Source organism: Bubalus bubalis, chromosome X (assembly GCF_019923935.1).
Source record: "Bubalus bubalis isolate 160015118507 breed Murrah chromosome X, NDDB_SH_1, whole genome shotgun sequence".
NCBI lineage: Eukaryota > Metazoa > Chordata > Mammalia > Artiodactyla > Bovidae > Bubalus > Bubalus bubalis.
In genome coordinates, this window is record NC_059181.1 from 550,341 (window position 1) to 611,288 (window position 60,948).

At 49.8% G+C, this 60,948-nt stretch overlaps 1 protein-coding gene across 2 annotated transcripts; it reads right to left on the minus strand.

The window, feature by feature from the left end:
• Nucleotides 1-42,312: 42,312 nt before the first annotated feature.
• On the minus strand, nucleotides 42,313-60,172 carry CRLF2 (cytokine receptor like factor 2). 2 transcript variants are annotated; one of them, XM_006044499.4, is made up of 8 exons: nucleotides 60,013-60,172; nucleotides 54,957-55,059; nucleotides 52,800-52,963; nucleotides 51,562-51,695; nucleotides 50,581-50,743; nucleotides 49,299-49,404; nucleotides 46,689-46,773; nucleotides 42,313-43,258 (listed from the first exon to the last, which is right to left on the minus strand). In XM_006044499.4, exons 1-8 carry the CDS (start codon nucleotides 60,149-60,151, stop codon nucleotides 42,983-42,985), a joined length of 1,170 nt encoding a protein of 389 aa, XP_006044561.3. In that variant the 5' UTR covers nucleotides 60,152-60,172; the 3' UTR covers nucleotides 42,313-42,982. The 2 variants fall into 2 exon arrangements, with proteins under 2 accessions (XP_006044561.3, XP_025131875.2); XM_025276090.3 differs by lacking the exon at nucleotides 42,313-43,258 and adding an exon at nucleotides 46,144-46,267.
• Nucleotides 60,173-60,948: the final 776 nt, after the last annotated feature.

Sequence of the window (60,948 nt, forward strand, 5' to 3'; positions counted from 1 at the left end):
TCAACCAGAGAGGAAAATGAGGTTCCTTCCCAGAAACGCACCGTTGTTCTAGGAAGCGTGGGTCAACGACTGGGATTCAAACGCTAGAGTCGCTGGGCGACGTGTCCACCTGTTACCTCCAGGCGCCAGCGTGCGCCCTCGAACCCGCAAGTCAGGGCCGCCTCCTGATGATTTTCGAGGTTGAGGCACCAAATTCGCAGGATCTGTCAGCGGACTGTGCAATCTATCTGGAACTAGAAACCAACTCTGTGGTTGTTCCGCTGCTCAGTCGTGTCCGACTCTTTGCAACCCCGTGGACCGCAGCACGCCAGGCTTCCCTATCCATCACCAACTCCCGGAGCTTGCTCAAACTCATGTCCATCGAGTCGGTGATGCCTTCCAGCCATCTCATCCTCTGTCGTCCCCTTCTCCTCCTGCCGCCAATCCCTCCCAGCGTCAGGGACTTTTCAAATGTGTTGGCTCTTCGTTTCAGGTGGTCAAAGTATTGGAGCTTCAGCTTCAACATGAGTCCCTGCAATGAACATTCAGGACTGATTTCCTTTACGATGGACTGGTTGGATCTCCTTGCAGTCCAAGGGACTCTCAAGAGTCCTCCAGAACCACAGTTCAAAAGCATTGATTCTTCGGTGCTCAGCTTTCTTTGTGGTCCAACTTCTCACATCCACACATGACCACTGGAAAAAACCATAGCCTTGACTAGATGGACATTTGCCAGCAAAGTAATGTCTCTGCTTTCCAATATGCTGTCTAGGTTGGTCATAACTTTTCTTCCAAGGAGCAAGCGTCTTTTAATTTCATGGCTGCAGTCACCATCTGCAGTGATTTTGGAGCCTAAAAAATAAAGTCAGCCACTGTTTCCCCATCTATTTGCCATCAAGTGATGAGACCAGATGTCATGATCTTCGTTTTCTGAATGTTGAGTTTTAAGCCAACTTTTTCACTCTCCTGTTTCACTTTCATCAAGAGGCTCTTTAGTTCTTCTTCACTTTCTGCCATAAGGGTGGTGTCATCTGCATATCTGAGGTTACTGGTATTTCTCCCAGCAATCTTGATTCCAGCTTGTGCTTCATCCAGCGTGGCATTTCTCATGATGTATGTACTCTTCATAGAAGTTAAGTAAGCTGGGTGACAATATACAGCCTTGACGTACTCCTTTCCCGATTTTGAAGCAGTCTGTTGTTCCGGGTCCAGTTCTAACTGTTGCTACTTGTCCTGCGTACAGGTTTCTCAGGAAGCAACTCTGGGAGCCCAGGAAGAGGACAGTCCCTGCTGTGAGATGGTTAGGGTGATGAGAGCGGGGGTCTTTGGAAGTTGAGGGGATATTTCAATGGACTTATCTGCGCTGGAGTGAAGGTTGGCTGACATGCAACCAGACTCCCTGCAGACTGAAGTTGTCGGTGTGGGATTGAAATGTAGGGTCTCGCATTAAACCCTGAATGCTCACAAATACTGATTTGCTTTTTTTTAAGTGTTTTTTTTTAATGTGGACTGTTTTAAAAGCCTTTCTTGAATTTATTACAGTATTATTTCTGTTTTATGTTTTGATTTTTTTGGCCACGAGGCATGTGGGAATCTTAGCTCCCTGACCAGGGATGGAACCCGCATTCCCTGCATTGGAAGGTGGACTCCTAACCACTAGACCACCAGGGAAGTCCCAAATTTGCTTTTAATTCACCGTTTAATGCAATTCAGAGGGTGTCGTGAAACAGCGGCACAAAGAGTGGATTTGGGGAAGATCATCCAGAAATGGGGGCTTCTCTGGTGGCTCAGATGGTGAAGAATCTGCCTACAGTGTGGGGGACATGGGTTCTATCCCTTGGTCAAGAAGTTTCCCTGGAGAAGGGCATGGCAACCCACGCCAGTGTTCTTGCCTGGAGAATCCCATGGACAGAGGAGCCTGGGGCTCTACAGTCCAGAGGGTTGCAAAGAGTCAGACATGACTGAGCAATGAATACTTTCTACTTTCTTTATCCAGAAATCAAAAGGTCATCAAAAGCCATTTGAAGTGTACAACAGCTGTGTGACTGAAGGCGTCTTTGAAATGACATTTGACAAAATGCCCCTTATACCACTGGGCGTGATGAGAGCTTAACCCCAAAATATAGAAAAGATAAAATTCAAGGTCATTTTTTAATATCTCTGAACCTGCTTTTCTGGACTATTGGAGATGAAAGAGTTCTTCCATTATGCATGCTGTGTGTTGTGATAAGTCACTCAGTCGTGTCTGACTCTTTGCGACCCCACGGACTGTAGCCCACCAGGCTCCTCTGTCCAGGGGATTCTCCAGGCAAGAATACTGGAGTGGGTAGCAATGCCCTCCTCCAGGGGATCTTCCCAACCCAGGGATCAAACCCAGGTCTCTTGCGTTGCAGGCGGATTCTCTTATCATCTGAGCCCCCAGGGAAGCCCATGTCGTATCAACGTCCTAAGACAGTTGTGTGTCTTTAGTTGGTTATTCATCAGGTGGGGTGGATGGCCAGGAGATCTGACTGGCCTCTGCCAGGAGACTGTAGCCTGGTGGGCTACAGTCCGTGGGGTCGCAAAGAGTCAGACAGCATGCATAATGGAAGAACTCTTTCATCTCCAATAGTCCAGAAAAGCAGGTTCAGAGATTTTTAAAAATGACCCTGAATTTTATTTTTTCTATATTTTGGGGTTAAGCTCTCATCACGCCCAGTGGTACAAGGGGCATTTTGTCAAATGTCATTTCAAAGACGCCTTCAGTCACACAGCTGTTGTACACTTCAAATGGCTTTTGATGACCTTATGATTTCTGGATAAAGAAAGTAGAAAGTATTCATTGCTCAGTCAGGAGATCTTAGGAAAACAAAAATTTGTTTTTTGCCGTTTCTGGAGACGAGAACTTGGAAATCAAATTGGCAAGGCTGGGTTCCCTCCAGAGGCTCCAGAGGAGGGTCCTTCCCACCCCTTCCAGCTTCTGGGGGCTCCACGTGTGTCCCTGGGCTTGTGACCTCCTCCCTCCCGTCTCTGACTGCCTTGTTGCTTGGCCATGGAGAGTCAGGACTGACGGTGGTAATGCAGCCAGGAGGCTGGAGCTGGGAGGAGACGAGCAGACCTCGGTGAATGTCAATCTGCAGGAGATGGTCAATCCTTGTACCTTGGGTTCAAAATAGCCCTGGACTGAAACACTCCTGAAGTCAGTGTGAATTCATCTATGCTGAGAAAGTGCAACGCACGGGCCATCCAGACAACTCTATCATATTCTAGCTCACCAAGTGGAGAGAGGGGGCATGCAACGGACAAGGGTGACTCCAGAATTGAACCCGATCAGGAGGACAGGTAAGACAAGCCTCACAGGGTTCTCCCCTAGCTGACCCCAAGCACGTGGGCCCAGTGGGTATATCTCAAGGCAGTCCCGCATTTGACTGCAACCACGTGGTCCCAAAGGGCACATTCTCCTAGGGGTGGTCTCCTAGCTGGTCAGAACTACATGGGCCCAATGGATATATCTCCTCAAGGTAGTCCCACATTTGACTGAAACCGTGTAGACCCAATGGACGCATCTCCTTGGGGTCCCACAGCTGATGGTGATACACCGGTGTAGACCCAGTGGCCATATCTTCCTTGGGGCGGTCCCATAACTGACCCCAGCACGTGGACCCAAAGCCACATCTGCTCATGATGGTCCCCTAGCTGACCCTAACCCAGAGTGTCATTAGTTGGAAAGCTTCATGGGTAGAGAATCTTGTCAAAGGAATACCCTAAACCTGGGGTCTTCACCCGAGGCCAGCATATTGCCCAGAGCCATCAGGGGCATCCTGATGTTATAGGTGGGATTTTTTTTACAGGTGTCTTTCTAAGAGGAGGTTCGACTTTTCACACATCTCACAGGCTTTTGTCTAAGGAAGCTTGAGATTTCCTACCACTGGAAGTTAAGAGACTTTATAAAAGGAGAAGCTGCCATGATGGAGACTGGAGAGGACATAGCTTCTGAACCCAGCCTTTGGGTGACCCAGGAAGACAGTGGTCTGGTCAGATAAGTGCCTCATGATGGAGACTGGAGAGGACATAGCTTCTGAACTCAAAAGCTTCTGACCCAGAAGCTACTCACTCATCCATGAGCCTCTGGTCACACGACGTTCTTATCCTGTGACCCAGGACACACAATTCCAGACAACGGTACCTTGTTCGGTCGTCCAGAATGACGGCCCCCAATGGAAAACGTATCCAGCCCCCAGATGATGAAAATCCAACTCCTCCCGGTTGAAACGCCCTGGAAATTCACTGTGATGGTCTCTTGAAATGACTAGATTTATTTTTCTTTACACCGCCTTGATTTTTGTTTAATTGTGTCCTTTGCTCCCGGGCTGAAATTCTACGACTCATTTCAGCCTACAGCAGTTTGAACGGCTGAGCGATAAAGCTCCTAAAAATAGGGTTCTTGCAGCCAAAGTGCTGATGTCACTTTATCTCCTGAGGAGTGAAGGTGGCAGAGCTATAATTAAAAGGACCTGGAGTACTCTGTCTTTGACTAACCTAAATAGCTATCAGGGTAACTTAAAGTTTCTCCAGATTACCGAAGGCTGTAGGACATGGAAACCGTGTCCTTCCTTGCCACCTAAACAGATTGCCCAATTCCGATGATGGGTGAAGAAAAGAGACCTTGTCTGTGGGTTTCAAAATGACCCTAATAAAATATTCTTTGAAAATGCACAGAGATCGGACCCAGGTGGGGGCTCGGGCTGTGCGAGAAGCCACTCAGAAATGGCTGAAATAATTCTCCCCGTGTTCACCCCAGTCTCGCAAGAGGCTTCAGCCCTGCTGTCTGATGGTGAGCGTAGCCGTTAATGCTTAAAATTGGATATTAGGTAATAAAAATAAACATTTCCCGTCCTGTATCTCTCTCTCTCTTTCTTTAAGTACTGTGGCTATTTTTTTTTCCCTCTCTCTCTCTCCCTCTTCTGGATCTGATATTCTGTTGATTTCTTCAGTGTGTGAGGATGAGAGAGTCTGGGATGAGTTTTCATGTTCGTTCTGGCTTAATGATGTTTTCTTCTGAGATTTCGTTGGACGCCTTGATAAAAGCTCTGCTGTTTTATAACTTAGCATTTTATGACTTCCCTTCAGCGTTGTTCCTGCATTCACCCTGAATTTTTGCTTGCTTGCTTGCTTGCTTTCTCTCTCTTTCTCTTTCTTTTTTTCTTTCTCTTCCTTTATTCTTTTTTTCTTTCTTTCTCTCTTTCTTCCTTCCTTTCTTTCTGTCTCTCCCCTTCCTCTCTCTTCTTCTTCTTCCTACTTTGGGCTTGCTTTCCTCTTAGCTCCTAATTCCCAGCACAGTGTTGGGAAGTGAGGTTTTCCTAACCTGGCATGAGAACGCATGTCTTGTTTTTTTTATTTTGTGTGGATAAGCTGATCCATTGGACATTCTCTGTGGATACTTTTCTTCCGACTAGGAAGGATGTGTGAGCCCTACGACAGAGTATCGAAAGAAGTAAGGGATAAAGATGGAAATTATGTAGTTTATCCCAGAGGAAGCAGAAGTAGGAGAAAAGTTACAATAATGGGACCGCTCACGGAGGTACGAGTCTTCCAGCACCATCCCGGCATCATCATAGCCATCATCATCATCCATATAATCACCAAGTTCATTATCAGCATCACCAGCACCATCTTCACCACCATCAGCACCACACAGCACAGCATCATCATAGCCATCATCATCCATATAATCACCACGTTCATCATCAGCATGACCACCACCATCTTCACCACCATCACCACCACACAGCACAGCATCATCATAGCCATCATCATCATCCATATAATCACCAAGTTCATTATCAGCATCACCAGCACCATCTTCACCACCATCACCACCACATAGCCACAGCATAACGAGCACCTCCATGCATTGGGAGCACACGCTTCAGTTCCCATGTGGCTTTCCAAGCTTCAAAACTGAGTTATCTCAGGGCTTCCCCGCTGGCTCAGTCAGGAAAGAACCCACCTGATAGGTACGAGGTCACCTGCGATGCAGGAGCCCAGGGTTCAATCCCTGGGTCGGGAAGATCCCCTGGAGGAGACACCAACAACCCACTTCAGTCTTCTTGCCTGGAGAATCGCATGGACAGAGGAGCCTGGTGGGCTACAGTCCACAGGGTTGCAACAGTTGGACACGACTTAATGACTAAACCACCAACCACGACCCTTCCAAGAAACCCTGTGGTTCTAGAGACCTCACGCCCAGACGCTCTGATGCCCCCACCCAATTTCTGGCACTAGTCATTATTCAGAACTGCTTCTGAGTGTTAACGTCTGAGCCTGGGAGTCCTGGCTCAGTGTCTCCAGTCTCCACGATGGTAGAAATTTAACAGGCTTTGCTTATTTTTTTTTTTTTTAATCATTTTTGCAGACAGCATCTCAGAACTTTGGGAAGTTGTTGACCTGGCAGCTTGTGAAGCTTGGGGAATGCAGCAATGCCTTCATTCTTTTTATTTCAATAGAGAGAGTGTGGTTTTTGTCCTTGAGCTCAGAGCCAGGTTCCCAGGCCGTGGAAGCGGTTGCCTATGCAGGCTGGGTCAGCTTCTGCAGGATGGTCAGGAAACCCGGATGCGCGTTCATCGCACGCCCTCTGCTGGGGAAATCCAAAGCTTCCCTCTCTTGCTTTCAGCTTCCCTACTTCCTGAGGCTGTGGGAAGGGGGATGGTTGCAAAGATAAGGCTGCATTCTTAAGACAGGCTGGAGGAGGAAAAACCCACTGTGCACTGAGCCTGCAACGCCACCCACGGTTGGGACCCGCTGAGAACGCGAAGAGAAAGTGTGAGGGCTGCTGGGGGTGATACTGTGACGTTACTCATGCTAAAGACCAGCAAGAGAGAGAAGGAGACCATGCAGGGAGAGACTGTGGAGCTCACAGCCAACTCCGACAGACCCAGTATCCCCAGCCCCTGGAAAGAAGTGGAAGGTCATTGCATTGCTTCCAAGGGCTGCTGCAGGAACAGCTATGTGCTTCCCAGGTGTGTCTCAGTGGTAAAGAAGGCACCTTCCAATGTGGGAGACACGGGACATGCAGGTTCAATCCCTGGTCTGGGAAGATCCCCTGGAGAAGGAAAAGACAACCCACTCCAGTATTCTCTCCTGGAAAATCCCACAGACAGAGGAGCCTGGTGGGCTACAGTCCATGGGGTCAGAGTTGGACACACCAGAGTGACTGAGACAACACTACCTTTGGGAAGGAACCGCCTGCCAATGCAGGAGATCTAGGTTTGAACCTTGGGAGGGGAAGATCCCCTGGAGGAGGAAATGGCTGCACACTCCAGTACTCTTGCCTGGAGAATCCCATGGACAGAGGAGCCTGGCGGGCTGCAGTCCATGGGGTCACAAAGCGTCAGACATGACGTAGCAACTGAGAAACAACAACAAAAAAACAGCTACAGACACAGTGGCTTAAACAGCACACACATTTCTATCGCCTGAGTTCTAGGGGAGAGAGGTTGCAAAGGGTGAAAGACGAGGAGTAGGCAGGGATGGTCCTTTCGGGAGCTGAACCTGTGTCCTTCCCTTCTCATCTCCTGGAGGTCTCCAGCACACCCTGGCTCGTGACCCGCCCCTGCATCCTCAAAGCGCATCACTGCCGCTTTGGTCATGTCTTCACGTGGCCTGACTCTGAGCTTCTGACATCCTTCTTATGAGGGGTGATGTTCATGCACCCAGAATTAGGTTTTCATCTCAAGAGGCTTAATTCAATGACCTCTGCAAAGCTGCACTTCTCAGATAAGGTAACACTCAGAAATTCTACAGGTCAGGATGTGATCACCCCTGAGGACATCACTGTCCCCACACGGGGTCAGGACGTGGTCACCCCTGAGGACATGACTCTGTCCACACACGGGGTCAAGACGTGATCACCCTGAGGACATGACTCTGTCCCCCACACGGGGGTCAGGATGTGATAACCCTTGAGGTCGTGACTCTGTCCCCACATGGGGGTCAGGGTGTGGTCAGCCCTGAGGACATGACTCTGTCCACACGGGGATCAGGATGTGATCACCCCTGAGGTCGTGACTCTGTCCCCTCACGGGGGTCAGGGCGTGGTCACCCCTGAGGACATGATTCTGTCCCCACACGGGGTCAGACATGATCATCCCTGTGGTCATGTCTCTGTCCCCACACCGGGGTCAGGACGTGATCACCCCTGAGGTCATGACTCTGTCCCCACACGGGTTCAGGACATGATCACCCCTGAGGACATGACCCTGTCCCCACACGGGATTAGGACGTAGAAACCCCTGAGGTCATGACTCTGTCCCCACAGTGGCATCAGGACATGATCACCCCTGACATGACTCTGTCCACACGGGGGTCAGGACGTGATCACCCCTGAGGTCATGACTCTGTCCCCACACGGGGTCAGGACGTGATCACCCCTGAGGTCATGACTCTGTCCCCACATGGGGTCATGGCGTGATCACCCCTGAGGACATGACTCTGTCCCCACACGGGGTCAGGATGTGATCACCCCTGAGGACATGACTCTGTGCACCACACAGGGGCCTTCTAGGTACCACATGGTAAAGGCCAATCCACCCAAGAATGGACTGAAGCCGAGGGTCGGTGTGCAAAGAGCAGGGGTGGGAAGGGGGCGGGCATAGTCCCAGTGGACCGAGCTGGCATGCGCACCAATCAGCTCCTAGGTCTCAGGTCCCACTGTAAGCACGGCCAAGCTCCAGCACCCTTCCCTCATCCGCGTCCCTCCCCAGCTCCTCCAAGACCTATACATACAGCTATAGAGAAGTGTTACTCACTCAGTCGTGTCTGACTCTTTCTGACCCCATGGACTGCAGCCCGCCAGGCTCCTCCATCCAGAGGATTCTGCAGTCAAGGGTACTGGACTGGGTTGCCATGCCCTCCTACAGGGGATCGTCCTGACCCAGGCTTGGAACCCACATCTCCTGCATGGGCAGATGGATTCTTCACCACTGAGCCACCTGGGAAGCCCACTGAAACATCGGGACAGCTACATGCCTGGGAAATGCACCCAAATTCCATCCCAAATAACCCGCAGAGGTTATTTCCACTCTGAGCAGAAAAGCCTACTCTTAGTAGGGAGGGTTAACCCTGGAAGACTTGAGACCTCGCGGGAAAGAAGCACCATTGTTTGCAATTTGTATCCTGTTTATGAGTTTCAGTCGGGTTCATGTTCCGGGCCACAGGGGTGGGGCCAGGGTTACGGTTTAATTTCCTTTTCTCTCATGCATTTGTAATTAAAAACCTGGAGGACAAAGGAAAGAAACCTCATACGGCCCCCCGCTCGCGAAGGCTCTGAGGAAGGGCGTTTTCCCCTCTTCTGTGATGGATCAGGGTTAAGTGATGCCCACCCGGAACCCACAGGCCAAGGGGAACCCGTCATCCCTGCAAGTGGAGTGGGATTGCCTGGCCTGAGACACACACGGCGTGCACACACGGGAGCCCAGCCGACACGGAGCATCTGCCTTCTGGGACCCCGTTCCCCTCTGTGGAACCACAACCATCTCCTTCGTGAGTTTGACCAGTGAAAACAGAGAGAGGGGGGAAAAAAAAACCACCATTCTGACTTGTATTATAAACCACGTGGTCTTTGTCCAGTCGCTCAGTCGTGTCTGACTCTCTGCGACCCCACGGACTGCAGCACGCCAGGCCTCCCTGTCCATCGCCAACTCCCGGAGTCCACCCAAACCCATGTCCATCGAGTGGGTGATGCCATCCAAGCATCTCGTACTCTGCCGTCCCCTTCTCCTCCCTCCTTCAATCTTTCCCAGCATCGGGGTCTTTTCCAATGAGTCGGTTCTTCACATCAGGTGGCCAAAGTTTTGGAGCTTCAGCTTCAGTCCTTCCAGTGAATCTTCAGGGTTGATTTTCCTTAGTCCACTGCTTAGTTTACTGGAATTTATTTTATACAGTTCCATGAATTTGGTCTATGGAAGCACGCACACACACACACACACACACACACACACAATTTGCCCTGAGCCTTGAAACCAGCCAGCATGCTGCAGCAGAGTGGTGTTTTTACCTGGAAGTACTCAACACTTCCACCAACCCTTGGAATCTCAGATTGCCTTTGAAGGTAATGGCAACAATTATCTGGGCTTCATAAATACGGAATTACTCTCTAATACTCCTGGTTATTAACCGGGGTATTGCTTTTAAAAAGAGACGTGTGCGTCATGGAGAGCCTTCACCGGAGGAATGAAATCAGTTCCCAGGAGGTGGGGACGCGGCTTTGATGTCCCGGCTGTAGAGAACCACACGGGGGGAGCCAGCCCTGCTTGTTCATGGCTGGAAAAGGTCCAGGAGAGGCTGAGGCCTCGGGGTTCCCTGCCGCTCCTCTGCGATGCTCCATCTCTGATGGTCGGAGGGGAAGTAAAATCTCTCCTGATGAGCTCGGAGGGGAACACAGGAATAGGGACCGGCGTAGAGTTTCTTTTCCTTTGGAGGATGGGAAAAACCTGGGGATGTCATGACTCAGAGACAGAATAATGTCCCCAAGGACGTCCACGCCGTGGTCCCCGAGGGGTGGACAGAACAGTGTCCCTCAGGCTATCTGTCCCCACCCCCATTTCTGGAGGCTAGAATCTGAGCTCAAGGAGTCAGCAAGGCTGGTTCCTCCCGAAACGTCTGTCTTCGGCGTTTGGACGGCCGTCTCCTCCCCGAGTCCTCTGTGGGTCGTCCCTCTGTGCCTGCCTATGTCCTGACTTCTTATGAGGACCCCAGTCCTGAGGGATCAGGACCCACCCTAGTGATCTTATTCCACCTGCATCCCCTCTTTAGAGACACCCATCTCCAAATAGAGTCTGGGGCCCTGGGGGTTAGAAGTTCAATACAGCAGTTCGAGGAGGACTCGATTCACCTACTAACCGTCAGCATGCATTGCATCTCTGTAGTTTTAACCCTGTGAATTCCTTGTTTCATCAGCACCTCTGAGCTTCCCAGGGCGCCAGCAAGAAGTCACGGCCATCAAGCCCTCGGGCATTGCAGCTGTCCCCAGCGGCCCATGCTGAGGGGACCCAGGATGGAGGGAAACGGGACACGCGCCTCAGATAGCTGGGGCACCCATCAAATGACTTCCAGGAGCCCAGGCTCTTGCGGGCATCCCTGGTGGCTCAGCTGGTAAAGAATCCGCCTGCAACGCAAGAGACCTGGGTTTGATCCCTGGGTCGGGAAGATCCCCTGAAGAAGGGAATAGCCAACCCACTCCAGTATTCTTGTCTGGAGAATCCCATGGACAGAGGAGCCTGGTGGGCTGCAGTCCATGGGGTCGAAAAGAGTTGGGCACGACTTAGCGACTAACACTTACAGGTGCTTTACAAAGCTGTGTCCGTTTCTGCTGTACAGGAAAGTGAGTCAGCTGTGAAGTGAAACTGTTAGTCGCTCAATCATGCGCGATCCCGTGGACTGTAGCCCGCCAGGCTCCTCTGTCCATGGGGTTCTCCAGGCAAGAATTCTGGAGTGGGTTGTCTTTTCCTCCTCCACGACATCTTATCAACTCGGGGACCAAATCCGTGTCTCCTGCATTGGGAGACGGGTTCTTCACCACTGAGCCGCTTGGGAAGCCTTTAATGCACCATATGGAAGGTGACTTCTTTATTATTATTGCTGTTGTTCAGTCGCTGTTCATTCTCTAGGTTGTGTCAACTCTTTGCGATCCCGTGGCCTGCAGCACGCCAGGCCTCCCTGTCCATCACCAACTCCTGCTCCTTGCTCAAACTCACGTCCATCAAGTCGGTGATGCCATCCAACCATCTCATCCTCTGTGGTCCCCTTCTCCCCCTGCCCTCAAGCTTTCCCAGCATCAGGGTCTTTTCCAATGAGTCGGCTCTTTGCATCAGGTGGACACAGCATTGAAGCTCCGGCTTCAGCATCAGTCCTTCCAACGAATAATCAGGGTTGATTTCCTTTAGGAGGGACTGGTTGGACTCTTGCAGACCAAGCGAGTTTCCAGAGTCTTCTCCAACACCGCAGTTCAAAACCATCAAATGTGGAGGCTGTTAACTGCCCCCTAGGATGGAATCACTTTCTTGGACAGGGGTTCCCGAAGGACGACAGTCCATAGGGTCACAAAGAGTCGGACACGACCGAGCAACTAACGCTTTCGCAAAGAGTCCTGTGGACTCTAACCCACCCAATCATCATCCTGTGATGAGGACCCAACACGCATGCGGAGAACGGACTGATAGGGGCTTTCAACGCCCCGGGGAGCCCCGTTTGGAGCTCTCAGGAGGCGCCCAGCTCATGCGTGTCCGCTGGAGGCGAGGCCCGCCTCCCGCGCAAACGCAGCTCTCCCCACCTGCCTTTGTGTGCCGCGGAGGTGATCTATTAGCCGGGTCCCACGCTTCCCTCTTTCAACCTCTCAAATTGGCATTTGCTCCTAATGGGAGACAGAGGGGTCCAGCAGGTCCCCGGCGCACGCTCGTTAGCATCTGCGGGCAGGACCGGGCATGATGAGGTGCTAATCGGATACAGCACAGGCAGAAGAGGCCCCGACGTCTCTGCCTCACGTCTGGGTAAAATACGGCCCTGATCTGTGCGGCTTTCATGTGGCTGTCTGCAGGAATGCGGGTCCCCCCTGCCCAGACCCCCTCACCCACCCCCGCCAGCCTCTCCTCCCCGCCTCCACCCCCTGCCTCACCCAACCCCTGCCGGAGCCTTTGAAAGCCTGAGCCGGGTTTCCTGAACCTGGAGCTTCTCCAGGTTGCCCCACTCCCATGCCGGGGAAGGGATAGGCTGCCCAGGCCGTGTGTGTGTGTGTATGTGGTGTTTGAAGCTGTGTATCGTCGGCTGGGTTTTTGACAGGCTTGTATCTAAAGAGAACCTGCAGAGATTTCTTCCCTGAGCGGCTTGGGAGTCAAGCATCCGCCTGCCAGTGTAGGAGACGCGGGTTTGATCCCTGGGTCGGGAAGATCCCCTGGAGGAGGCCATGGCGACCCACTCCAAGATTCGTGCCTGGAGAATCCCATGGACAGAGGAGTCTGGCAGGCTACAGTCCACGGGGTCGCAGAGTCGGACATGGCTGAGCGCGAGCAGAGAAGAGATAGGAGATGGATGGATAGATAGCTAGGTAGGTAGACAGACAAGTGGATGGTGGTTAAATGGACACATAGATGATTGCTAGACAGATACATACATATGTAGCTCACAAATAGATAGTAGATGAGAGAGATGATATAGATAGATAGACAGACAGGCAGATAGAGTAAGTAGATTCAGAGTATCAGATAGACAGACAGTCTCCTGTGGTTTGACCAGAGGTTCTCCAGGCCAGCATCTCAGTACCCGGGGCAGGACGACCCCTCTGGTCTCAGGACCATCAGTCCTGGTGTCCCCCGACCACGGGCCAGGAGCATCCCTCCCCCACCACCCGTGACAATGGGAAGTCACCACAGGTCCCAGGCAGGGGAGTGTTGCCCTGTTTGAAAAACCCCTGTTGCGGAGGCTTTTCTGCTGCGGATCTGGAAGACTCTCCCGCACCCTCAGCGCCTCTCTGGGGCTGCAAAAATGCTTCTGAAGGAGGAAACAGACAGAACAGGCTCCGTCTTGAGAGCAGGACTCCATCTCGGGCCGGACTCTGGACTTTGAGCTCCATGCCCAATATCTATGGAAACCACACATCAACTGGAAAACCAGGGCCCCTGGAAGGAAGAGCCACAGGGCTCTCCATCGCCTAAAAGAGCACCCTAATTATCTGTGTTACCGAATAGAACCATACATTCTACTATGCTTATTAGGGAATGACCACAGGCCTATTGATAATTGTCCACCGTTAACCACCTAGGCTTAAGGCGTATGAATCACCGGTGAACTTGGATTGTATCTTTCCTTTTCCTTTGTTCTGACTAGTTTCAGGCGATATGGGGAGGTGGGTTTGGGCACGTACGCTTAGGGTATATAGGGTTTTCACAAAAAGTGGCCGGGGTCCTTGGCTAAGAGGAGACTCTGCCTTGGGCCCGCCGGTGTAGTGAGCTGCACTCCACGATCTGCATTGTCCTTCTGAGGGAGTTTCTTTCCTGGAACGCGTGGCTGCAACACTTTCCCAGGCAGGGTCACGCTCTGCCGCCCCGAATACCTTGCAGAATTTACAGCCCAGGAAAGGGAAAGGCTCGAGTCGCTTCCTTGCATCTGGGTCCAGAATGGGATTTCTGCACCAGGAAAGCACGGCACGGCGGTTTGGAGTCTTAATCCCAGGGAGGCTCAGGGCATGTCTGTCTCCCGAGGTCCATCTGGGAAATAATTCTCCTTGCCCCAAGGTGACCCAACATGCCCAAGGCCCATTTCCCACTTAACAGATCACCTTCTACCAGGCTTTGCAGAAAACTCTAGTCTGACCGAAACCTCCTGAAAGAAAGCTTCCCTTTCAGTAATAGCTTCCAACTTTGTCTTTTTTTTTTTTAAGGGGGTGGCGGGGAATACGAACCATAGAACACTTCCTTTATTTATTTTCTTCACCACCCTAGCCCCCAAACAATAAACTATTTAGGCAATGTCGTCCTTGGCATCTCACCTCGGTGGTCAAGTCATTAATTACGAAGCCTGGCCGGCTGCTAAAGGGCCCTGCTGGCCGGCTCCTGCGTGGGGTGCAGAGAGAGCTAACAGTGGGGAGCTTGTCCGGCCCTGGGGGAGGGCGGGGGGCCCCCCTAAAAGGGCTACTGTGGCCGGCAGCCTGGGAGGACTGAGTTCTCTTTCTGAGCCTCTGGAGGAGGGAGCCCGCGGGGCTGGCGGACAATTGGGATTTTATGCAGACTCACGTTGAACCTGATGCTGGGAAAGCTTGAGGGCGGGAGAAGGGGGCGATGGAGGATGAGATGGCTGGATGGCATCACCGACTTGATGGACATGACTTTGAGTAAGCTCTGGGAGTTGGTGATGGGCAGGGAGGCCTGGCGTGCTGCAGTCCATGGGGTCGCAAAGAATCAGACACGACTGAGTGGCTGAACTGAACTGAACATGGAACTGGGGCTTCCCGGGTGGTGCTGTTGGTGAAGAACCCGCCTCCCAGCACAGAATATATGAGACCTGGGTTCAATCCCTGGGTCGGGAAGATCCCCTGGAGGAGGAAATGGCAACGCACTCTACTATTCTTGCCTAGAGAATCCCACGGACAGAGGAGCCTGGCGGGCTGCAGTCCACAGGGTTGCAAGGGTCACACACGACCGGGCAACTGAGCAGACACGCTAAGTGCTTCTCCCCTGCAGCCTGGATGCCGCCGCTGGCCAAGCTCAGGTGGCAAGGTCTCATCTTTCTCCCTCTCCTCCGTCCCTGCTTCCCACCCAGGAATTCGACATCCTGCAAAACAGGATGGATGGCTGCAGACACCCCACCCCCGGGAGTGGAGCCCGGCGAGCAGACCACACGCCTCTCCCAGTCCACCGCATCGCTTGCCACGAAGCTCCCTCGAGAAAGAGAGGGTCACTGTATTTCTTAGGGGAATGGTCAGCTCACACTCAGTGGCTCAGCGATGCCTTCGATCCTAAGGGAGGAAGTGAAGCAAAACTATTAGTCGCTCTGTTGTGTCCGACTCTTTGTGACCCCCTGGACCGTAGCCCACCAGGCTCCTCTGTCCATGGGATTCTCCAGGCAAGGACACTGGAGTGGGTTGCCATTTCCTCCTCCAGGGGATCTTCCCGACCCAGGGACTGAACCCACATCACCTGCATTGCAGGCGGATTCTTTACCAGCTGAACCACCAGGGAAGCCCAACAAAAATAAACCAAATGATAATCGATTATAATTATTAATCAAAAATAATCAAATTATACTATCAGATCATATCAGAGGGAATAAAATGGGAGTTTTTTTTTCCTAAGACACTCAGCGAATTCTATTGACGTGAGTTTCTTCTTCATAGCGACGTTTTTAAGGCATCGAAAGCTCTCATCTCACCCTGTATGCGTCTTACTTACCCACGAAGGCCGCATTGCTCCAAGAAGCTTTCACGGACTCCGCTGTGGGTCCAGCAGATAAGAATCCATCTGCCAAGGCAGGGGACACAGGTTCGATCCCCGGTCCAGGAAGATCCCACAGGCCATGGAGTAACTGAGCCCGTGCACTCCAACAAGAGCAGCTATTGCGATGAGAAATCCACGCACAACTGGAGAGGAGTGGAGCCCTGGTCGCCGAAACGAGACAATGCCAGTGAGAAGCAGTGACAACCCAGTGCAAGCAAAAATAAATAAGCAAATATATCTTCTAAAAAAGAATCGTTCATGACTAAATATTGTTGTTGCAGTTCAGTCGCTCAGTCGTGTCCAACTCCTTGCAATCCCATGAACCGAAGCACTCCAGGCCTCCCTGTCCATCACCAACTCGCGGACTTCACTCAGACTCACGTCTATCGAGTCGGTGATGCCATCCAGCCATCTCATCCTCTGTCGTCCCCTTCTCCTCCCGCCCTCAGTCTTTCCCAGCATCAGGGTCTTTTTCCAATGTATACGTTGCACGTGTTTTTCAACCCCACGAGAGACTGACATGTCATGGAAATTTTTCTTTCCTACTTCTTCATGATTAAAAAAAAAAGACTTTTAAAAAAATTTAATGGGGACAGACTCTTGGTTTCAGATGACAAAAATGTCCTGGAGATAAATGGTTGGAATGGATGGACAGTGAAGTAAAAGTCTTTCATGGGTCACAGAACTGTGCGCTTAGAGGGATTAAGATGGTGAAAGTTATGCCGCCCATCTCATACCACAACAAATGCTGCTGCTGCTGCTAAGTCGCTTCAGTCGTGTCCGACTCTGTGTGACCCCATAGACGGCAGCCCACCAGGCTCCCCCGTCCCTGGGATTCTCCAGGCAAGAACACTGGAGTGGGTTTCCACTTCCTTCTCCAACAAATGCTACATGCAGAAATTCATTCTCTTCTTTAAAAAAAAAAGAAAAAAAAATTCATTCTCTTCTTTTATTTCTCAGTGACTCTTGTACATCCCCGGCTGTAACGTGGACGGACGCTTCAATACGTGTTGCCCTCAGGACGTCGTAAAAATCCTACTGAAGGATAATATAAACTATCCTTTCTCCTGTGAGAATTCAGCCTCGTGAGGAATTGAGGCCGGCGTCGTCAACTCCAGCGTCGTTTAGATGGAACACCTTGACGTCTGTAAGCGAACCGTCAGGAATTCGGCGGGTTCTGCTTTGAGTTTTCGAAAAGCGCTATTACGGAGAGGGGCCGGGGGGCAAAAAAAAACAAAAAAACAGGTCCCCACTTCCGCCGTGGGTCACCCCAACCCCAGCACCCGCGGCAGGTTGCATAGCTGGCCCACACAGCCCTTTCTTCCTCCGCCAAGAAAAGAGGAGATTTTCAGAAACAAAAAAAAAAAAAAAACGCGCTGAAAGGGAAACGGGCAGAGATTAAAAATTCACTCACATCATTTTCGCCAGGCCCATCCACCCCAAAAATACCAGGGGAAAATCTGTAGCATTTTAACTGGAAATAGTTTGGGCGTTAAGAAATCGTATAATCATAAATCCCACCTATAGAGTTCGACCATTAATGAGTTTCACCTGTTTTGGGGAGGCGGGGGTGTGCATAAGTCACACCAGACCCCGAATTTCAGAACTTAGGGCAATGAAACCTAACACTTCACTCTGGACTGTTGGGATAAGCGACACAGTCACCCTGACTCGTGTTTTTTTTTTTTTCAAATGGAAAGAAAGAAAACCGAGGAGACTTTGAATTAGTTAAGCATGCAGAGAAGGTGACATTTCATTTTACATGCTTTTCAATAATATTTTTTAATGAGGCTTAATCCAGTTGCAAATTCTTCGCAAGGACCATACGCGTGGATTTTTTGAAAGCACAAAGCTGAAAGTGCAGAGTCAGGAGAGGAACAGACCCTGCTTGTGCGGCTCACGCATGGACTCCTACCAGCACCTGGTTCCACGCATCTCTTGCTCAGTCGTGCCTGACTCTCTGCAACCCCGTGGACTGCAGCACGCCAGGCCTCCCTGTCCATCACCAGCTCCCGGAACTTCCTCAAACTCATGTCCATCTAGTCGGTGATGCCATCCAACCATCGCATCCTCTGTCGTCTCCTTCTCCTCCTGCCCTCAGTCTTTCCCTGCATCAGAGTCTTTTCAAATGAGTTAGTTCTTCGAATCAGGCGGCCAAAGTACTGGAGTTTCCGCCTCAGCATCACTGCTTCCAATGAACATTCAGGACTGATGTCCTTTAGGATGGATTGGTTGGATCTCCCTGCAGTCCAAGGGACTCTCAAGAGTCTTCTCCAATACCACACTTAGAAAGCATCAATTCTTTGGCACTCAACCTTCTTTGTGGTCCAACTCTCACATCCTTACATGACTACTAGAAAAACCATAGATTAGCCCAGATGGACCTTTGTCGGCAAAGTGATGTCTCTGCTTTAAAATAAAAATTAAGTGTCAGGGAAAAAAGCAGAAGCACCTTCATCGTCCTGAAAGCAAGCTGACTCCAAGGCTTTACCATTGGTACCTACCACCCAACCAGACCCACGTGGGTAAACTGGGCAGAGTATGGAGCTCCTAGTATCTACAAAGTGTCCCCCAGCCTCATCGATTTTCCTTCTGCAGGTGCGGCGCCTCCCGGTCCCCAAGCACGATTTCTCAGCTACTCATTTACTCAGAAACAGGAAGCTCCCTGGCTCTCTGCTTCTCCTCACGTTCATTGCCAACGTGACCCTGCCCCGTTCGCCATAGTCCAGGACACCTTCTGAACAAATCGCCAAATTCCAGCGCCTGGGACCCACGGACCAACCACTGTGTTCCCCTCGGATGACATTGAGCTGAAGCGGGAACGTCCGATGTGGACCTCTTGGCTTCCCAGGTGGCTCGGATGGTAAAGAATCCACCTGCCAATGCAGGAAACTCAGGTTCAATCCCTGGGTCGGGAAGATCCCCTGGAGAACGAACGGCATGGCAACCCACTCCGGTATTCTTGCGTGGAGAATCCCATGGACACAGGAGCTTGGCGGGCTAGTCTGTGCGGTCGCAGAGTCAGGACACGACGGAAGCAACTGACCGTGCAGGCGTGCACGCCCTGGTTCCGTGTCCCTGGACGACCAGTCGCCGGGTGCATCACCTAACAAGACCGACCTTGGGGGGAAAGGGTGGGCTTCTTGGGCCTGACTTGATTGCCGCTGGGGTGGGGAGGTGTCTTTCACACCCGCTGTGGAGTTTGAGGGAATGCAGAGTGCACAGTGGGTTCTTAACAGCCCTTACATTTAGTTTTTTCTTTTTGCTTTTTTTTTTTAAACCAAATAAGGTCTTGTAGAGAAGCTGCAGGTATCTGCTGCCCCCTAGTGGCAGCTGGGGGAGTACGGCCCATCCTCCCGGGCCGCCTCCTAGGAGGGCTTCCCAGGTGGCTCAATAGTCAAGAATCCGCCTGCACCGCAGGTTCGATCCCCGGGTTGGGAAGATCCCTTGGAGGAGGACATGGCAACGCACTCCACTATTCTTGCCTGGAGAAATCCATGGACAGAGGAGCCTGGGGGGCTACAGTTCATGCGGAATCAAAGAGCCAGACACAATTCAGGGACTAAACAAGAACGGCAAAATAGCAGAATAAAAATATCTAATTTTATGGATTGAGTCAGAAGTAGATGGCAAAATAAACTGTATCTAATCCTGTGCTTTTGGCTAGAAATAAGTAGAATAAACTATATGGAACTTTGCGCATTTAGGCAGAAATAAGTAGCAGAATAAAAATATCTAATTTTATACATGTAGGCAGAAATAAATAGAATAAAAGCATCCAATCTTATGCATTTATGCAGAAATTTTAGAATAAGCTATATCCGATCCTATGCATTTAGGCATAAATAAATAGAATAATCTATATCAAAGCTAATGTTTTAGGCAGAAGTAAATAGTGGAATAAACTATATATGACCTCATGCATTCATGCAGAAATAGCAGAATAAACTATATCTAATGTTATGCATTTAGGCAAGAATAAATAGAATAAACTACGTTGAAGCGTCTGTGTTTAGGCAGAAACAAACCGTAAAATAAACCACATGTAAACTTATGCATTTAGGTAGAAATAAACAGTAAAATAAATTACATGTAACCTGGCCTTCCCTGGTGGCTCAGCTGCAATGAGAATCCGCCTGCAGTGCAGCAGACCTCAGTTCAAAGCCTGGGTTGGGAAGACCCCCTGGAGAAGGGAAAGGCCACCCACTCCAGTATTCTGGCCTGGAGAATTCCATGGACTGTATAGTCCATGGGGTCATAAAGAGTCGGACACAACTGAGTAACTTTCACTCTGACTTTTATGCATTTGAGCAGCAGTAAAGCATAGAATAAACTATATGCATTTAGGCAGAAATAACTGGAATAAACTACATCCAATCCTATGCATTTAGGTAGAAATGTAGAGTGGACGAAATATACCTAATCTTATGCACTTTTTTGCCTAAAGAGGAAGCTTTTTGTATACAGGAATGATAAGCAATGAGAAAAAAAAAAAAGCTTTTACATCATATTGGACAGCTGCATTCTCATTCGGGAATCAGGCTTCCTAGGAAATGAAACTTTTGGCTCCTTATAAATAAACGGGCATCTCAAACCTCAGCTGCCAGCTGTGGGTGTCCTGTCCACGATTCCCTCCTGGGGCATGCTGGGAAATTCAGCATCTGAGATGCCGCGCTGGGTACCAGGATCTGAGTGGGAGTCTTGTGTGCGTTTGGATCACGGGTCATCAGTCTTGCAAATTTCCTTGGGTCATCTTTTTCTTCACTTTCTTTTTTCCTATTGGAGAATAATTGCTTTGTAATATTGTGTTGGCCTCTGTCCTTGTATCTTTTTTTTTAAATGGACAGAAAGATGAAAGAGGTTGGTGACGCCTGGTGCCATCAACAGCGAATTTTCCATCATGAAGACGTGTGATTCTCTTCCAGCAGCTCAGAGGAGGCGACTGCTCAGTGGGGGGACTTGGGGGAGTGCTCTTTCTGGTGAAGGCAGGTGCGTGCCAGGGCCTGAAAATAAAGGTGCCTTCGGCCGGGAATCTTCCTTCCTTTCAGGAAAGGAAGTAACTTTTCTCTACCTTCAGGAAAGGAATTTATGCACACAATTTACGGAGCCCAGATAACACAGAGCAGAAGACTGAATTTAGGGAAATTCACCTTCTCTCCCGGAAGGATATTTGAAAGCTGACCAGCAAGGAGGGACTGAATCAGCAGCAATATGCAAACGCCAGCTCGGCAGTGAAGAAACTGGAGAAACTGGCAGAAAGGCAATGATTGGGGGCAGGAAAGAAGTGCTTTGGAGTAGGACGCTGGGCAGGGCTGTGGGGAGGAGACGCAAGAGAGAGGGGGTATATGTGTAGGTATAGCTGATTCCAGAGAAGGTAATGGCACCCCACTCCAGTACTCTTGCCTGGAAAATCCCATGGACGGAGGAACCTGGTGGGCTGCAGTCCATGGGGTCGCTAAGAGTTGGACACGACTGAGCGACTTCCCTTTCACTTTTCACTTTCATGCATTGGAGAAGGAAATGGCAACCCACTCCAGTGTTCTTACCTGGAGAATCCCAGGGATGGGGGAGCCCGGTGGGCTGCCGTCTATGGGGTCGCACAGAGTCGGAAATGACGAAAGTGACTTAGCAGCAGCAGCAGCATAGCCGATTCACGTTGCTGTACAGCAGACACCAACACAGCTCTGTAAACCCACTACGCGTGCCTGGCCCCTGCCATCGTGTCCGACTATGAGACGCTATGGACCGCAGCCATGCCCTCCTCCGAAAGCAATTAGACTCCAGTTAAAAATAAATTTAAGAAAATAGCAAATAAAGTCGATGAATTGCTAAGGCGGATACATTTGAAAGTAAATTTGATAAAACTGATTGCAAGTTGATTAACTGCTCAGGCCAAGCACAGAGTGAATAACTAATGTGAAAGCATCCGCGTGTCTGACTCTCTGCAACCACATGGACGGTAGCCTACCAGGCTCCTCTGTCCGTGGGATCCTCCAGGCAAGAATACTGCAGTGGGTTGCCATTCCCTTCTCCAGGAGATCTTCCCGAATCTGGGATCCAACTCTGGTGTCCTGAATTGCAGGCACATTTCTTTACCATCTGAGCCACCAAGGAAGGACATAAGTAGACTAGGAAAATATCTACTGTATTTCTAGCCACTGCTAATGAACACTTAGAAAGTAAAATTTTTAATTAATGTACAAAGAAGTGTAAAAAAAAATGTACACGTACACCAAAAACTCCCAATATAAACAATTAAATCCAGCAAAATAAATCCAGCACTTCTTTCAGAAAACATTCATAAAACTTAAATAGATATGATGATCATCAATTTTGTTTGGTGGTTAAAAACTCAATATGATAAACACTTCAATTTCCCTGTATTGCTTATGGATTTAAGGGAATACTAATAAAAAATCTTTGCTGATTTTTTTTAAAGTAGCATTAACACATGTGCATTACCATATGTAAATTAGAGAGCCAGTGGGAACTGGTTGTAAGAGCTCAAACGGGGCCTCTGTGACAACCTAGAGGGGTGGGAAGGGGTGGGAGGTTCAAGAAGGAAGGGACACTTGTCTACCTGTGGCTGCTTCATGCCGATGTTTGCCGAAAACCAACACACTATTGTAAAGCAATTATCCTCCAATTAAAGACAAAGCAATTTAAAAAAAAAAAGAAAGAATTGCTTTGCACATATGGCGACCCGCCCAGGGGTCAGAGGGCTAAGGAAACGGACTGTGGTCCCAGGCGCCCGCAGGGCCAGGGGTCACAGAGGAGAACTGGTACCCAGAGCCACATATGGAAGGCGGATGGGGCAACGGCCCCTCCCCTCCGAGAGGCGAGGGCTGCAGGTGGGCAGGGGGGCGGGCACCCCATCTGGAAGCAGGGAAAGCATGCCCCGCCCGGGGGGAGAATACATCAGAAAAGGTTAGGGGGCACGGGTCACATTTCAAGAACAGGCAGTCAGGATTCCACCTGCTGGACAATCACGCGACTGGCTGGGCCCCCAGACCTTGGAATCTCAACACAGGGGTGAGCCCATGGGTACATCGTGCGTGGCATTGGCGAGCGTGTGCTGTAAGACCGAAGGCTACCTTTGCCCCTCACCCCAGGACGAGACGGCATCCCAGGTGTGACCATACACACTAGTTGAGTCTTGTGTGGAACCATCACTTCCTGGGAAGGTGTTTCTGTGTTGAGGGGAAAGGGGTGTGGCGTTTGCCACTGTGGCATAAAGATTTGTTTTTGTTTCTGAAATTCTTCATCTGCCTGAAAGTAGAGTCTCCCCCACAACACGAGTTGCCCAGCACCCACTTCCTGGATGCAACTCTAATCTTGTTTTCTGGGCAGTAAGGATGGGACCACACCCGACACAGACGTTAATACACAAATATCGTATCTCCCATCTATTCTATGAAGGGCACATTTGCCTTCTGTTCTCTGAAGGGCACGTTTATCTTTCCAGTTATTTGTTTTTCTTTCAGGGCCCTTTGTCTCCCCATTTCCAGGAAGCCATTTCTTCTCCCAGAAATGTCCTCTTCCGCTCCTCATTCCCTGTGAACATGAAATAGAAAGCCCCCAATGATTCAGAGTCCTCTGTGAATTCCTGTGCATATATATATATGCATCATTCAATGTTTTATTCCCTTGTTAACCCAGCTTTTATCAGTTTAATTTGCACACCCCAATGAAGGCACCTAAGAGGGTAGAGGAAAAGTTGTTACTCCTTGACAATATCGACGGAGGGAAAGATGATACAGAGTGGCTGGATCCAATGTACCCCCACTTCCTCGGCTCCCCTAGAGTAACCTTTCCTCTTTTTTCTTCCTTTTCCCTTCTTCAAATACCTGCCTCCCCAGATACCAATGCAAGGACTCAGGTTTGATCCCATGGTTGGCAAGATCCCCTGGGGGAGGAAATCGTACCCCACTCCAGTATTCTTGCATTGAGAATCCCATGGAGAGAGGAGCCTGGTGGGCTACAGTTCAAGGGGTTGCAAAGAGTTGGGCACAACTGAGTACCCAACACTTTCACTTTTCAGATACCAACAAAATGCAAGCTTTGCGCTTCCTTGAAATCACTTCTCTTGGGGCATTGAGGCTGGACCGGAGCGACAGGTTTCCCCTGGCAAGTATCTAGGAGACAGTCCCTGGGACGTTGGCGATGGGCAGGACTGCAGGAAAGGATTCTCAGGGGGCCCTAACAGGAAGCGTGGGAAGACAGAGCCACACCCTTGACCAAGGTTCTCTCAGGTCCTTCAGTCTTGGTGCCGAACTTCTCAGGTGGCTATGGGCTTCTCTGCTGCCCACTGTCTGCAGGGAGAAAACTTTTACACGCTAGGGGCTGAGCTACTGTCTCTGTACACCAGTGGATGACCACAAGGGCATATACATCAAACCTGTGTGAGTTGAGTTACTGTGAGTTGGGCCTTAAGAAAAAAGACTGGCTTTGGGAATTCTGGTGAAAGTAGATTTCTGGGTCTGTAAATTTGAAGGGGCAGCTTCACTACTGGAGGAAGTCAAACTTAGCAGGACTACCATCCCAGCCGACTTTAGTTATAAGCCCTGTTCACTCAGTCATGTCTGAGTCTTTGCAACCCCATGGACTGTAGTCCCCCAGGCTCTTCTGTCCATGGAATTCTCCAGGGAAGAATAATGGAGTGGGCTGCCATTCCCTTCTCCAGGGGGTTTTCCCATCCAGGGACTGAACCTGGGTCTCCTGCATTGCAGGCAGATCCTTTACCATCTGAGCCACCAGAGAAGCCCATTTAGTTATAAAGAGCTGAGACAAAAGCTGTAAAATATCCCTGATAGGATAAAAATTTCAAAATGTTACTGAAAATGGAAGCAAGTGATGATACACCATGCTATGCTATGCTATGCTAAGTTGCTTCAGTTGTGTCCGACTCTATGCGACCCCATAGACGGCAGCCCACCAGGCTCCCCGGTCCCTGGGATTCTCCAGGCAAGAACATTGGAGTGGGTTACCATTTCCTTCTCCAATTCATGAAAGTGAAAAGTGAAAGTGAAGTCACTCAGTCATGTCTGACTCTTAGAGACCCCATGGACTGCAGCCCACCAGGCTCCTCCATCCATGGGATTTTCCAGGCAAGAGTGTTGGAGTGGGGTGCCATCACCTTCTCCATTCCACATAATACACTCTGTATTTCAAAGAGACTGCTGGTCTGAAAATTCACCTGGTGATCCAGCCCAAATGCAATCAGAATTTCTACAGTCCCCCGCCCCCCATTGTTATTTACAAGCTATTTATAAAGGGTGTGTGGAAATTCAAAGGGCTTAGAATCGCCCAACAGAAGGGGTGGAGGAGGGAGGCAGACAGAGAGAAGAAACAAGAAACACTTCTAGCAGACAGTCAGATGTCACGTTTATTTGTTGCTGCTGTTCAGTTGCTCAGTTGTGTTCAGCTCCTTGTCACCCCCGTGGACTCCAGCACTCCAGGCTTCCCTGTCTTCACTGTCTCCTGGAATTTGCTCAAACTCCTGTCCATTGAGCCGGTGATGCCATCCAGCCATCTCATCCTCTGTCATCCCCTTCTCCTCCCACCTTCAATCTTTCCCATCATCAGGGTCTTTTCTAACGAGTCAGCTCTTCACATCAGGTGGCCCAAGTATTTTTGGAGTTTCAGCTTCAACATCAGTCCTTCCAGTGAACATTTAGAACTGATTTCCTTAGGATGGACTGGTTGGATCTCCTTGCAGTCCAAGGGACTCTCAAGAGTCTTCTCCAACACCACAGTTCAAAAGCATCAATTCTCCGGTGCTCAGCTTTCTTTATAGTCCAAGTCGCACATCCATACATGATGGCTTGAAAAACCGAAGCTTTGTTTATACAGACCTTTGTCAGCAAAGTAATGTCTCTGCTTTTTCATATTAAACCGTGGGAGCACTCCGAAACTCAGGAGGAGTGATGTACCACCTGGGGAAGGGGGACTTGTTTATACGAAAATGCAAAAGAACAAGATAATCAGGAAAAGACTGATGCATCCAGGCGTCTCTGGACAGTAGGGTGAAACCTCATTTCCTGCTAGAGACTCTTCCCCAAATCCCTTCCAAACACTTCTGACTTTCTAACGTATTTATTGCTTACACCGAGAACTGCACCCTCTTAGAACTCTCTGGTGCCCTGGAGGCGGGCATGCAAACCACACCAGTATCCTCGCCTGGAGAATCCCACGGACAGAGGAGCCTGGCGGGCTACAGTCCATGGGGTCGCAGAGAGTCGGACACGACTGAGCAACACTAGGCTAGACTAGAAATCTCCAGAAGCGTGTGTGTGTTTCTTCCTTTTTCTTAGGGGCATCGTTTTATTATTATTATTATTATTTACTGCTGCCCTGTCCCCGTGTTATTGGCAGATTTCTGTTTATTTGGCGAGGGCGTGGCTTTAGCGCGCGCGCGCGCACACACACACACACACACACACACACACACACAGACACACACACACACACACACAGACACACACACACACAGCCCGCCCCCGGCTTCCGTCGGCTTCCGTCGGCTTCCGTCGGCTCCCCTCGGCTTCCGTCGGCTTCCGTCGGCTTCCCTCGGCTCCCCTCGGCTTCCGTCGGCTTCCGTCGGCTTCCCTCGGCTCCCCTCGACTTCCGTCGGCTTCCGTCGGCTTCCGTCAGCTTCCGTCGGCTTCCGTCGGCTTCCCTCGGCTTCCGTCGGCTTCCATCGGCTTTCATCGGCTTCCCTCGGCTTCCGTCGGCTCCTCTCGGCTTCCCTCGGCTTCCCTCGGCTCCCCTCGACTTCCGTCGGCTTCCGTCGGCTTCCCTCGGCTTCCGTCAGCTTCCGTCGGCTTCCGTCGGCTTCCCTCGGCTTCCGTCGGCTTCCATCGGCTTTCATCGGCTTCCCTCGGCTTCCGTCGGCTCCCCTCGGCTTCCGTCGGCTTCCCTCGGTTTCCCTCGGCTTCCCTCCTCGGCTTCCATCCGGCTCCACGCTGATCCCCGGAGGCAGGAAGTCGCCACCCCCGACCCCTCCCCAGGCGCCAACTGTCAGTCTTGTTGCGGAGAAAACGAAAGTTGCGCCGAAAGGCTGATTTCACGCCCAAAGAAACCCCGAATCCGGGGGCATGCTGGCTGAGCCGCTCGGTGGTGTCCGACTCTCTGCGACCCCGTGGACCGTAGCCCGCCAGGCTCCTCTGTCCATCGCATGCTCCAGACAAGGATACTGGAGCGGGTTGCCATTTCCTCCTCCAGACCCGGGAATCGAACCCAGGAAGCCACCAGGAAAGCTTGGGGAACACGGCTACGCAAATGCCTCCTCACGGTGGAGTTACTTCCCGAACTCAGAACATCAAAAATTCGCCTCCCTTTAAAAAAAGATTAAAAAAAAAAAGACAACCCCCCTCCTCAGTCCCTTCTCCAGCAGAATTGATATCATTAAAAGAGTCGGAAAAATTATCAATAGATGGGGAAACAGTGGAAACAGTGTCAGACTTTATTTTTCTGGGCTCCAAAATCACTGCAGATGGTGACTGCAGCCATGAAATTAAAAGACGCTTACTGCTTGCAAGGAAACTTATGACCAACCTAGATAACATATTCAAAAGCAGAGACGTTACTTTGCCAACAAAGGTCCGTCTAGTCAAGGCTATGGTTTTTCCTGTGGTCATGAATGGATGTGAGAGTTGGACTGTGAAGAAGGCTGAGCGCCGAAGAATGGATGCTTTTGAACTGTGGTGTTGGAGAAGACTCTTGAGAGTCCCTTGGACTGCAAGGAGATCCAACCAGTCCATTCTGAAGGAGATCAGCCCTGGGATTTCTTTGGGAGGAATGATGCTAAAGCTGAAACTCCAGGACTTTGGCCACCTCATGCGAAGAGTTGACTCATTGGAAAAGACTCTGATGCTGGGAGGGATTGGGGGCAGGAGGAGAAGGGGACGACAGGATGAGATGGCTGGATGGCATCACTGGCTCGATGGACGTGAGTCTGGGTGAACTCCGGGAGTTGGTGATGGACAGGGAGGCCTGGCGCGCCACGATTCATGGGGTCGCAAAGAGTCGGACACAACTGAGCGACTGAACTGAACTGAACAGGCTCACGTCATCACAAACTTTCTTATCTCAGTTTGTGCTAGGAAAACCCCCTTGTTTCTCCAGAAAGTCACTTGTTTTCCTCGTGGTGCCTTTTGATCCAGCCAGCCTTCAACCCTCTCACTTCGTAAGATGTTACAGAAGCCCCAGAAATCCTAGCCAACCTCACGGGTGACTCAAAACACATCACCCCCAGTAATGCCACTTCAGCCTGTGGATGGTTCCCACCTAAAAGTCACAGAGAACCAGTAGACTCCGAGTAAGCTCTCGGTGTTCTGTTAAAGCACATTTCCATGTATGATGAAAATGCTCTTTGTAAAGTTGAATCTCTGCTTTTTAATACGCTGTCTAGGTTTGTCAAGGCTTTTCTTCCAAGGAGAAAGTGTCTTTTTTAAAAGCACACACATCACTTTGCCGACAAAGGTGTGTCCAGTCAAAGTTCTGGTTTTTCCAGTAGTCATGTAAGGATGTGATGTTGGACCATAAAGAAGGCTGAGTGTTGAAGAATTGATGGTTTAAGCTGTGGTGTTGGAGAAGACTCTTGAGAGTCCCTTGGACTGCAAGGAGATCCAACTGGTCCATCCTAAAGGAAATTAATCGTGAATATTCACTGGAAGGACTGGTGCTGAAGCTGCAATCGTTTGGCCACCTGATGCAAAAAGCTGACTCCTTGGAAAAGACTCTGATGCTGGGGCAGACTGAAGGTGGGAGGAGAAGGGGGCGACAGAGGATGAGATGGTTGGATGGCATCACCGACTCGATGGACATGAGTTTGAGCAAGCTCCGGGAGATGGTGAAGGACAGGGAAGCCTGGTGTGCGGCAGTCCGTGGGGTCACAGAGTCTGACAAGGCTGAGCGACTGAACAATAAATGACGAATCTGTCTCCCATACTGGGAAAAAAGAGGTCTCTTAAGAACTTTTATCAGGAGACTATTAGAAGATGGCAGTGGGGTAGGACGGGGAGACCACTTTCTCCCCCACAAATTCATCAAAAGAATATTTGAATGCTGAGTAAATTCCACAAAACAACTTCTGAATGCCGGCAGAGGACATCAGACACCCAGAAAAGCAGCCCATTGTCTTCGAAAGGAGGACAAGACCCTTTAAAAAAAACTACAGCTGGGTTTGAAGCACCTTGAGAAACCTATAATGTGTATTATTGATAATTTTCCCATCTCTGCAAAGGCAAAGATACTAAAAATAGTGAAGTCACTTATCACAGCCTCCTCCAAGGCCCTGTGCTGAATTTTGCATTTGTACTTGCCTGTTCTTAAAGAGGACTTCCCCACTGCCTAACATGCAGCCATTGTAAAACCTGGATTCATTCTTGAACCTGTGAAAATCAGGCTACACCAGCCTGGGAATAAAGTCAGAGACAAAACCAATATTTTTCTAATTCTACAGCATCTTGTTATGTTTAAAATAAATTAACAGAATTTGGGGGGAGGGGGGAGAACTTTTACCAATAGAGAAAGAGTCCACTTAGGATAAACCTAGAGTCTGCCATACACTGTGAAGTAAAAAAGAGAAAAACAAATACCACATATTAATGCATATATACGGAATCCTGAAAAATGGTGCAGATGAACCTGTGTACAGAGAAGAAGCGGAGATGCAGACGCAGAGACTGGACATGTGGACACAGCAGGGGAAGGAGAGGATGGAACGAATGGAGACTTTTAAAATAATAATTTTTAAGTTAAAAAATAGAGAATGCAGCCGCTTAAATTGGTATAACAAATGTTAATAAATACCCTATTTCACCAGACTTTCCTAGTCAGCTCCCCATAATTTGCCTTCTCCCCAAATCTGTTTTCCTTTGATTCGCTTAAAAAGGTGTACAAGGACCCCTTTGAGTTATTGGCCTCTGGGGACTGCCAAGTGTGACTGAGATGCTGTGTTAGTAAACTTGAGTTTCTCTTTCTCTTGTTAATCTGTCTGTGGCCAACCTCAGTCATAGGGTTCCACGCATAGAATTTAAGATGAACAGAGGGAAAATTTGTCTTTTCTTCCATATGCTCATCACTGAATTCTGCTGGAATTATGCATATTGCATGCATAAATCAGCTCTGGCATGGTTCCCCACCCCCACCCCCACCCCCACCCCCGCCTTCTTATTCCTCTTTTGTTAGTTTAATTCACAGGTCTCAGGCACAGAGCATAAGAGGGTAGAGGGAAAATGATTTTCCACTACAGTTCAAACCTCACTATGGAACTGTCCTCCCAGACCAATTCCTCTTGAGAACCACTTGCAAGCAGAGAATTCTGAAGCCATCTAGGTCTTGGGCCAAATTCTTGGGTCTTGTCCCAAATGCTTCATTTCCACCATGCACCCAGTGGGCTTGGGGTGTGATGGACATGCTAAGAATGTCCCCAACTCAGCAGGAAGGTCCATAATGGGGACCTTATGGGAAAAAACACAGGTTATCAGAGCCTATAAACATTCAGAGAAGGGAGTCTGGATTCCAGGAGGTCCTGACGTGGCCATACTTTTGTGACTTGATCCTTCACCAGAAACCAGTGGCTGATATGGCTGGGTGGGCCCTGTCCAATCATTTGAAAGTCTGAATAGAACAAAAGCCTGACACCTTGCCGATTGCTTGATTTCAGTTATGGAAACAGATTCTAAGTAGAAAACCCAGCTCAGAAATGTGTATGACATACACATTATATGTTGTCAATATAGCCAAATGTGTGTGTAATAATGTGCTATGCAGCATAGCTAAAGAAAACAGTTTCTAACTCAGAACTTACATGCAAACCTACCTAGATGGAATACACACAGACTTAAAATTAGGGAGCTATTTTAACTTCTAGGAGGGAATAGGAAGCTTTATTTATGGCATCAGCATAGGAAATTATGTGTTTAAGCAAGACAGCAGACACTCACCCTAGACAGCAAAAGTATTCTATGCATTCAAGACCATGAGTTCATAAAAATATTCTGTTCCATGTGAACAAGCAAAGGGTCCTCAACACAGGTCATCCAGTCATCACCCTTCAGATTTTATGTTTGAGGGAATCCAGAGGAGTCTGTCACTGGCCAGAATTCCTAAATGTGGGTGAGCCCAAGATACGTAATGACTATCATCGTATGAGAAACACCGTCTTCCTAGGAGACATTTACGACTCTTTTCCTCCAAGGGGATTCAGGTGCAGGAGGCAAATGATGCAGACCTTAAACACGTCCTTGCTCCTGCTGAAATGAGCTTCCGGAATCCCATATTTCCAGCAGAATAGGTGGGGACCACCCAGATGTGAGATGCGGGAGGTGGGAGAGTGGAGGAAAATTGAAATATTCACTCTTTACCAAGTTCTGGGTCTCACAGCCCAGGGAAGGTAAATAGAGAACCTGAGAAAGTAGGGTCAGCAGGTAACACGTGGAAATCACTCACTCCCTTGTTATAAAATTCAACTGCTTGCAAAATTCCCCCCACAAAAATCTTGGGGGTATTAGACTGTGAATATGTGCGTGTGTCTTGTCCTAGCTTGATTTTGCATCCATGAACTTGGTTTTAAAAAATGTGATTTTTGACTTAAGACTGGGAGCCTCTGAATTTATACAGCTCAGCAGCTCTTAAATCCATGAGGTTTTTTTGGCAGGCACACAGAGGCACCATGTGGAGGCTTCACATATGCCTCTTAGGGGATTTTTTTTTAATTGAAGAAAATGTGAATATAGAGTCAGCAGTGATGTTAACAAAACATGGACATTTTCACCACTTTTTTTTTTCCAAGAAAGAAAAAAAACACAGGCCCCTCGCAAGGCCTGGAAAAGGTCTGGAATTTTTTATTTCTATTAAAATCCTGTTTGCCCTGTGTGACAGAAACAAGCCCAGAGGGCATTCAGCACTTCTCACCTGATGGGTGATAAGGTACAAAAGATTCTCTGACAAACACACGCAGAACATACTATTCAAACGAGCACCCGTTTATTTTGTGGAATTTTTTGAGCACATATTTTTCCTAGACTCCGTTGTTATGTCAGATTTCCATCAGAAAGCTCCTTCTGTCAGGATTCCCTCAGAAATTTTATCATTTCTCTCAGAAATCACATTATTTCACCAAGGTTTCCAAGAGATTTATCCATTTATCTGTTAGGATTCTCTCAGAAATCTACTTTCTGTCAGGTATAGGGAAGAAATCTCCTCCTTACTCTCAGGTTTCCCTCAGAAATCTTTCTTCCTCTCAGGTTTTCAGAGAAAACTTCTTTTTCTCAGGTTTTAGATTCAAACCTATCTCTTTTAGCAGAATTTCACCAAAAATTATTCCTCAAGACTCTACCTCAAACCTCTTTCTTTTCATCAGATTATGCGTCAAAGCAACATATCAGATTTTATTTCAAAAGTACCTTACTTATGTTACATATTACCTCAGAATGACTTAGTTTCAATCAGATTTGCCTCAGAACACCTAGTTCAGGTCAGATTTTAACTCAGAATCTCCTAGATTCTATCAGATTTGAACTAAGATCACCCCAGTTTCTGTCAGATTTTGCCTCAGAAGACCCTACTTTCTCAGAAACACCCTACTTTCTCAGAAGACCCTAGTTTCTGTGACATATTAAATGAAAAACACCCAGTGTCTGTAAGATTTGATCTCAGAGTTCCCTAGTTTCTGTCAGATTTTATCTCAGAACCACTCAGTTTCTGTCAGATTTTGCCTTAGAAGACCCTACTTTCTCTCAGATTTTGCTGCAGAAGATACTTTCTTTTGTCATCTTTGCCAAAGACGCCCCCAAGTTCTGCAATATTTTGGCCCAGAACACCCTAAACTCTCTCAGACGTGCCTCACAAGGTGCTCCTTTTGGACAGATTTTGCCTCAGAGGTACTTCTTTCTGCCAGACTTTACCCCGGAAGGTCCTTCTTTCTGTCGGATTTTGCTTCAGAAAGACTGTCTTCTTGTCAGATTCTACCTCAGAAGGTCCTTCTCTCAGATTCTACCTCAGAAGGTCTTTCTCTTAGATTTTACCTCAGAAGGTCTTTCTCTCTGTCAGATTTTACCTCAGAAGGTCCTTCTCTCAGATTTTACTTCAGAAGGTCTTTCTCTTAGATTTTACCTCAGAAGGTCTTTCTCTCTGTCAGATTTTACCTCAGAAGGTCCTTCTCTCAGATTTTACCTCAGAAGGTCTTTCTCTTAGATTTTACCTCATAAGGTCTTTCTCTCTGTCAGATTTTACCTCAGAAGGTCCTTCTCTCAGATTCTACCTCAGAAGGTCTTTCTCTTAGATTTTACCTCAGAAGGTCTTTCTCTCTGTCAGATTTTACCTCAGAAGGTCCTTCTCTCAGATTTTACCTCAGAAGGTCTTTCTCTTAGATTTTACCTCAGAAGGTCTTTCTCTCTGTCAGATTTTACCTCAGAAGGTCCTTCTCTCAGATTTTACCTCAGAAGGTCTTTCTCTCTGTCAGATTTTACCTCAGAAGGTCCTTCTCTCAGATTTTACCTCAGAAGGTCTTTCTCTCTGTCAGATTTTACCACAGAAGGTCCTTCTGTCTAATTTTACCTCAGAAGGTCCTTCTGTCAGATTTTACCTAATAGATTCTGTCAGATTTTAAACCTCAGAAGGTCCTTCTTCTTGTCAGTTTTTACCTCAGAACCTCCTAATTTCTGTCAGATTTTACCTCAGAACTCCCTAGTTTCTGTCAGTTTTCCTCAGAACCCCCTAATTCGAGTCAGATTACACCTCAGAACTCCCTTCAGTCAGTTCAGTCACTGAGTCATGCCCGAGTCTTTGCGACCCCATGGACTGCAGCACGCCAGGCCTCCCTGTCCATCACCAACTCCTGGAGTTTGCTCAAACTCATGTCCATCGAGTCGGTGATGCGATCCAACCATCTCCTCTTCTGTCGTCCCCTTCTCCTCCCGCCTTCAGTCTTTCCCAACATCAGGGTCTTTTCCAATGAGTCAGCTCTTCCCATCAGGTGGCCAAAGGATTGGAGTTTCAGCTTCAGCATCAGTCCTTCCCATGAATATTCAGGACTGACTTCCTTTAGGATGGGCTGGTTTGATCTCCTTGCAGTCCAAGGGACTCTCAAGAGTCTTCTCCCCAACCAGGGGTCAAACCCAGGCCCCCTGCATTGGGAATATGGTGTCCTAGCCACTGGGCCACCGGAGAAGTCCCTCAGCTACTCGTGACGAGCAGAAAACCTTTTGTAAAAGAATCGCTTGACTGCATGAACGTCCCCTTCACCAAAATCACATATACACGGACCCTGCCCCTGACCTCTCTGGAGCAGTCTCTCAGAGCTCTCTGAGGTGCTATCTTCTGGGCTGCAGACCTTCTTCTGCCCCAGATAGATCTTGACTCCCATCTCTCTCGTGCTGTGCTTTTTTTTTAAGGCGACAGTGGACACTGTTTCTTCCTTTTTCTAGACACCGCAGACCCCAGCCGAGGGACCCTCGTACATCCAGGGCCTGATGCGGGGTGGCCGCAGACAAGACCACCACGTGCCCACAGCCGAGAGTGTCCCCAAGGAAGGGCGATCGCAGCCAGAACCAGGTGCAGCCTTGGAGACGTGCGCGGACGACAGTGGAGAGAGACGCGGAGGAGCCAGGCTCCTCTCTGCCAGACAAGGGAGCCCCGAAATCCCGCGCAGGGGAGCTTTTCTCCCCTGCCCTGTGCATAAAAGCAAGAAAAGAAGCCCCATGGGATCTCTCCACATAAAGCCCCGAATTCCCTCCCACTCAGACACGAACACTACTTTTTCTTTGTTGAAGCAGAGTTGATTCGCAAGGCTGTGTTTGTTTTTCAGCGTGCAACATAGCGATTCCGTAACGTTTTTCAGATTCTTCTCCGTTACCGTTTGTGATAATATACTGAGTAGAATCCTCTGTGCTATTCAGCAGTCCTTGTGCTGAAGCTGAAACTCCAGTCCTTTGGCCACCTGATGCGAAGAGCTGAGTCTCTGCAAAACACCATGATGCTGGGAAAGATGGAAGGCGGGAGGACAAGGGGACGACAGAGGAGGAGATGGTTGGATGCCATCACCGACTCGATGGACATGAGTTTGGGTAAACTCCGGGAGTGGGTGATGGACAGGGAGGCCTAGCGTGTTGCAGTCCACGGGGTCACAAAGAGTCGGACACGACTGAGTGACTGAACTGAAGTCAACTGTGGAATATCTACTTCATACACAGCAGCGTGTATCTGTTAAGCCCAAACTCCTAACATATCCCTTCACCACTTTTCCCGTTTGGTAATCCTAAATTTGTTTTCTGTCTCTGCGTGATGTGAAGTGAAAGGGATGGTCACTTAGTCTTCTCTAAGTCTCTGCGACCGCATGGACTGTAGCCCACCAGCCTCCTCTGTCCATGTGATTCTCCAGCAAGAATACTGGAGTGGGTTGCCATTTCCAGGTGATTTTCCCGACCCAGGAATTGAACCCGGGTCTCCTGCATTGCAGACAGAGTCTTTACCATCTGAGCCATGAGGTAAACCCAAGAATACTGGAGTGGGTAACCTATCCCTTCTCCAGGGGATCGTCCCAACCCAAGGATAGAACCCAGGTCTCCTACATTGCAGGCGGATTCTTCACCGTCTGAGCCATCAGGGAAGCCCCGAGCTTCTGAGCCTCCTCCAGAGAAAATGCTCACAATGCTTCTGACACAAGCAGGGTGCACGTGTGTGCGGTTTCCGCGTGGAGAGAGTCTGCATTCTACCTGAACAGCAGGAAAAGTGCACCCCGAGTCTGCATTCTACCTGAACAGCAGGAAAAGTGCACCCCAAGTCTGCATTCTACCTGAACAGCAGGAAAAGTGCACCCCGAGTCTGCATTCTACCTGAACAGCAGGAAAAGTTCACCGCCATCCGGGGTGACCTTGAGTTCCCGAGGTTACCGCAGACCCCGCAGAGTCAAGGGTCAGCCGCACAGGACGTGCCCGGCTTCAGCCAGACGGTAGAGACACAGACGGTGAAGGGTTGGGTGAGGGGACCCCTGCTGGTCACATGCAGCGCCTGCAGGAGGTCACCCGCCACAAGCTCCCCAAACCCCCGAGCTTCAGGGGTTCACGGAGGATCCGCGGTGGGTTAAGTCTCTGGGCAGGGCCCTCCTCTCCCCTCCCTGGAGGGCAGGGGGTGGGGCTGAACATTCCAATGCTCTAAACACCGGGTTGGTTTCCCTGGCAACCAGCCTCCATCCCGAAGGCTTCCTGGGGCCCATGGAGGGTTGAAAGGGGCTTACTATGAATAACAAAAGATGTCCTTCTCCCTGCAATCCTCAGGACATGCTGGGGTTTTTAGGAGTTCTGTGTCTGGAACCTGGACTGAGAATAATGGTTAATAATGGTTAAGTCACTGCGAAAAGATCTGTCTAGTCAAAGCTCCAGTTTTCCCAGGAGTCAAGTATAGATGTGAGAGCTGGATCATAAAAAAGCTGAGCGCTGAAGAATGGATGCTTTTGAACTGTGGTGTTGGAGAAGACTCTAGAGAGTCCCTTGGACTGCAAGGAGATCCAACCTGTCCATCCTAAAGGAAATCAGTCCTGAGTATTCACTGGAGGGACCGAAGCTGAAACTCCAATACTTTGGCCACCTGATGCAAAGAACTGACTCCTTGGAAAAGACCCTGATACTGGGAAAGACTGAAGGTGGGAGGAGAAGGGGGCGACAGAGGATGAGATGGTTGGATGGCATCACCAACTCCAAGGACATGAATTTGAGCAAACTCTGGGAGACTGTGAAGGCCAGGGAAGCCTGGCGTGCTGCAGTCCATGGGGTTGCAAAGAGTTAGACGCAACTTAGCGATTGAAGAACAACAACAAAAGCAGGAGACTTCCGTCTGTAGTAAAAGGCGGCAAAAATAGGTCTCGTTTGGCATGACGTTCAGTACCTGCAAACTCTCAGCTGCAACAGAACGTTTCCTTTTCCAAAGAAATTGTTTTAATTTGTGTATGGTTACTTTACAATGTTGTGCTAGTTTCTGCTGTACAGAAAAATGAATCAATTATATGTATACACGTGAAAGTGAAGTAAAAGTGTCTGTCGTCCAGTCATATCCGACTCCCTACGACCCCATGGACTGCAGCCTGCCAGGCTCCTCTGTCCATGGGATTCTCCAGGCTCTAAGAAGACTGGAGTGGGTAGCCATTCCCTTCTCCAGGGGATCTTCCCGACACAGGGATCGAACCCAGGTCTCCTGCATTGGCAGGTGAGTTCATGACCATCTGAGCCACCAGGGAAGCCCATTTGTACACATATATCCCCTCTATTTCAGATTTCCTTCCCATATAGGTCACTACAGAGCATTTTCTAAAAGACACTTACACCCCAATATTCATAACAGCCCTTCCTCCTTACAATAGCCAAGACATGCAAACAACCCAAGTGTCCATCAACAGAGAAATGGATAAATTAGAAGTGGTACATATATACAACCTAAAGAAAATCAGTCCTTTGGAAGGACTGATGCTGGAGCTGAAACTCCAATCCTTTGGCCACCTGATGCGAAGAACTGACTCACTAGAAAAGACCCTGATGCTGGGAAAGATTGAAGGCGGGAGAAGGGGGCGACAGAGGATGAGATGGTTAGATGGCATCACCTACTCAATGGACATGAGTTTGAGCAAGCTCCGCGAGTTGGTGATGGACAGGGAGGCCTGGCGTGCTGCAGTCCATGGGCTGCAAAGAATCGGACACGACTGAGCGACTGAACTGAACTGAATGACTGAACTGAACTGAACTGAACATATATACAGTGGAATATTACACAGCCATAAAAAGGAATGAAACTGAGTCATTTGCTGGTTTTTATTTGCATTAGTAACAAATTCCAGAGGACCCAGAATATCATGCATAAGATACATAATAGCTAGTGTGGGTAACAGTATGGATAATTGTATAATACATGTTCTGTTGAGTAAATCCCATGCAACGGATTCCGCTTTGATAACGTCCACGAACCAAGTTTATTATTAACTCTACGACCTTCTGGGCTTCCCCGGTGGTTCAGCAGTAAAGAACCCACCTGCCATTGCAAGAGATGAGAGTTCGATCCCTGGGTCAGGAAGATTCCCTGGAAAAGGAAATGGCAACCCACTCCAGCATTGTTGCCTGGAGAACTCCATGGACAGAGGAGCCTGGCAGGCTACAGTTCACAGGGTCGTAAAGAGTCAGAGGCGACCGAACACACACACACACTACAAACTTCTTGGGAGGTAGAGAAATACTCTCTTTTATAAATCAGCCTGAAATCTGTTCATCTGAAAATAGATGTCTCTCTGGTAAATGGTACAGATAAGTGTTCCCCAGGGAGAGTCTCCCACCCACAGGAATGGAAGTGAAAGATGTGGAAATCCAAGGGGAAGAGGAGTCTAACTCCACCTCCCTCGTTTAAAAGGCTTTGCAGACCCCTGGCGTGTTCCACGCCCCTCTGCCTGGGGACCTGTCTCCTTGGTTCATTCCTCCAGCTGCCCAGGGTGGGACTGCAGGCTTTCAGAACACACAGGCTCAGAGAGGTCCCTACTCTGCCTGAGGTCACACAGCACAGCAGCATCTGACTCCAAGCTGCTGAGTCACTCTCTCCGAAGCTCCAGCCCCATGCAGGGCTGCAGTCCAGCGCCGTTTGGAGAGTGGACTTGTGCCCTCTGTCCAAAAACGTTCTGTCTGCCTTTTCTCATCACCCAGGACCGCCAGGCACGCGGGTGTTCGGCTGGGGTTTTCGGGGGCGTGCAGCTAAAGCCCGTGAGAGTCATTTCTGAGGTTGATCACGGTGATAACCCTGCCCCCGGGGGGCGCAGGGGAAGCACGGCAGGGCGAGAAGGACAAGGTGTAGCTGGAGAGAGAGGGCAGATAGCATCTCTGACTCACGGCCGTCCTGTACAACAGCCGATATCTTGGGGTGTGTTAGGAGCTTAGCGTCAAGGACGTCCCCGTCTCAAAGAAGCAGAAATATGAGAAGCATCGCTCCGGGGCTGGGTCGGAGTGCGGGGGAGTTGGGGGTAGAGTCCCTTGTCCTGACTTACGTCTTTGGAATTGATTGTCATGGAGCTCCGACGTGGGGTGCAGTGGATGTTTATCAGAGCTGTGTTTTCATGGCCGGCGTGTACGTGCTGAATGAGGAAGGGAGACCACCCACTCCGGGAGAGACCAGCCTTTGTTCCAGCAAAGCCTTTGGCCTGTGGCTCGGCGACAGACGGGCAGGGCCATCTGCTGGGACCCCCAAGCCTCAGAGCTCAAACCCCACCCCCACCCGGCCAGGGAGGTTGCTGGTGTCTTTAAGGAGCAGGAATTCTAAACCTCAGTGAGGTCCCTAACACCCCACGGCTGACCTTCTCCGTGAAGATGGACACTGGAGCTCCCCAGTAAGGGGCCGGGGTTCCCTCACTGCACAGCCCACCAAGGGCAGGACCCCCGGTCCAGTCCTCCAGGGTGTCAGCCACAGGCTTGGTTGCTTGGCCATGTCTGACTCTTTGCAACCCCGTGGACTGTAGCCAGCCAGGCCCCTCTGTCCATGGGATGCTCCAGGCAAGGATGCTGGAGTGGGTTGCCATGCCCTCCTCCAGGGGATCTTCCCCACCCAGGGATCGAAGCTGGGTCTCCCACATTGCCAGCATATTCTTTACCCACTGAGCCACCCGGGCCTAAACCTCAGTTCTGGAACTTTAAGTGAGGCTTTATCTCATACCTTAAATGATAAGGTTTCTGACACAGCAGACCTCAGCCTTGAGCATAAATCAGATCTGGTACCACGAGGTCCCTTACGGTTCCCAGGGGAAGGATGGCGGAAGGGATGGTCAGGGAGTTTGGGAAAGACATGTCCACACTGCCATATTTAACATGCAGAACCAACAAGGACCTGCTGGACAGCACAGGGAACTCTGCTCTATGTCACGTGGCAGCCTGGATGGGAGGGAAGTTTGGGGGAGAGGGGGTGCACATATATGGACGGCTGACTCCCTTTGCTGTCCATCTGCAACCCTCACAGTGCTGTTAATCGGTGATAATTCAACACAGGAGAAAAAGTTCAAACTTTGCTGTTTGACTCAGGGAACTCAAAGCAGAGGTCTGTGACACCCTAGAGGGGTGGGGTGGGGTGGGTGTGAGGGAGACTCAAGAGGAAGGGGTCATACATACACCTATAGCTGATCCCCTTACAGAACCCGCCTGCCAAAGCAGGAGACCCGGGTTTGATCCCTGGGTCGGGAAGATCCTCTGGAGGAGGGCATGGCAACCCGCTCCAGTATCCTCGCCTGGAGCATCCCATGGACAGAGGGGCCTGGCGGGCTACAGTCCATGGGGTCGCAAAGAGTCGGACACGACGAAAGCCACTTAGCACAGCACAGAACGCGGCTGATCCATGTTGATGTGGCCAGAGAGCACCAAAGTGCTCAGAGCTCTGAGCAGGACTGCTAAAATGCATTCACACCCTTTCTCTGAACTATTCCGGGGCCGTGGGATGCAGTGGTTTCAGAACAAAGCACTTTTTCTGAAACAGGATGTTCTAAACTTTCTCCCTGCTCACAAAGTCCCCTGCCCCACGCTACCGCCCAGCTTGGGATCTGCCTCGCGGAGCAGTGACTTCTGGGGTCCCCGCTCCCCGACTGGCCACCCTGCACAGCACCTCTGACCCAGGCATGACCCTTCCACGCCAGGAGCGACCTGGTGAACGCCCAGCCTCCGGGGCAGGCGCCGGGGGGCCTGAGTGCAGCTGGAAACCTGGCCCCAGGTTGCAAAACCCACACCCCACAGACACAAGACACGTAGTCGTATTTTCTGGAAAAGGCCCAGGGAACGGGTTGCTGAGCTGAAAAAAAAAAAAAAATGGGATGAGAGTCTTTCTCTGTTTGCAATACCCTGGCAAGCTGGCTTCCTGAGATGGGTGTTGCATTCTGGTGTCAACTGAAAATTAGTGAGCAGCTGAAAGCAGAGGGTTATTTTATTCGGTGGGAGTGTGTGTAGGACTCGGAGCCAGCATCTCCGTAGCTCTGAGAATACAGCTCCGAGGAGGCGGGAGGGGGAGTCAGGCTGTGTGCAAGTTTGCAACAGAGGGAGCAGGCAGGTCTGAACGTCAAAGATCAGATATCAAGGGAAGGAATTTAGCATTCTGTGTAAGGGAGGATGCAAGCTTGTGGGCTCACTGAATTCACTCCTTTCATATACACCTCTGCTGTCTGGGGCCAAGCCCGTTTCCTTGCTCACCTTAAGGAGTGAAAGAGGTCACGAATGGCTGATTCTTGCATTTTCGCCAGCTCCTCAGCCCCTTAGCACTCACCATGGGCATGGATTAGGGGGGTTCGGGGGGTGGCATCTTCTGGATCACAGTTTTGGGAGCTCACATTCATATTTGTCCAAGGGAGATCCAACCAGTCCATCCTAAAGGAAATCAGTCCTGAGTATTCACTGGAAGGACTGATGCTGAAGCTGCAACTCCAATCCTTTGGCCACCTGATACAAGGAGCTGACTCATTGGAAAAGACCCTGATGCTTGGAAAGATTGAAGGCAGGAGGAGAAGGGGGTGACAGAGGATGAGATAATTGGATGGCATCACCGACTCGATGGACATGAGTTTGAGTAAACTCTGGGAGTTGGTGAAGGACAAGAAAGCCTGGTGTGCTGCAGTCCATGGGGTCACAAACAGTCAGACACGATTTGGCGACTGACCAGCATTCGAACTCGGGGGGAGAAAGCGAAGTGACTATGACATGTCTGGTTTATTTGACGCGCAGGAGGCATTCTCCACTTCACGCTGCCTTGCTGTTTGTTCACTGAGAAAGGTGATTTCTTTCATTTCTACCTTTGTGCAGGAGTTTTCTAGGATGGGGAGATATTCTGCTAAATTAGACATCCTCGACACCACAGACACACACACACACAGACTCCAGGTATATCTGATCAAGCTTGTTTACTTCATCCTGCAGACATAGACAAGATAAATTCAGTGCCAGCCTGAAAAAAAAAAAAAAAAAAAAAAACCACCTGAGAAATCAATACTCTAGACGCCTAGAAAGCTCCTGTACCTGAAGTCTGCTGCTGCTGCTGCTGAGTCTCAGTCATGTCTGACTCTGTGCAACCCCATGGACTGCAGCCCAGCAGGCTCCCCCGTCCCTGGGATTCTCCAGGCAAGAACACTGGAGTGGGTTGCCATTTCCTTCTCCAATGCATGAACGTGAAAAGAGAAAGTGAAGTCGCTCAGTCATGTCTGACTCTTCGCGACCCCATGGACTGCAGCCTACCAGGCTCCTCCGCCCATGGGATTTTCCACGCAAGATTACTGGAGTGGGGTGCCATCGCCTTCTCCGACCTGAAGTCTAAGGGGGATCCAACTGCCATCTTCCTGTCTCCACGAACAGCAGCAACTGCTTACATTCTACCATAGTTTTCATGGTCACACTTTTTAAAAAATTTCAGTATCAAAAAAGAAACAATGATGTACATTCAGCCTGGGAAGCTCTGTTCCTGCAGAGCGTCATTACATTCAAGCATCTCTCAGGAGCAAGGTCCCGAGTCACTGGTTTAACGGAACCGCGATTTGTAAAATGCCTCGGTGATTGCAGAAAGGGGCTTTTTTGCCTCTCTGGGGTCGAGGCGGGTGGCTGGTGTCAGTAAAGCAGACATTCTGCACCTCGCCTGCTGGGTACGTGTGATGAGTGAGAAATGATGCAGGAACCTCTTGCGAGTGGATATGGGAAGGACAGTAGTGGGTGGGCATGTGCAAAGCAGGGTGGTCTTGGTCATCTTCCCTTATGATGTATGTGAGCCAGGAGACAGCAAGAACCAGCCCGACCAAGCGTCTGCCGCCTACAGGCAGTCCACCTTCAAGCCCCTGGATGTCGCCATGAATGGGAGGCATTGGTTGGGGGTGTAGGGGTGCTGGGTGACCTCAGATGCGGGTTGGGGCATTGGAGCACTGGGTGACCTTAGACATCAGCACCCTTGGTTCTGGGGAGTCCCCTTCGTGGTGGATTTTTTGGCTCCCAAGATGTTCTCCCAGGTCGTCAAGCATCAACGTAGATTGCGATGTTGGCTTGTGAGTTTGCACCCCCTCATAACATCATGTAAGAGTTGTCGCTCATCACAAACGTGAAATCCCCAAGAGAGACCACCCCACGGCCCTGGGGCGGCTGGCGAGGGAGCTGGCTGAAGTCCCCGGTGGCTTCTTCCTCCCCCGTCTGCGGGTACAGCGGGCTCGTCATCAGCACAGTCTTGGGCATCTCGGCCTCGGCCGGCTGGACCACCACGGCGTCTTCAGGGGCGCACTCCAGCTCCCCGTCTTCCATTTTGTTCAAGGGCGCCACATTCTGCGTGTCCTTGATCCACTCCTGCAAGGAGGAAACGTCTGTAATAACCTTATGGTCACCAGGGGGAAGGATGGGGGACATGGACACACTGCTGTGTTTAACATGGAGAAGCAGCAATGATCTGCTGGACAGCACAGGGAACTCTGCTCAATACTCTGTAATAACCTTATGGTCACCAGGGGGAAGGATGGGGGAAGGGATCGATAGGGAGTCTGGGATGGACATGGACACACTGCTGTGTTTAACATGGAGAACCAGCAAGGACCTGCTGTCCAGCACAGGGAACTCTGCTCAATGTCATGTGGCAGCCTGGATGGGAGGGGAGGTTGGGGGAGAATGGATACACGTGTATGGATGGCTGAGTCTCCACTTGCTGTTCACATTGTTAATTATCTCTATACCCCAATACAAAACGTTTTTGGTGTTAAGAAAAATTAAAATTAAAAAAGTTACTGTGGGTCAGACTCTATGTCGCAAAGCCCTGCCTTCGGAGCTGGTGCGTCTTCACACATGTCCCCGGCGCGGACACTTTCCCCGGTTGGGACAAAAAAAGCTCTCGTATCTAGTCTCTCGGTCTGGAATCCTGTGGTTTTCACACCTGCCTTCTGTCATCGGCCTCAAAGTGCCAGCCTGTGGTCACTCAAGACACAGGAGGGCGCCTGAACATCTTTTGAGAAACCCAGATCCGTTCTCCACCCCCAGGTGTGTCGTCTGAGATGGGAGTGATGACGCGTCAGAAGGAGGACCTTCGGTCAGCAGGTCCGAGGAGGTGGACGCCGAATTTCTAACAGGTGACCCAAGATTTCCTGAGGTTGGCAGCTCCATGGGACTGCCCTCCTCAAGGGGACTCCTCACTCCCTTCTAACATCCCTCCCCCACTCCTTCTTCTAGCCCCAATTTTTTGGGGAAAAATGAGATTCCCTGTCCTAAATTCTGTTGTAACCCCCTTTCCTCTCCCTTGAGGGAGACCAGGACACAACTCCCAAATATGCCCCTCTGACGTGCGGAGGACGCTGACCTCAAGGCAAAGTTAAGTATGAAGAGTTGCAGAGCGTGTTCTCTGCTCTCCACTGATCCTCCCTAAAATTGAGGTTAATGTTAATTAATGCCCCTTTGGGAAAGTACATGTACATTTGGAAGAGTCATCCGGTCCCTTCCAACTCCAGCTGCTGCTGCTGCTGCTAAGTCGCTTCAGTCGTGTCCGACTCTGTGCAACCCCATAGACGGCAGCCCACCAGTCTCCCCCGTCCCTGGGATTCTCCAGGCAAGAACACTGGACAATGCTTATCACCTCAGAGAGCTTGAGTCTGCATAAAATCTCACTAAACAACCCTCACTTCTTATGCGTTTCCTAGTCACCTCCTCACATCTCACCTGCCACTCACAGGTCCCCAAGCCCTTTTCCTTTACCTAGTCTTTTCCGAACAGTCCATCACCCTTTGTTAAAATGGCAAATCAGTGCCACGGTCTAACTACCTCTTGGGGGTGTTCACGTCTCTCTCTTTCATCTCTCTGGTCTGTTTAATTTGCAGGGCCCCAGGGACAGCACTTAAGAGGTTAGAAGAAAAAAAAATTTTTTTTTTCTTTTCATCTCCTACACCTAATTAGTTTTAGAATTCACTTTGCTTGTCTAGGAAGCTTAATGGACTTCCCACGTGGTGCTAATAGTGGGGGGGGGGGGGGAGGGAAACGCCTGCCAATGCAGAGGACCTAAGAGATAGGAGTTTGATCCCTGAGTCAAGAAGATCCCCTGGAGAAGGAAACGGCAACCCACTTCAGGATTCTTGCCTGGAGAATCCCACGGACAGAGGCGCCTTGGGGGCTGCAGTTGATGGGGTCACAAAGAGTTGGATACAACTGAAGCAACTGAGCAACAAAAAAAAGGAAGCTGAACACTGCACTCTCTTTCTAAAATAATGACATACCCAAGTGCTACCCTCAGAACGTGGGGACAGGACTTAATTTGGAAATGAGGTCTTTTCTTTGCAGAGGTGATGGAGTGAAGGGTCTGAGATGAAGTTCCTCCTGGATGGGGGTGGCCCTAAACCCAGGGACAGGGTTCTTATAAAGGAGAGACATGGATGCAGAGGAGAAGCCACGTGGACTGGGACTCCCTGACCTCAGACGTGTGGTCCCCAGGACCGGGGCGGCGGGGAGGATGAGTGTGTGATGCTTTGCACCCCTAGATTTGTGGCAGCCTCAGGGGACTGCTCCCGGCGTCCTATCAAATCCACACCTGGTGATGCGGGGAGCCGGACCCCCCTCACTCCGTCCTCCCCAGTTCCTCCTCGGCCTCCTGTAAAAGCTTATCACGGGGAACAAAGTTTAACGACCATAAACGTTGAAAAGCAGAACTGCAGCGACCATCAAAGTCGAAAAGCGGAAATGCAGGTTTCGCTGTCGGCCCCCCTGCAGTGGGAACAGTGTCAGAACGGAACCTCCCGATAAGATCAGAAGGCGAGGAGGCTGGAAAATCCCATGGTCCTGCTGCGGGATTTCAAGAGACTGATTTCAAGAGAAGCCGCCCTCGGAGACCCTGGGATCCACTTTCTCTGACCGAAAGAGAAAAACAGAAAACCGCTGCTTTCGGATTGGAAGAGGCTTACAGGCGTTTAAAGAGGAATAAAAGCCGTTTGTTGGTTTCTTTTTTTTTTCTTTTTCATTAATGATGAATCAGCCCGTGTTCATTTCAACTCTGTTTACAATGGCCCAGACACAGATGCGGCCTAAGTGTCCATCCACACACTAATGAGCGACAGTTCGTCCTCCAGGGGGATCTTCCCCATCCAGGCATCGAACCCAGGCCTCCTGCTTTGCAGGCGTATTCTTTACCATCTGAGCCACCGGGAAAGCCCCTGATAAAGGACATGTGGGGGTATACATATACACACTGGAATGTTGCTTACTCATAACAAGGATGAAATAAACGCCATTTGCAGCAACAGAGATGGGCCTAGAGATTATCATACCAAGTGAAGAAAGTCACACAGAGAAGGAGCGATATCCTATGTCAGCCCTTACATGCAGACTCTAAAGAGAAATGATACAAGTGAACTTATGTACAAAACAGAAACAGGCTCACAGGCCAGAGAATGGTTCCCAGGGGGAAGGGTGGGGGAAGGGATAGTCAGGGAGTCTGGGATGGACATGGACACACTGCTGTGTTTAACATGGAGAACCAGCAAGGACCTGCTGGACAGCACAGGGAACTCTGCTCAGTGTCACGTGGCAGCCTGGATGGAGGGGAGTTTGGGGGAGAAGGGATACATGTACATGTCTGGCTGAGTCTCTTTGCTGTCCAGCTCAAACTGTCATTAATAGGCTATACCCCAATGCAAAATAAAAAGTTGATTAAAGAAATACCTCTAGGCAGAAAAAAATAAATAAAATATTGAAGAGGGGTGATATTAGGCTCGCCCAGAGCAAGCTGGCACAAGGACATGCTGCTTACCTGGAAGTTACCTTGGTGGGACTCAAAGAGCCCCAAGAAGGAGAACTTGGGATCAGGGACGCTGGGCATGAGAACCTTCTTAATCCTGAAATGGACATGGACAGTCTGGTCAGATGGGCTGGCACCCCCGAGCGGGGCATCCACGTGGAAAGACCCGCATCAGGGGCCCAGGACAGCTGCATATGGATCTCGGGGGATTCAGCACCTTGGCGGAACTGCATCCGCTTAAGAAAAACAGAGCCAAGAGATGCTCTCTGCCCTCTCCCATCTGCCTGAAAGGAGAGCATCAGTTTCCCTCCTGATTGAAAAAAAAAAAAAAAATCCATTCATAAAAGTGCGCCCTCCTGTAGCAAGAAATGGAGAATGAGTCATATCACCAAGATGGTGTCAGGGTGATTCCATTCAGACAACCTTCATGCGCCTGCAGTTTTTCTGACACACCTCTTAATCACTTCCCCACAATTTACGCCCATCCAGATTCCCTGTTACCTTGTCTGGTGACTTCTCCACAGATTATTGCCCTTTGTTAAAATGCTATAAAAGTCCCCAGATGAACTGCCTGGTTAGCTGTTCACTTGCTTCCTGAGAATGCCTTGTGCACTTAAAAATATGACATCCAAAAAGAAATATAGGCATATTCTTCTGTTACTGTCTTTGGTTGGCCAGTTTAATTTGCAGGCCCCTAGGAACAGAACCTAAGAGAGGTTCTCGTCTGCTAGGATGCTAATCCGATGGGAGTGGGATCCTCATAATAAGAAGAGGTCAGGACACAGACACACACACAGAGGGGAAGGAGCGTGTGAGGGCTCGGAGGACACGGCCGTCTGCACACCCAGGAGAGAGGTCTCAGGAGGAACCAGTCCTGCCCACACCGGGACCTCAGGCTCCAGCCTCCAGGACTGGGAGAAATAAATGTCTGTTGTTTAAGCTCCCAGTCTTTGGTTCTTTGTTATGGCAACTCTGGGAAAATAATACAGTTGATTAGACCGCTCATTGTAACAGAAGCTTTCTTAAAGACAGGAGGAGTGTTTTTTTTCCCCTGAAGAAGTGTATTCCTCAGATTCCCTTAGGAGTGGTTTCAGTTTTGAACTAAAAACACCACAGCAAAACAAAACAAGAAGAGCAAAAAAAAAAAAAAATCAGACCTGTCACTTGTCAACACCCCTATCTGATTGCTGCATCTCCTCCCTACTTCCTCTGTTCCCGAACAGAGAATGATGAAGTTGGCATCTGTCTGAGCTGCTGAAAGCAGGGAATCTAGACTAAAGAATTAATGGGCAGTTTGCAAGAATTATCCCCAAGCTATGTCCAACCACGATGGAAGGTCCTTGAAACTGTCTAACTCAGCCTGGCTCAGCCCCACCGTGAGTGGTCCAGAATGGCACCCCATCTTTCTCTATGCATCGCTCCCATTGTTGCTATGGAAACGGCAACCGGAGAAACAAAGATGGCGCCCCACTGTTGCTATGGAAACGGCAACCTCAGAACCAAAGATGGCGCCCACAGTCCTGAGCATCAGTCCCTTCGAACATCATCAACAGTCCAACGTCTGGGCACAACTAAGCTTGAATAAGGCTGGAAATGGCAGCGGTTAAATTATTGCCTGGAAGGATAACAGAGAGAACTATTTAATATCGTATTTTTGGAAAAGTTTTCTATGGTTTCAGAGAATCATGTTTTGCTATATCTGTAACTGGATTTACAAGCTTTTCTTGTCCAATTCTCCTCACATCACTCACCAAGTTGTCTTTAATAAATATGAATAAAAATTAAAAGATGTTCTACGTGCTTGTCATTCTAACATGATAGGAGAACGGAGCTCAGTGGGGTGTGCGTTTGAAGAAAGTTAACTACAATAAACTTAGAAGAATTATTAAAAAGCAGAGACATCACTTTGCTGACAAAGGTCATAGTCACAGCTACGTTTTTTTCCCAGTAAGTCACGTACAGATGCGAGAGCTGGACAGTAAAGAAGGCTGAGCGCCGAAGAACGGATGCTTTCAAACTGTGGTGTTGGAGAAGACTCTTGAGACTCCTTGGACAGAAAGGAGATCAAACCAATCCTAAAGGAAATCTGTCCTGAATATTCATTGGAAGGACTGATGCTGAAGCTGAAACTCCAATCCTTTGACCACCTGATGTGAAGAACTGACTCATTGGAAAAGACCCTGATGCTGGAAAAGATTGAAGGCGGGAGGAGAAGGGGACGACAGAGGATGAGATGGTTGGATGGCATCACCGACTCGATGGACATGAGTTTGAGCGAACTCCGGGAGTTGGTGATGGACAGGGAGACCTGGCGTGCTGCAGTCCATGGAGTCAGACACAACTTAGTGACTGAACAGCAATAACACTCATAGGAATGAACATTCCTGCATCTTATGGTCTTCGTGAGAATATTTCTCAACAAATTCTGCAGCTATCTCCACACCTTTTGCTCTATTCACCTCTCTGTTTTCTTGTCATATACCATGTGCATTAGAGAGAAAGTGATATTCAGCTAAATAACCACATCACACAATTATTATTATTATTATTATTTTTGCCCAGCTCACTACATATGGGAACCAAAGCCCAGGTGTCTGAGGATTCTGGCGGGGGTGTCCTTACCTGTGCAGTTTCCATAGAGACAGAAGCAGAAGGAAGACTGTCAGGAAGGAGACCATGCCAGCAATTAAAATAAATTTGGGGAAATGGCTGTTTTCCCAGCATGAATCTAAAGGGAAATGGAATGAGGCCTGTGAAGTTTTCAACATGATACTGGGTCGCGCTCTAATCCCCACCCACCCACTGCGGTTTTTCTTTCCCTCGAGAATTGTCAGCATCAGCAGATCTTGTTTTTGGTGTGAAATATCCTGGTAAGGAGAGGTGGGTACACTGGAGAGGGAGACGTCGGGCAGAAGGGAGCATAGACTCACCTTACTCCCAGGGGTGTTTGAGGGTACCAGGGCTTGATTTTTGTCTGTCTGTCTATCTGTCCATCTGTCTGTCTATCTGTGTCTCTATCCATCTGTCTGTCTATCCATCTGTCTATCTATCTATCTGTCCAGCCGTCTATCTATCTGTCTCTATCCATCTGTCTGTCTTTCCATCTATCATCTATCTATATGTCTCCCTGACTTCACTGCTGGGTCAGCAGTAAAGAATCTGCCTGCCAATGCAGGAGACGCAAGAGACCCGGGTTCGATCCCTGGGTCGGGAAGATCCCCTGGAGGAGGAAATGGCAACCCACTCCAGTATCCTTGCCTGGAGAATCCCATGGACGGAGGAGCCTGGTGGGCTACAATCTATTGGGTCACAGAGTCAAACACGACTGAAGCAAATGAGCAGGCGTCCACACGTCTGTCTATCATCTATCTGTCTATTATCCATCTACTTGTCTACCGCCTGTCATTATCTATGTCGATCTGTGTGTCTCATCTATCTGTCTCTGCCATTTATCCATCATCAGCTTATCTACACCCACGTCCTAAGTCACTTCAGTCGTGTCTAACTCTTTGTGACCCCACGGACTGTAGCCCACCAGGCTCCTCTCTCCATGGGATTCTTCAGGCCGGAATACTGGAGTGGGTAGCCTTTCCCTTCTCCAGGGAATCTTCCCAACCTAGGGCTCGAGCCCAGGTCTCCTGCATTGCAGGCCAATTCTTTACCAGCTGAGCCACCAGGGAAGCCCAACAACATTCAGAAATATCACTTATTATTCTTGCTGGGTCAACAGAAATAAAAGTGAAGCTTAGTCCGATGATAACAGCCACAGGAAGAGGTATTGCTTCCACACTGATCTCTGCAGAAGGCCTTGGGGTCATCCATGTTTTCAGGCAGCCCATTCTGCCCTCCCCGCACGGAGCCCGCTGGCCTGTATTGGGCAGCGATGCTGCGTGACAAGCATTACCTCGCAGCTCACCCCTCTGCTGGTATGTCACCTCTGACCAGTCACTGGGGTACGTTTCTGAGCCGTAGGCAAACTCCAGGGCTTTCACCCTGGCCCGGAAGAAATAACACTTCTCAGTATCCAAACCGTCGATGGTGACGTTGCAGGTCTCTGCCTCTGTGGACTGGAGTGGAAAAAAACACTGTGACCCCTGACTGATGCTTTACCCTGACGCGTTCATCTTGTCCCACAGATTTGCATGAGATTCCTGCTTCCAGTTTCACTTCTCTCTGGGCAGATGTTTATCCTCAGAAACAACAGCAAAAAAAACAGGGAACAACAGCAATAAATAAATAAATAAATAAAATAAAAGCCCTTCCCTCCAGAAAGGAAGTAAATCTGCCATAACAAACATGATGAAAGATGCTTTTGAAGACTTTCTAAGGTCTTCCTTTTTACAAAAGTAATTTTTTTAGTGTATTTATTTATTTGGCTACATCAGGTCTCAGCTGCAATACGTGGGATCTTCATCACAGAACACAGGCTCAGTCATTGCCTCACAGGCTGAGCTTCCCTGACGCACGTGGAATCCTGGGTTCCCCCCAGACCAGGGATGGAACCTACCCACGCGGCCTGCTTTGTAAGGTGGATTCCTAAGCACTGGACCCGCCAGGGAAAGTGATAAAGAAAGTGCTAGCCGCTCAGTCATGCCCGACTCTCTGCGACCCTGTGGACTGTAGCCCGCCAGGCTCCTCTGTCCGTGGGATTCTCCAGGCAAGAATATTCGAGTGGGTTGCCGTGCCCTCCTCCAGGAGATCTTCCCCACCCAGGGATCAAACCCGGGTCTCCTGCATTGCAGGCGGATTCTTTAGCGTCTGAGCCACCAGGAAAGCCCATAATCACATGAGCAAGTGCATTAAACAAGTCTGGATGTCTGTGTCTCTCCGTCTCTCCATCCCGCGGGTGCCTACTCACCCCCGATCCGAGACGATGGAACCTCACCTGCCACTCAGCGTCAAAGACGGTCTTGTGTTGGATTTCGTACTGCAGATCGTTGTATCCCAGGCTGGAGCAGGTCACCGTCACGGCCTCCTCGTGCCACTGGAAGTTCAGGGCGCCGGGGGATCTGGGTTTCACTGAGAATGAAGAGACAGCAGAGTGACCAACACTGCTGCGAAGATGAACACGGCCCATCTCTGAACTCACAGCGGTCCCTGGGCTTCGATTCACCTTCCTCTCTGCCTGCTCCCCGTCCTCTCCCGGGTACTTCATGAGACGTGAGATTCTCTTGCCTTTAGCACATGGACAGTTAGAAGGGTTAGCAAGCTTTCCAAGGACCCGGGGTGGGTCTCGTGGAAAGGAGCTCCCCTGAAACCGGTGGAGAAAGATTTCAGGATGTGTCATGCAACGAATTGGGTTCCCACCAGAAAAAGTCGCCCTGAACTCCTGGCCCCTAGCCCTTCACCAGCTCTGGAAAGAGGATCATTACAGGAGGTAACCGTTTAACATAAGAGGAGGTCGTAGAGACTGTGGGATTGAACAGTCAGAGAAGCAAAAACATGCTATGACATCCATTATATGCAGACTCTAAAAAGACATGATACACATTAATGTAGTTACAAAACAGAAAGAGACAGACTTAGAGAATGAATTTACAGTCACCAAGGGGGAAGGATGGGGGAAGGGACAGTCAGGGAGTTTGGGATGGACATGGACACACTGCTGTGTTTAACATGGAGAACCAGCAAGGACCTGCTGGACAGCACAGGGAACTCTGCTCAGTGTCAGGTGGCAGCCTGGGTGGAGGGGAGTTTGGGGGAGAATGGATATGTGTATATGTGTGGCTGAGTCCCTTCACTGTCCACCTGAAACCATCAACATTGTTCATCGGCTATATTGTTGCTTTTTAGTTGGAAAGTCATGTCTGACTCTTGTGACCCCGTGGACTGTAGCCCCGCCAGGTTCCTCCGTCCATGGGATTCTTCAGGCGAGAATACTGGAGTGGGTTACCATTTCCTCCTCCAGGGGAATCTTCCGCACCCAAGGGTCGACCCTCCCACCGGATTCTAAGATGGACCTCTGACATTCCAACCCTCAACGAAAAAGAAAGAAAGGAAGGACCATGACATCGCAGAAATGTAGATCAAAGCAGCAAGCTTTGGAGAGACTGGTTCACTCCACGTGTAGGATGGCTCCTCACCCGAGATGCGTAGTCAGCCCCCAAGGTATGTCATACGTACGGTAAGTACTAATCGCCAGGTCCTTGGTGAGAAGAGGCTCTGTTCCATTCCGGATGGAAAAATACAGAGGTCCATCTCTTTGTACCTCCAGCAGGCACCCGGCACTGTAACCGTGTTGAAGGATGTAGTCGGGGCATGGTCTGTATTCCTCCTTTTTATGGAATCTGTGATTTTAAAAAGAGAATCAGTCAGTCGTGTCGCTTCCTTGAAAATAAGTCCTTGGGGCTTTCCCGGTGGCTCAGCGGTAAAAAGCAATCCGCCTGCCGATGCAGGAGACTCGGGTTCGATCCCTGGGCCGGGAAGATCCCACATGCCGCGGAGCAACCAAGCCCGTGAACAGCAACGACAGACCCTACTCTCTAGCGCCTGCAAGCTGCAAATCGTGAAGTCCGTGCACCCTAAAGGGTGTGCTCCACCACAGGAGAGGGTCGCACACGACAACTAGAGACAAGACCGCAGGGCAGCAAAGCCTCAGCGCAGCCAGCGATCATACACGTAGATAAAATAAAAAATAAAGAGCATCGCGAGGGCCGTTCCTTTGCCCCATGTCTCTGCCACGGACTCAGAGTGGGCACCAGGTCATCTGCTTCGATGGCCTCCCTCCCCTTACCACTACAGCAAGACCTGTCAAAACAGAAAAGGAGCCCCCTCTCTCTCAAATGCCGATGGCCCTTCGATAGATCCCGTAGGGGTTGAACCGTGGCTCTGCAAAAGGCATGCCTACCCGCTAACCCGGAAGCTGTGAACAAAACCTTATTAAGAAGCAGTGTCTCTGCAGCTGTGATGGAGTGAGGGGTCTGAGATGAGGGTCCTCCTGGATGGGGGTGGCCCTAAACCCCACGACAGGGTCCTTATAAAACACAGAAGAGGAGACAGACGGACACAGAGGAGAAGCCACGTGGAGACGGAGGCGGAGATGGGAGGGAGGCGGCCACCAGCCCAGGGATGGACGCCTGGAGCCCCTAGAAGCTGAAAGAGGCAGGAAGGTCCCTCCCCGGAGCCTCTGCAGGGAGCTCAGCCTGGGGACCCCTTGACCTCAGACGTCTGGTTCTCAGGACTAGGGGAGGATACATTTTGTTTTTCCATTGTTCCAAGTTACCCAGCTTGCTGTAGTTTGTTGAGACCACCTAGGATACTATTAATGGTATCAATAATAATAATTACTATCACATATCAATACCATGAGCAATCAATAAATTGGTATCAGTAAATAATTGACCTCCAGAGCAACCAAGCCCTTGATTCAAGGATGCACTTTTAATATGGACCTGCCAAAACTGGATAAAGCTTTGAGACTCTCCTGCAATGTTAACAGGAAGCCTAGAGACAGGTTTACACTCCATCCTTAAGACTCAACCCCAATCTGTGATGAGATCAAGAATTATCTCCTGTATGACAGGACAAACAGCTGCTCAGGGAAAAAAAAAAAAAAAATGAAACGAGCTATCTGTGACACCATCTATACCATCCAGCACTTTTTTCTTTGCCCCATGAGTCTTATTTTGCCAACAAATTCATCTTAAAAATTTCCCTCTTCTGTTTGCCTTCCCGCCTATCTCATGTTTTATCAGATGGCAACGACTCAAGCCCTCGCCAAACACCCCACTCTTTACAGAACTGAGACCAAATACACTGGAAAAAAAAAAAAAAAAATAACCCTGCCTCCCACGTGGCCACTCAGGTAGTTGTTGAGTCAGGCAAGGCAAAGAGCCCTGTGAAAGGGGGAAATGGGGTTTTTTGGAAGGCGGCCCCTGGTCAGCAGGGAATATAGTTGAAGGCGACGGAGTTGAAGTGGGCAAAGACGGTTGCCGGGACGTTGCAGGTGGCCCCGTGGGGTCAGACCGCTCGGCATCTCCTGCGAGAGTCCAGGCGGTTTCGAGAGAGACTCAGTCATCCCCCGGTTGGAAGGTCTGGGAGCTGTGGTTCTGCTCGTGGTGATACTGCGGGGGCGGGGGGTGGGGGGCGGTCCAGAGGGCACACACACGTTCACACTCGCACTTATGGTCTTTCACACCTTCATTTCCTGGCTCCCCATGGTGCCCTCTTCTAGGGGAAATGCTTTATCCAAAGGCATGGTTTTCCGTGGAGGGGTGGTGGGATGGGGGGGGCCCCTTACTTGCATACGGACCTGATATTAATCCCAGTGGTGGAACTTACTTGTAAATGAACGTGAAATTAATCCCAGCGTATGCACTTGTGTTCCACGTAACCTGCACCGTTTCGAAATTAAAGTTGATCACCTGAAGTTGCAATGCGCTTCCTGTGCAGGAAAAAAAAAAAAAAAAAAAAGATAAGCAGAGAGAACTCTGAGGCGACGCTGGAAAGGCTTTCAGATTTATAAAATGATGTCAGCACTCATAAGAATGATACGGTGCTTTTTTAAAAAAAAAAAAACTTGGTCATGCATCTTATTTAGCCCGGCATAACCAGAATATTGGCTTTCCGTGATGGCTCAGTGGGTAGAGAAGCCATCGGCAAAGCGGAAGTCACAGGAAACGCGGGTTCGGTTCCCAGGCTGGGAAGATCCCCTGGAGGAGGAAATGGCAACCCACTCCAGTGTTCTTGCCTGGAGAATTCCATGGACAGAGGAGCCTGATGGGCAACGGTCCATGGGGTGGCAAAGAGTCAGACACGACTGAGTCACTAAGCATGCAGGCAACCAGAATATTATCATTTCAGCATGCTACCAATCATCATATTCATTATATCATCGACTTATTATCTATCTCGTCTCTGCATTTATATATCTATCAATCAACTATCATCTATGTCATCTATCTAGGTAACTATCTATGTAACCATGTACAGATATCTATCTAGTTATCTATAATTATCAAGACATTTTATATTTTTCCTATGTGTCCAGAGTCTTCATATGTTTGGCACTTATAATGCAAGAATGATACAGTTCTTCAAAGGGAGTATAGAAACTATTTTATAGTAACTGTAAAGGGAGCATTGCTTTTCAAAGATGAGAATCACTATGCTGTACACCTGTAACTCATATTAATACACGATGCCTCTGCTATGCGTGCGAGCGTGCGTGCTCCGTCACGTCCGACTCTTTCCGACCCTGTGGACTGCAGCCCGCCGCGCTCCTCTGTCCGTGGGATTCTCCACGCAAGAATCCTGGAGTCAGTTGCTATGCCCGCCTCCAGGGGAATCTTCCCCACTCAGAAATCGAACCCGAGGTTTCCGTGGTTACTGCTCTGCGGGCGGAATCTTGACCGCTTAGCCACCGGGGAAGCTCAAGCATCAGCTCTACGTCAACTAAAAATTCTGTAAAGCAATTATCCTTCTACTAAAAAAGAAATAATGTTTTATTAAAAAAAAAAAAAGATTGAGTTGTGTGCTATAAAGAGCTGAATCATCTGGCGAGTAAATTAACTAAGCTGTTAACCAGAACATCACCCCCCCGCCCCCCCGATCCACATTTTTTGCCTAATTTCATTTCCCCCAGATCCTCCTCACGTCTGACACAGACTTTGTCATCTAACACTGGTGAGCAGGGAACCCCACGGAGAGGGGCTTGAAAACGGGAGCCTCCTATCTCATAGATCCAGACGGTTCTGAAAGGTCTGGAGGCTTTTGTGAACATGACTTTGGTTCTGTAACTTCTTCTTTTTTTTTAATGTTTTCTCAGAAAACCAGCAAGGTCGCGAGCAATCTGGACGTGAACAAACGTACCAGCTGCGGGTCTCCGATAGGCAGACACGTCGTGTAAATACCAAGAACTCACCGCACCCACCCGCCTCCCCAGAGGTAGAACCCGCTTCCCAGTTTGGAGAGCGTATAGAAAAACGTGCAGATGAATCAGAGGCATTTGTTCGGGCGAGATAGGGCGTTCAGAGGGACTTGGAGCCCAGCCTTGCTGGGTATTTCTGAAGGGGTGTGAGTAAGGGCATCCAGGGCGGCAGGTCGTGGGGGCAATCGGCACATCATTTGTTACATCGTTTGTTAACATTTGTTACATCGTTTGAGATAGAATCCCGGGGTCTTTTTCCATCCCGGAAGGTTGGGGCAGTTCAAGCAGCTTTGGCCATTACAGATACCACACGGGTTTTACTTGTTTACACGCTGCTGCTGCTGCTGTTTCGCTTCGATCGGGTCCGACTCTGTGCAACCCCATAGACGGCAGCCCACCAGGCTCCGCTGTCCCTGGGATTCTCCAGGCAAGAACACTGGAGTGGGTTGCCATTTCCTTCTCCATTGCATGAAAGTGAAAAGTGAAAGTGAAGTCGCTCAGTCGTGTCCGACCCTCAGCGACCCCATGGACTGCAGCCTTCCAGGCGCCTCCGTCCATGGGATTTTCCAGGCAAGAGTACTGGAGTGGGGTGCCATTGCCTTCTCCGACATCTATGTCTATATCTACATATATGTGTAATCTCATCTCACTAGCTTCCCAGGTGGTACTAGTGTTAAAGAATCCACCTGCCAATACCAGAGACGTAAGAGATGTACATTCGATCTCTGGGTGGGGAAGATCCCCTGGAGGAGGGCATGGCAACCCCTTCCAGTGTTCTCGCCCGGATACTCCCATGGACAGAGGAGCCTGGCGGGCTACAGTCCACAGGGTCGCAAAGAGTCGGACACGACTGAGCGACTGAGCACTCACGCAGACAAGTGCTTGCTCACACACACTCCATCTCTTGCCCACACCGCCTTCTTACTTCTAGAGCAGCTCGTGAACTCTAGGGCACAGCAGCGAAGACCCAGCAATGGCCAAAAGTAAATTACACAGATAAAATAAAAAACAGCATCCCGAGAGCCGTTCCTTTGTCCCGCGTCTCTGCCACAGACTCAGACTGGCTACCAGGTCATCTGCTTCAATGACCTCCCTCCCCTTACGACCTCAGCAAGACCTGTCAAAGCAGAAAAGGACCCCCGTCTCTCTCAAATGCTAGCATCCCTTGAATAGATCCTGTAGGGCTTGGACCGTGGCTCTGCAAATGGCCCGCCTACGTGCTAACCCCAGAACCTGGGAACAGGACCTCATTAAGAAATGGGGTCTTTGCAGGTGTGCTGAAGGGAAGGCTCTGAGATGAGGTCCTCCTGGATGGGGGTGGCCCTGAACCCTATGACAGGGTCCTTATAAAACACAGAAGAGGGGAGATACGGACACAGAGGAGAAGCCACGTGGAGACGGAGGCAGAGGTGGGAGGGAGGTGGCCACCAGCCCAGGAATGGATGCCTGGAGCCCCCAGAAGCTGGACGAGGCAGGAAGGACCCTCCCCTGGAGCCTCTGCAGGGAGCTCAGTTCTGGGCCAGCTTGAGCCCAGACATCTGGTCCCCAGGGCTGGGGGTGCATGCGTTTTCCTTGCAAGTTCAAGTGTATTTTTGAGGGGGGCAAAGGTGCCCCATCAGGAGCCCAGGAGCCCTGCCGCCAACGCATGATGGCCTCGGATGGAAATACTGAGAGCCCACTGCAGCCATGAAGTCTGACTCTATTCATTAACAATGGATCGACTGAGAGGAAATGGCCCCTGAGGGGTCTCTCGACACAACTCTGGGACCTTGGGTGGGAAGAGGGGCTGCTTTATTAAGACCATGCCCTGTGGGTTCTTAGGGTCTCACACCCGTAATGACCTCAGGCAAAGGCCATTCATAAAGTGAGCCCTGTGTTTTCCAGGAAGTTCCTACGAAGGTTCTGACTGAGCCCAGCTTCACAGGGGGATGAGCCCTCTGCCCTTCCAAGCTCTCTCCCATGTCCTTGAAAGAAGAGCTATGACAAACCTAGACAGCATATTAAAAATCAGAGACATCACTTTGCCAACAAAGGTCTGTCTAGTCAAAGCTATGATTTTCCCAGTAGTCAGGTATGGATGGGAGAGTTGGACTATAAATAAAGCTGAGCACTGAAGAATAGATGCTTTTGAACCGTGGTGTCCGAGAAGACTCTTGAGAGTCCCTTGGGCTGCAAGGAGATCCAAGCAGTCCATCCTAAAGGAAATCAGTCCTGAATGTTCATTGGAAGGACTGAGGCTGAAGCTGAAGCTCCAATCCTTTGGCCACCTGATGCAAAGAACTGACTCATTTGAAAAGACCTTGATGCTGGGAAAGATTGAAGGCAGGAGGAGAAGGGGACGACAGAGGATGAGATGGTTGGATGGCATCACCGACTTGATGGACATGAGTTTGAGAAAACTCCAGGAGTTGGTGATGAACAGGGAAGCCTGGCGTGCTGCAGTCCATGGGGTCGCAAAGAGTCGGACACGACTGAGCAACTGAAGAACAACAAAATCTTACTATTGTATTTGTGCTTCAAGTGGTTCAGATTCCAGAGCTGGTCTAAACTGCACTTTTCCACCCAAACTCCAGGTGCAGGAGTACCCCGCCCCCCCGACCCCCGCCAGGGCTTCAGCCCGGAAGGTCCCCGAGGACCTGTCCAAACCAGCTAGGCAAGAGGCCATCTCGGACAGGGATGGTCTAGTGTGGGGTGACGCCCGCAGACAGTTCAGAAAAAGAACATCAGGAACGTGCCATCACCAGCTCCCACCTGGGCCACCCTCAGCATGAAAGTATTAGTCACTCAGTTGTGTCCAACTCTTTGCAACCCCACGGACTGTAGCCCGCCAGGCTTCCTCTGTGCATGGGGATTCTCCAGGCCAGAATACTGGAGCGGGTAGCCATTCCCTTCTCCAGGGCATCTTCCCAACCCAGAGATCGAATCTGGGTCTCCTGCATTGACAGGTGGGTTCTTTACTGTCTGAACCATCAGGGAAGCCCCGCCACAGAAAGGTAAGTATTCATTTAAGCAAAAGGCTTTCAACCTCTTTGCAGGCAGGCAGCGCAGTGAAACCACCCAGATTCTCAGTTTTCTAGACACGGGCTCTTGCATTTCTCTTTTTTCCATCTGAACCTAATCCTGAAGGCAATGAAGAAGGGGGTCCTTTACAACAGGCAGACTCAGGTTCATAGAGACTTCAGTCATAACCTATTCTTTGCGACCCCCATGGACTGTAGCCCTTCAGGCTCCTCTGTCCATGGGGATTCTCCAGGCTAGAAGACTGGAGTGGATTGCTGTGTCCTCCTCCAGGGGATCTTACCAACTCAGGGAGGGGAACCTGTGAAAGCTCTTCTCAGTTTCACAAAGAAAACCGTGAGTTTGCAAAAGACATCGTAAAAAGAAAAATGAAAAAAAAAAAAAAGCAGAGATGTTGAAAGCAAGGGCATTTCACGCAGACAGGCGCCTACAGCGGCAAGCAGGACTTACCCGGTTTGGTTTTTCCTGAAGCGTTCGCGTGTCCCAGCAAGAAGACAGCGGCGGCCGCCCAGGGCAGAAACACACGCCTCATGGTGGAGGTGGAGGCGTCGAGCAGCAGATCGACTCCTCCAAGAGGACTTCGGCTCATGACTAATGTATGAAGGTCACCCCTTTTTTTAAAAGGCGGAAAGGAAACTGGGGAAATGACTACAGGAAACACTCATGCTTTTATTTTAAAAGATGACTCTGGTCAGAAAGGGAAAAAAAAAAATGCAGAATCATTTTTTCAGCCTCGGCGATCATGTGTGCAGCCCCGCCGGATACAACTGTCTAGAGAGGCTGATCAGATAGTGGATGTTGTCCAGCTAAGGTTCTCAGCCTCCGGTGGGTCGTGAGAGTCCTGTGTTTGGAGACGGAGACCCAGACAGGTCTCATCTAGCTGATGCTTTCTGGCTGCTCATCCAGGGCCAGGGAGATTTGGTCCAGCTCCCGATGGCATCAAGGGAAGCAGGGGACAGCATGATGTCTCTGTTGGCTGGTCTGCAGGGACTCAATGGAGAATCACTTCCCAGAGGTTTTCAGGGAGATTTGTCAATGGGCTTTGTCCCGTCAGTGGGGTTTGTCCTGCAGGATAAAGCCTGGGTTGACCATCAGGATCCAACTTACTCCCACCCCTTCAGGTCACAAAAGCAGTCCATCCTAAAGAAAATCAAACCTGAATATTCATCGGAAGGACTGAAGCTGAAGCTCCAATCCTCTGGCCACCTGATGCAAAGAGCTGACTCCTTGGAAAAGACCCTGATGCTGGGAAAGACTGAAGGCGGGAGGAGAAGGGGACGACAGAGGATGAGATGGTTGGATGGCATCACCGACTCGATGGACATGAGTCTGAGCAAGCTCTGGGAGTTGGTGAAGGACAGGGAAGCCTGGTGTGCTGCGGTCCAT

Coding starts and splice junctions, on each gene's coding strand:
- CRLF2 (XM_006044499.4), bottom strand. CDS start 60,151: ATGAGCCGAAGTCCTCTTGGAGGAGTCGATCTGCTGCTCGACGCCTCC. Junction 51,696..52,799: donor CCTGGCGATTAGTACTTACC/GTACGTATGACA, acceptor CTTCATTCTCAG/TGAAACCCAGATCCCCCGGC. Junction 46,774..49,298: donor TCTCTATGGAAACTGCACAG/GTAAGGACACCC, acceptor TGTCCATTTCAG/GATTAAGAAGGTTCTCATGC.